The following is a 68,049-nucleotide window of genomic DNA, read 5'->3' on the forward strand; positions in this document are numbered from 1 at the left end:
TCTTCCGGGATTAACTGTAATCTTCGGGTCACTTCTGTACACGTCAGCCAAGTTCTGCATACTACCCGATCAGAAACACATAACAAGAATATTTCAAAACTATATCTCCCGTTGTTACTTGTTATAATTTTCTGTTATTTTAACTACTAACGAGACCAAATTTATAACACAATATGTTACGAAAATTGCATTCTGTTATAATCTTGTTATTTCATTCTGATCGGGTACAGGAACCTTCTACGGAGTTTTGGAGGGGCCCTACAAAGTTTACGAATATCGTAAGACGTTAAGGGCAATCTAGTTTAATTCAGAGATTTTTTATGAACAAAGGGAAATTCTCAAAACTTCTAATAATTAGTGATAGTTTTTGAGCGTTGGTAGCGTTCATTGGACAGAATTGAATCACACAATGTTCACCAAATTTGTGTTCGGTTTTTAAATATGGATAACGCAAATCTGACTTTCAGAAGGTCTATCGATAGCGAACATACCCATTGTACTGTACACCAGATGCTTGAATGTAATTTATCATCACTGCTACTTTATACTCGCACCCCAAGCAGATTTTATCGAAACTCTTTTTTCTGGCGTTCGATATACATGAAAGCATTTCAGGTTTTGTTCAGTTTACCTTTCCAGAAATTATCGAATTTCTGATGCAAATAAAATTTATTGGTTTAGCTCTTGATTCAGTTCAAGATTTTGATCGTTTACGTCGTTGACATAGAGATGAAATGTTGATGGGACAAGGTGACTTCCTTGTGTAGTTGGCGGCCAATGAGATAAGACTGGAACTACAGGCGAAACTGATATTTTATCCTTTATCGTTTCGGGCGATTAGGTTAGTGTATTTTGCATCTGTAAACACTGATTGGCATCGAGCGCGCATCGATGTATAAATCTATTTCAATTTTCTGAAATACACTGTTTTCAGTGAAAGAAGACTAACTTCACTACGATTAACTTGAAAAGTGTGTGCACGCCACAAGAAGTTGAAATCCCTTGGTATGGCTATTTTTCTTACCTTATTGCATGAGTGGCGAGGGCTAGACAGCTGAACGTTAATTTCCGCAGCTAAGGACAAAAAATTGTTCATTAATTGTCAAAATATTCCGATTCTAATACGTTGATTTTTCAACAGAAGCCCTAACGATTTTAACGACACTAACGTCAACTGATGCAATAATCATTCAAATGAAGCAATGTATAACGGAAACAGTGCCCATTTTTTAGAATTGATGATAATGTTTGTTGTAATTAGGTGACAGCGGAAAAGACTTCTTCAGCCTGCGTCGCTATGATCCCAGAAAGCTATCTCATTTCCTTCATTCTGAGCGTTTGATTCACACTGCCGTCGATTGCCCCGGAAAACTTTTATCGATTTAAGTACACCGCAACAGAATGTAAAGTTTGGTTCGTCCCGTTGAAATGCCTGTTTTTTTGCGGTGAAAATGGCAATTAAATTCAATTTACCAGAGCAGTTTGCTATCGACATATGTTGCTAGGTAATCAGTAGGCCATGTGCGTTGGTGTCCATCTGCAGCGTTCAAATTGACAGTGCCCGAGGCGATTTGTTTCCTAAGCTCTCTTTGTTTTCTTATTAGTAATTTTCCTTTTTTATTGTTTTTGTAATGTTCGGGATTAATATTTTGGCTATATTTACTATCTTTACTCCTTCATTAACTGATGCAATAAACCCTCATCATTTCAAACTACAGACCGACGATGGTTGATTATTGCGAAACAAAAAAAAACGATACATTTATTGAGTCTCAAAGTTACAGAGCGCCAAGATAATCCCTCGCTTCGGAAAACAAATTGAGCGTGATCCATTTTATCGATATGGACGCTTCTTTTTTTTCCTAGATGCAAAATCATCACAAGTATCTACCGTGACATGGGGGAGGGATAAAACATTTAATCCCCCGAATATCACCACGCGATAAACAATAATCTGTGGCTGCGGTTGTCCGGGAACGGAGAAAAACGGCTATGGGTGTGTGTGCGAGTGAGTATCAGTGTATTGGTTGGGGTGGGGTGTACAAAAACGATCGCAAATCGCGTTCAATTTCAGTCTCAAACTGCTGGCTCATGAATATTAATGAGTAATTTTGGTATATTGAGATGGTGTACGGAGGAGGAAAAAATTAAAAACACCAGACAAAAAAAACGTAGCCGGTACTGGTTGGCTGGGCGGGCTGATAGATCCAGGGTGAGGATGATTTCGGTTTACTGGCGGTATATTAATAAGATTTACGGCGGACGGAGTTCGTGTAATTGCGATGGGATCAGCTTTTTGCCTGTTGATATATTCGAAATAGACAGTAAATTATTCCCCTGCTGATGGAGGTACTCGAATGGAACAAACTTCCCTCGTTAGGCGAGCTTTCTGAATTAAAGTTATGCTGATTTGACGCATAAATCACAGATTGAAAATATTGCCTGAATATTATCTTGTTGATGAATTTCGATGAGTGTAGACAAGATAATGTATTCGAACGTGAATTTCCATTTTGTTGCGTTCATTGAGCAATAAGCAAGCCATGAAATGAAAATTCCCTGGTTCAGCGTTTTAACGAAGTCGCTCTGTTTCCATGAGTCAAAGCAATCCGTGGCTTTGAAGTAGTTTCATTGAGGTACCACGCGTCTCCACCTGCTCCCCGAATCAATTTCTTTTATCGCCGTCTGAGTAAAAAAAACGACACAAATCTGAATCACTGACTGGTTCAAATTACCTCAAAATTGAAAAGCAATCGAGTTCAACTTGGAATGCTACCACCGGTAGTCATGGTGATTCTCGAGTCACTAACTGCTGAGACCGGCTAGTGCTAGGTCTAGGTTCACGGTAAACCAAATTGAATTTAGAAAGATATTCCCGGAAACAACTACAAACGAGCAGTTAGAAACGTGCTCGTTTGGCTTCGCCGATTGCAGCCGATTATGTGGAGTCGTTTCGTTTGCACGAACGTGATAGGATTAATGCTGGAAATACCTTGGCCTGGTGTGGAGGGGCTTGCCCGTCCGTAGTGCCGTCAGATCGAATTCTGTAGGGATTGCTTGACCGGATCGGATCGGTCCGGACCGGACACCACACCACCTCATCCCAGCAGGCTATCAATTTCGGATATTTTCTCGCTCGATGAGAGCACGAGTAGGTAAATAGCATTATCCAGCCAACTATGATGTGACCGATTGCGGTGGCCGGTGGTGGTGAATTTTAACGGATTCATTTTCTTTGACTAGAAATTTAGAGAGAACCGACAGCTTACTGGTCTCTACGACTAAACGGAGTGAATGTGAGATATTGAACGGACGCACTGAGCTTGAAAGCTAGCTCAATTTTCAATCTTTAATTTTCAATTTTCAACTCAGTTTTCAATACTTAATTTTCAATAATTATAAACAATAATTCTCAATTAAAAATCAAAAGAAAAAATTCTTTTTATTTTTATATTGTTTATCATCTTTTTTCTCATTTTTTTTATTTTCATAACATTATGATGTATTATTTTTTAATTTCCGGTTTTTTATTCTTTATTTTTTTCTTTTCTTTATTTTTTATTTGCTATTTTTTATGCTTTATTTATTTTTCATTTTATATTTTTTATTCATGATTTTTTTAGTGTTTACGATGAAAACCAGTTTTTATCAGCCCCTTGGTGCATTGTAGGCTGATAAAACTGCATTGACAAAATCGGGACATATATTTTCCTTTCTTTTTAATAAACCGAAGCTCTTAAAATATTCTTCTTTAGTCCCTAGAAATAACCCGATAACCATTTCTGATTATTTAGTTAAAATTTCCCTTAATGGGCACAAAAATCAAAAAAAAAATAAAAAATTTATTTTTGAATATCTCGGATTCTAAGATGAGAAATATATGCTCAAGAAAGGATTTACTCGGATTCAACTTGGTTCGTCTGCTAGAGCCCATCAAACTTCCAACTATCAATTTTCATATGAGGCTGATAAAATCAGGTCAAGAACAAAATCGGGTCTCGACCTCGACTGTATTATTTATTATATATTATTTATTATTTATTATATATTATTTATTATTTATTATATATTATTTATTGTTTATTATTTATTATTTATTATTTATTATTTATTATTTATTATTTATTATTTATTATTTATTTATTATTTATTATTTATTATTTATCTTTTTTATTTCGTCTAATATGTAGTCACATTTTCTGTTTTAATTTTTAACGACATTCAGTTTAGTTTAGTTAGTTAGTTTTTAACGACATTCAGCTAGAGATTACTGGGTAGGAAAAGTTTTGAAAATTTAGAGCCATAGTACTCAAGTGAGAGCAAGGATGTGAAATATACCTATAGATCAGAAAACTGGAACTGGCAGGGTCATTAGAAAAAGGATTAATATCCTAGAGGCTGGTCTTTTGTCTTCTGTTAGCAGAGGTCGAGCTTCGGCAGCATAACTACGAATCACTCAAGTCTACCGACATGCCTCCTGGTAAAGACAGACTTGTCCCTCTTTACCGTGAGAACCGACAAAAGAACAGCCACGCACTAATGTGACAGGTTTTCAGTGGTTATTTTACGGTACTTTTCTTTTTCGGTTCTCACGGTAAAGAAGGACAAGTCTGTCTTTACCAGGAGGTTGGTAGACTTGAGTGATTCGTAATTATGCTGCCTAAGATCGACCCCTGCTAACAGAAGACAAAAGACTAGCCTCTAGGATATTAAGCCTGTTTCAAAGGACCCTGCCACTTACAGTTTTCTGATCTATATACTTCACATCCTTGCTCTCAGTTGAGTAAATTTTAATAATTTTTCCTACCTAGTTTATTATTTATTATTTATTATTTATTATTTATTATTTATTATTTATTATTTATTATTTATTATTTATTATTTATTATTTATTATTTATTATTTATTATTTATTATTTATTATTTATTATTTATTATTTATTATTTATTATTTATTATTTATTATTTATTATTTATTATTTATTATTTATTATTTATTATTTATTATTTATTATTTATTATTTATTATTTATTATTTATTATTTATTATTTATTATTTATTATTTATTATTTATTATGTATTATTTATTATTTATTATTTAATATTTTTCTATTATTTTTTATTTATCACATTTTTGTTATCGTTATGTATTATTTTCTGTTTTTAATATTCCATTTTCTTTAGTTTAATTTGTTTTGCTTTTTTTTTCTCAGTCATTTTTTCTATTTTTAATATTTTATTTTGTATTCTTCATTACTGATTTTTCATTTTTTATATTTTAGTCCTAATTTTTTTATATTTCATCTCATTTTTTGTTTTTACATGTTTTTTAACCCTTAAATGCATACTGTTGCCGTTTGGCAACATACCGGATTCCGCGATATAAAGCCTTAACAAGAGGTATATATCGTATCCATCTAGAAAAATAAGTACCAAAGAAAAATGAGTTTCATGCATTTGAGGGTTAATTTTCTACTGTTAATTTTTGATTCTTCATTAATTTTTATCTTTTATTTTTCACTTCTCTTTCTCCTATTTTTGCTTAATATTATTATTTATGATTTTTTTCGTAATTTATTATTATTTAATATTTATTATTTATTATTATTCATTATTGACTATAATTTTTTATTTTATATTTTCAATATTTGATTCTCAATTTTTTATTTTCAATGCTCTATTTTTAATTTTTTACTAAATTTTGTCTTTTTTTATTTATTTTTATCTCTTATTTTTTATTTTCTACGTCTTTTTATTTTAAATATTTTATTTTAAATTTTTAATTTTTTCTTATAGTTTATTTTTACTTCTTTTTAATTTGCATTCTTTATTTTTTATTATTAAATGTTCATTTTTTATCATTTTTGCTATATTATTTATTATTTACTATATGCTATTTATTATTTGTTACTTTTCTTATTTTAATGATATATTATTTTTAAAATTTTTGTTTATTCTATTTCTATTTTCTGCTCTTATTTTTATTCATTTTATTTTGTAAGGTTGCTGAATATATCGTCGACGGAGCAGATGTTTTTCGTCATTTTTTCTCAATGTTTGTCATGGAGAATTCGCATAAAAATTGTTATAGTAGATTAGCTGTCGGTGCCATTGAGTTAAAAAGTTCTGACTTTTTCAGTACCTCTGTAACTTTTCGGGTAATAAATTTAACACTAGTTGAAAAAAATTGACTCAAATCCAATGTTGAGTGCGTTGTTTTGGCAAAGTATAATGTGCACCACTTGTTTGTACCGTTCACATTAAACTGGAACAGTTTTGTCGGTTTAGATAGGTGTAGAATTTCAAATCCCCGGCTAACTGGAACGAATCCAAAAGCACCAGCCACTCTTGCGGCGGAGAATAAACCGATAGAGCATTGCTTTACACCAGAAATAACAGGAAAAGGAAAGCGGCATAATATGTGAAGCACACTTGGGTTTCTTTCGAAATTCTTTCTGGGTTACAAAAAATGCAGTATTTGGCACAGTTGCTAGGGAAGTTCCAACAAAGCAGGACAGCTCTCCGGCGCAGGAGGAACCAGTGTGAATACCGAAAGAACTCGTTTCTGTACTATAGAAGTAAAAATTATTCGTCGTCTGACCAGGCCCAAAAGAAATTGATGTAAAATCCGGAGATCGTTTTGGGCAAGGTGGTTGGATGGAGCATTTTTTTCGTTTCTTTGTAGTTTCATTATATAATTTTTTTTCCGCAGTAGACTGGTAAGTGTTTAAATAGCACCTAAAGTGCAAAAAAATATCCGTATTTGCCCAATTCTATTTGTCGGAGAAGAAAATTTCAAAAATTCAGATCGTGGGGCCGGATATAGCGTAGTTGGTAAATCCATTGTCTTGTACGCAGTTCATCTGGGTTCGACACCCAGCCCGAACATTGGGTTAGAGAATTTTCTAATCCGAAAAAGAGGTGAATGAATTTAAGGTTAAAACCTCTATAATCAAAATAAAATAATAAAAATCATGGAAGTCTAACTCAAACCGTAGAACCATTTTACGTTACTCTTACTACTTAAGTCAAAGTTAAGCATAGTTTTCTCAAATAATTTCCAAATCCAACTCGATTTCGGTGGTTTTCAATTCTCTAAATAGGCAAAGGTCACGATTGATTGCTTTTTCATGCACTTCATACAACTCATAGCAGGCTATGACGACGATGAAAAATTCTCCTAGGGGAAAAGTGAAATGAATGCTTCTACACTGTAGAACACCGTCTCAAGTGATGGCTATGCAAGCGAGCATGGCTTGCTGCGTTGCGTTTCATCCACGGGTGGAACAATGCAAATCTCAGTCTCGCAGAAGGCATCCATTATTCGGGGCGCGGTTGATTCACTGTAAAACATACACCATCCAACATGGGCAATGCAACAGAAAAGTCAAGCATTTTCTTTCAGTCAGCGAAGCCGTACCGGGTATTATGAATTTTGAATCACCTACCTTCCCTCCGATGATGGGTTAGTTGGGTAGGTACAATAGCTTTTGTGGGAAGTGGTCTGACGTCAAATTTGCCATTGAAAATAGGTATGTTTCAGTTTCATTATTTCGGTGGGGGAGGGACCTCCGAACAATGCAGGTCATAAAATGATGTCAATTTGACGCAATCTCAAAGGAAACAATGGAATGCTTTCGGCTCCATTCATATTGAATAGTTCAACACAGAGACTTTTGCCTGTTTTGGAAAATGGGTTAAAGTTTTCTCATTTGTGTCGGCACGTAGGAACTTTGATCGGGAGAGGAGGGGTTTCGAAGAAACTACTTGCAACTGTGTTGCTGACATTTCATAGAGAATCTTTTGTTGATGGTTTGCTTTGTTCTCCATCGATACGAGCAACACAAGTTGAAATTTCTTTGCCAAGAGGGGAAAACTAGCCAAAGATTGTCGTTTCTGTGGTGGTGTGGGTCTAATGTCTTCGTCTGCCGGACCGAGTAGCTTGTGGGAAATAATTCGTTTTGTTAGAGTGACGGTCCCAAGTCTATGTCCGGTGCCAAAGGGAAAAGGTCAAGGGCAGCTTACTGATTTGCGAAAATTTCGAAATAGAAACTTAGTTTGACCGCCGTGGGGTATATTTTTTTTACTTTAGAAAGTTATTTATGTTCCAGTTAAATAGGAGCTTTGATAAAATAAATAAAGCCTGTGTATCGTCTGTTTTTACTGGTAGCAGCGAAGCGATTTTTAGATTTGAATTCGAATTACCGGAGGATCAAAATGGGGCAGGTTCATTTTGCACATTTTCCACATTTCTTACTTACATATAAATAATAAAATATCCTCCAATGATAGATCTTATAAGAATTAAACAAAAATTTAAAAAAAAATAAATAAATGTGGTGAACAAAATAAATAGTTAATGGATAACGGTTAAACAAGCTAAAAACACTGATCGAATAAATGGCCATAACAATCAGCAATCGACTGCAAACTGAAACCGACCATCATTCCCAACACTGATCACAGTAGCCGTTGACTAAAGCACAACAATATCGCTCACCGTTGCTGCCCATTTGTACTCGCCTTCGGCGGGATCCGGCAGCGATCACAGCAAACACTCCTCGTCGAATTCGAACCCGATTGGTACCGAATACACAATAGCCTACTGCGATAGCAGCACATTTTCCATGAGGCGACGAACGATTCATTCTGTACCTATTCGAGTAGGGTAACCCATGCTCATACTGTTGCAAGTGAAAAAGCCAACACCGGGTATTCAGCCTGCTCGTCACTTGTGCATCGGTATATTCTGGACCCTGTGGTTATGTCAAACGGGTTCCAACCAAATGGTACCAAAGTGTCGTTTCGTTACGGATACGGGGGTTGGTGTAGTTATTCGAACATACAATTTACAGTTTCGCCCAGTTTTCTGGACCAACCGTCGCATGGCGCCGGCGGGCAGGGCAGAGCAGCAGAAATCGGTTTCGAAAAACTGTTTTGAAATAATATTTACAGTTTGCACCAACACGACGCCGGACGTGGGGAATTGACCACGGCTCCACTTTTCATGTTCTGGGCTTGTTTGGTCAATGAAAACAGCTTCCATTCGCTGTGTGTGAGTAAATAAATCTTTTGCAACGTGATCGTTTTGCGTCGGATTTGCACATACATATTGGAATATTGGGTGACAGGAAATGAAACAATGATTTAATTTGTGTTATGATTGTTGTAAAAAAATGGCATTGTTAGTGTTAATCAATTATTTAAATTCTTGAAAAAATGTGGTTTATTAAAATGATTACTTCCAGCTTTGCATTATTTCAATTTCACTAAAACTCTGTGAGAATCAACACATTTATCGCAAAGCCATTAAATTAATTCCAGTAATTACCTAGTGATAATTAAAACTTTTCCATCATTCCACGGACATCTGACAGCCGAACGAAAACGCTGAATGAACTCTGATTGTGGAGTGAGCCGAAATCAACGGACACATTATTTAATCATTCCAATCGGATCAGGTTTAAATAATTATATGCGAAAATAATTATCCGTCATCCATTCCGATTCGTTGGGATATCATACTGACTAGTGACACTTGACGGTGTAGCGGGCATGGTTTGCTGTGTTCGAAGTGGCGCTCAAGCGATTCATGAGTGGAAGCTACAATAATCAATTTATAAATTTAGTAATTTGTATATTGATGGTGAAAATCCAAACTGGATTGATGTAACAGTTTTGTCGATTTTTTTGGCCTCGTAATATTGATCATGTATAAAAAGAATAACATCAGGAGGGTCCTAAGGGAATATTAATCACTCAGCCTTGGTATCAATTGAAACCTCCAATATTCAACTGCATAATTCTTTTTTTTGCAGTTGTCCCTACTCAATCTAAAACTTGCTGAGCTGTTTTTTTTAAAGAGCAGAAAAAAATTTCGAAAGCACCCTGACTTGGAAAAAAAACTTTACAAAAACAACTCAGAGACCGGGTTTGGGCAGTCTAGTCCCCGACCATGGACCTTGCCTACTTGGGCGGATACTTCCACGGAGAGAGAAGAACTTCCGAAACCGAACTAATCAGCTAGGTGCCGAGCGACGATTTCGGATGGAGCGTGGCGTCCCGACGACACATACTCAGTGGTCTATCGCAGCCTACTCAACTAATCCTCGGCGGTGAATCAATCCTAATCCTGCGGAGTTTCCCGCCGGATATTGCTCTTCCGAAACCGTTGCTCGCTGTTCATCACGCCACACAGTGTCGCCTAGCCGGACAAAACCTCAAAATTTTATTTTTGATTTTTCATGATTTAACATTTTTCTCTGTTTCTTAACAGGTTGAATAGAGTCTTCTCGAAATATTAAGTCCCGAGGATGATAGTTCGATTTTTTACATGACTTCAAAGGTGAAATAGATGATAAATTCTGAGGAAAACTATTTTCAAACCTAAGTTATTCGAATGCATATATCTTTTTAGTGAAGATTCCGATTGGCGTCAAACTGATTTCATGTGAAAGGTTATTCGCTGGACTTATAGCTGCCATTCGATTTAGTCGATACAAGCCTTTCTTCTCGCTCAGACATGAAAAACAAATAATAAATCGAGCAATAGTTTAAAGTTATAATGTTCAAAGTGGCTGTACTTTTTTTTGAAACAGTTCGAAAAGATCACTTGTTGTTCACGATACTTGAAAATTAGTGTACTTTCCGAAAATGAATTTCTTGTTTTGCCCCTTTCTGCCCCGAGGTATGAAAAAAGGTGATTTTTCATGATACGTCTGAAGGAGACGCATAGTAGCCTTTGACTACCCAGGGCTCGCAATATAATTTATATATGTATCTTATCATTATCAACAATTGAAAAAATGTGTGTTCTGCTAAAAAATTCACCGCACCTAATTTTTGAAAATGAATTTTTGGAAATAGTGCACTTTATATTTGTAAATGTTGAATTTTCGAACCACCCTAAGTGCCAAAATTTTGAGGAAATAAAAAAACAAAAAATAAACATCAAATATGAATTCAGCGTCACAAAATTTCCCTAATGTGAAGTTTTCATCAAATTCGGGCCACTTTTGAGGTTTTGTCCGACTTTTGTATGGAAGGTGATCACTGTGCGCCATTTCCGTTATAAGCCGATCATGATCAGCATCACCATCTATGTGTTTACGTCGCTTGTCAATCTGTAGGCGACATTATCCGGGTTGATGTCCGGTCCTACCGTTTCGAGCAGTTCCCTGCAAGTCGCTACGAACCTCGGACATTCGAAGATCACATGCTCCGGTGTCTCCTAGACGTTCTCACACTCCAGGCACAATGATGACGTTGCGTGCTCGAACCGATGAAGATACCTCCAGAAGCAGCAGTGGTCCGACAGGAGAGGTGTCAGGTGGGAGTTCAGCCTTTCGTGCTTTTTATTAACCCACGTCAACAGGTTTGGAATTAGCCGGTAGGTCTCCCTTGCTTTCTCCGTGTAGTTCCATTCCTGCTGCCACGTCGTCATCGAATCGATTCTCACCATTGTATGCTAGAAATTACTGGGTACTTTTGCCATAGTACTCAAGTGAGGGCAAGAATGTGAAGTGTACAGAACTAGAAATGGCAGGATCATTAGCACAGGCTTGCTATCTTACGGGCTTAACTTTTGTCTTCTGCTGATTAGGGTCGAGCTTAGGCAGCATAACTACGAATCACTCGAGTTCACCAGCATGTCTGCTTTTCGCGGTTCCACTCTGTTTTCAACACTGCATCCCAGGCTGGAACCCCATCGCAGTATAGATCACAAAACACTAGATAGCACACATCTCGTTGACGTCTGGCATGATCCTCGCTATTGTGTTCGATGCCATCGCCAACTTTTCGCAGGCGCTGTCGACGTGGTTGATGAAGCTCAACCGGTCGTCGATTATTACTCTAAATTGCTTCAGTGCACGCTTCGATGCAATCACTTGCCCTCCGACGTCGATCTGCATCCTCTGGACCGCTTTGCAGTTGCTGACCAACAACACCTCCGTTTTGTGGTGAGCAATCTGCAGCTTGACCCCGTTCATCCAGTTCTCGATCGCGTCTATTGTCTCCGTCGCCGATACCTTCACTTCCCCAAGTCGCCGTGTCAAGATCCCATCGTACATCCCGTTCCAAAAAGTTGGACCGACAATGAATTCCCAGCTGGCGCTATTGAACGGATTTTTCACGTCTATCGTAACTACAGCGCAGTATCGATCTCCTCTTAGCTTCTGTTTAGATGCCACCTCAGTACTCACGAGCATTGTCCGAAATACCTCCAATGTCGATACTTCTTTGCGGAATCCTAACTGCATCTTGGACAGTCCGCGCTCACCCTCTTTGCATTTCGTCAACCTGTCAAGGATAATTGTTTCCAGGAGTTTTCCAAGTGTGTCCCTGGCTTTGGTAGCAACACCAGCTTCTGTGCCGTCTACATTTCTGGGAAACTGCCTTCAGCTAGACACTTCTGCAGCACCACCCTGAACATGTCCGGATATGCCATCCATACGGACCGGGTCTTTGAAGTCGTCGTTAGTCACTTGCCACTCGACTGTGTTTGCTCCTTCTTCTTTTCCGTATATATTTCAGCTGGCGTCGACGGGCCCTCATCTTCGCCTTCACGACTCGGTACGCGTCCCCCAGAGATCGGCGTCTACTTCTCAGCGCAGCTGCTTATGGCAAACTGGCTTGCTGGTTTGATCTCCCGTTTTGAAGCGGCCCTAGCTTCTCGAAACATCGCCTTGCGCTGCCCTCACACTCTCCGATCTTGCTCTCTGAGCCCGCCTTCTGGCTCTGAGACAAGCAGCGTGTAGCGTACCGAGCGACTCATTTATCCAATAAGCTGGACACTGACAACTTCGTGACTACAGTTTTCGTGGCATTGTAACGTCACAAGCCGTCATAATCATTCTTGTTAGATCAGCCGCATCAACGTTCTTGATCGCACTGTCCGGGCGAAATGCCTCAAGAAAGAGGTTTATGTTGAAGGCCTTCGTCTTCCACTCTAGCTTGCCGGTCGTCGTTCTCTGTGCAGTAGCAGGGTTCCGTTGAACCAATGTGGAATCGCCTGAAATGGTCGCTATGGGGATGCTTCTCGCACACTCTCCAGTCCATGTTTGCCGACAGTGAAGGACTACAGAATGTGGCGGAATTTCTCTCGGTACCGATGTCCGTTTCGTGAACCAATTAGCTCCCAGTTTTGCCACGATATCAGGAATCATTTTGCTCCCCGCATTGCCGTGATCTACTGGATGTAGTCCTTGGTGGTAGACCTAGCCTCCACAACGAGCTGACCGGTAGGTACCGAGGGCTGTCGCCAATTTTCACTGCAAATAAATATTCTCAGAAGATATTATTCGCAAATGAAACTTAAAAAATATTTAGTATTTAAAATATAAGGCACATTTGTGTTGATTTCGGGAGGGTAGAAGTCAGAGTTGTTTCCAACAGTCTGCCCTTCTTTGCAACGTGGTCTATTTTACAAGTTCTACCTAAATCAAAATGGTAAAAAATGAAAACTGAAAACATCGCCAACAAGCCCCGGTCTCCCCTACCTTTTCGTCAAATACACTCAACAGTTGGCAAACCTCGTGGAGCAATGGTGAACTTGGACGATGGCTACATTCGATTATCCCAAAGGTATCAACGAAGCCTTGGTTCTAGGGGATGGATGCGGGTCGGGATTTTATTCGTGTAATGTCCCGACTTATGTCCAACCACTACACCTTAGATGCGCATTTGCGGCGTGTTAGGCTTACAGAGAGTAGTCTGTGCGCTTGTGGCGAGGACTATCACGACATCGAGCACGTTGTCTGGGTACGCACCGGGTATTTGGACGCCAGGTCTCAGTTAAAGGATTCCCTTCGGGCCCGAGATAGACCACCCCATGTCCCAGTCCGAGATATGCTGGCAAATCGTGATTTTCCCTATATTTCTTTTATTTATACTTTCATAAAAACGATAAATATCCCAATTTAGCTCTTCTCTTTTTATTTCCGCTTTTTAGAAGTTTCCTCCTGCCTTGTGGAACCGATCAGCTCCAGACTGCCACTATGTAACCGCCGTCGCCCTTACCACTACGGAAACTGAAGCGAGAGCGACTCGAGGTCCGCTGACTTTTGAAAGTCCGGGTCCGAAGAATACCATCCGCCAATCCGACCTACTAGACTGAGGCGCTAATTTGTTTCGCTGATCTCCCGTTTGCCCGAAAGTTGCAAGTTTTGCTCTTCTCTCTCTCTCTCTCTCTGTCGCCATCTAAGCCTTCTCTCCTCTGTCATTGATACAACTACTTCTACGCCGATTTTGGAAATGACCAAGTATAAGTCTCCGATAAAAAATCAAATTTGTATTCCGTATTCCTAGTTTTAAGATAGTTGTAATTTTTACTCTTTGTTAAAACTATTGTCCCCCATCTTGTAAATAGAATTGTATCCCTAGTTTTAAAACACCTGTGAAATTTTTCATAAATATTTGTTCCCCCTTTTGTGTACCAAAGTCATTGTAACCTCCTAGTTTTAAGATATCCAAAATGTAAAAACAAAAGAATTTGGCACCGCCAAGCTAACGCATTTGTGCCTATCAAATAAACGAAATGAAAAAAAAAATGAAACCACTCTACCACCGTAAATCGTCAGCGTTATTCCACTGAAAAATTTCTTCAGAAGACTCACTGGTTGCGGATTCAGGAGGCAAATAAGTTTGTTATTCCACCGCCTACTAGATTTTCAAGTGCTACACAGTGTACGAAGAAGTTGTTCGTTCGCACCTATTGGATGAAGAGCAGCTATATAATGCATCAAACTATCATTTTGATTTAAAATTTAGTTTAAGATGATGATATGTGGAAGCCACGTTGCTAGGCACCGGCTCGCTTGTTTACATTGAGAAAAACTGAAATCTGAAATGAAAATTCAAACGCACAAATGAGAGTTTCCAAACATTTTCCTTTGGTCATCTGCACATTGGCAGTAAATTTGAAGTTTTGTTAGTAAACGATTAAAGTTTCGCGAGTGTTTTTGCAGTGGTGTGTGAATAAAGTGCATTTGAAAAAGTGCAATGAAAACGAGAAGAAGAAACTAAGAGTGTTACGAAAAGAAACCTCAAGTGAAGAGGGGTGATATTTTCGCACAAAATAGGAGCTACAGATGGCATTCCGTCATAAACTCGGATTGATTGTATAGGAAAATGTTCTAGCTTCCTTAAGTAGCAGTTTCGTGGCACACCAGCAAGGTTAGTGTGTTGAAAAACGCATTTTTATATTTGCTCATGGCAGATACATGGTTAGGCAGGGGAGAGTGGTGTGTGCGGCGTAGCAGCTATGTTGTGGCTCGCATGTATAATGTCCTTAAATAAATTGTTAATTTGTTTAAGCGATCTGAGGGTGACCTGTGGATTCTGACCCGGACCCTGTTTGGGGTCATAAAATCGATGATTGTCTCAACAGTCGCGGAAAGTGGCTTATAAAAAGGTTATAAATCAAACCTTTTCGCTAGTGTCGATATTTCTCTTCAGAACCCAGACAAATGATTACCCATTAACATTTCAAAATCCCGAGAGGTAACCAAGCAACCAACTAGATATCAATATAAAAAAAATCAACATACCCCGTACAGCGGCAAACCAATTTCACATTTCAAACTCGGTCGCTAAATTAAATTTAAAACCCCACATTTGGTAGACCTCTTCGCCGAACTACTCTACAGCCGAAACCAAGAACCACAATCTACATCAACATCAACAGCATCGTCGTCGTCGTTGGCATCACCGGGAGGCTTTTCGGTGGTGGTTCCCCGCCGAAAATACCGCTTATTACGTTAGTGAAAATTAGTTCAGTTTTGAAAAGCGAAAATCTTCCCCATTCCACGAGCGCCGGGAAGCGCGGCTGCCGCCCGGCGGATGATGATAGCAGACCAAACCGGTTATGATTTAGCCCGGAGCTGACTAACTGGGGAGAAGGCTCGTTATGTCAAGCCAGCCAGCCTTCACCCTTCCCCCCCACACCAATTCCTGCTCAAACAAGTGAACTGAATTTGCGAAAATGAAATTAGCACCGGACCGCCGCCTGTCGACTCAGCTTGTCTGGTCATTTGCCGTGCATAGGCTCTCTCTGCCTGCGACCAGGACAACTTAGTAGGCCGTGTCATGATATAATTGAATTTATTACAGTTTTACTGGCTGTTGATGCTAATATGTGTGTGACAGCTCTGATGAGAGGAGTCACTATCAGACCGGGCGCTTGTTTTGATAAACATGATTAACGATGATGAGCCTGTGGCTGTCTCGTCCCGGTCCCGGTCGCATTCAACAAATAGTTTACCTCCACTCTAAAAACCACTGGGAGGGAGGGAGGTAGAGAGGAACTTTCGAGTTGCCGCAGGATTAGGTTCGGAACAGAGCGATTGTGATTTAGGAAGCACATTTATTTGCACTGCTTCTAGCCGCCGACTCGGTTCGTTTGGCACTCACTCCGGATGAGCGTGAATTGTCGCCTTTGTTTTGGGAAGCTTCACAAGTGACAGACCTAATTACGCAGGAGGAAAGCACATGTATGCTCAGCGGTTGTCGCACATTTCGATCAACAGACGTGTGTGCCAAACCCGCCTACCTTGATGACTGGTAGATGTATTTTCGCAGATTGTGATTTTAGTTGCAAATACAGACTACTTTGACAGAATGTTGTAAGTTTGGAGTTCGATTTGAGACGGTGGAATGGGGTACGGATTTTTTCCGTCAGAGTTGGTCAGCCTCGCACACTATCAGTCGGGGATTTATGAAAAGACCTATTAATAATTCAAATACATCGAAAGTTTTTTTTCTGGGATTATTCACGATGTTTTACAAATTTAGGAAAAATGGCTCCCTCAGAAAGGTTCTTCCGAGTGATCGAAACGTCAAATGACAAAATTTAAATATCATGTGTGAAAGATTAAACTGACCTTCAGCATTGCACAACACTAGCGTCAGACGTCGCCGGAAATTTCCATGTTTCCGAGAAGCAAACGAAAGAACACTTTCCAAATTCAAGCACGGACCACAAACACCCGGTAAAAGCTGAGCTCGGACACACAAAAAATTCTATCCCGTACAAGTTATGCACGGACAGGAAGACAGCAAGCAAAAAGCACCGACCGGGAAATAAATCTAGCTAAATTAAATGCGCATTTCCGTTCGCTTCCGTCGTCGATTGCCGAATCGAAACGAAGAAAACGGGGAAAAAAACCTGTTCGAAGTGGATCTGCTTCATGCTATATCAAAGTGTCTCTGCCCTGCCGTTCATTGGACGCGATTCCCAGAAATGGGAGCAATCACAGTGTGCCGTGGACGCGATTCGTTCGTCGAAACGTTGTCGAACGATAAGGGGAATATCGGCGCGGAGCACCGCTTGCTTGGATAAATCGGATTTTTTTTTCTAAACGATGAGTCGACAATCCTTCCCGTACGAGATTTGCGGCGATCGATTATCGAATGGCGATTCATTACATTCGTAGGGTTCTTCTGCGTTCTGACTTGATCTATGGATTGCATTAATATTATTTCATTTGACCGATTGTATTAACTCTTTCTTTAAATTTGAATTGAATTAATTTAATTCATGATTCCAATCGCGAAAGGTGCCAAATAGGATAATCTCAGACTACTTTAGACTCAAACAGTAGCGTCCGAACTCAGTTTGAACAGTTACCACAGTGACGAATAACTCTCAAATTGTTAATGAACCATTAGCTTTAAAACGTTTAAAGTGGCAAAAAATGACACCTTCAAGCAAACGCATCATGCCGTGTCAATTAAACGGCTTGAATAAAAGAAACGGTGTAAAACCGCTTGTGGTTAAACAAGAACTGCTTCGCTGAATGACGATTCCTACCACTCACCACCGGTATCGATGCAAGCGAAATCGTTGCTACCAGAATCTGTGCTCCGCCAAAAAAAAAAAACGAACCGGAAAGTGCACTCCACAGATTTTGACACCCATCAAAGCAACCGTCGATATTGGTCGTCACTGCCCACACGCGTACTGAACGGTCACCATAGCAATCTCGAAAAAGTGCGACAGCATTCGACGAACACTGTCAATTAAGTAATAGCCTTTCGCGGAAAAAATAGCTACCCCCCCCCCCCCACTTGAGTGCAGTGTGTCGCGTATCGTATAGCTTGCGGTGCCTAATGTGCGTAAATATGAGCAAGTGGCACGCCACACAAAGTCTTCTGTTGTTCCGTAATCAACCGTAGTGTCACGTACCGCGTTTGCTGCGTACTCCCCTCCGCTGTGGGGGGTGGTTTCAGTCAACATCAATCTCCAACCAGCACACACACACCAACAGGTATCACCTTTCTTTTTCGGGTTCACTCCGGGAATCCGTTTTATCTAGCTGACAGCACGATCTGACAATATGCCATTGTTGTCTCTCTATTGTGTGTATGTGCGTGTGTCTGTAGCGCGAATGTCAGATGGAGTCCCGGTAGGTAGAACTCGCTGGAGGCGATAGTGCATCGTTTGTCATTTTCTGTTCAACTCCTTATTTATGATGGGTTGATGGGTGCTGAATACGGTTTCATTTCAAATAACAACAATTTATTAGTCTGATTGTCGTCGGTAGTTGAATTGATACAACCTGTTACAACCGGGTTGCTTAGATCGTTTTGGTAGAAGCAGTTTTCTGTTTACCGTGACAAGCGCCGGGAGCTTATGAAGACATTTTTTTCATCAGGTCCTATCTTGAAATGGGAGATTTCCGCTTCCGATTAATTTAATCCTATTTTGAATAAAGTGTAGTAAGGTGCATGATTTTGGTAGGAAGCTCTTATTGTTAGCACGGTTGTCGTCGGCATATGTTGTGATCATATTGGTAAAATATATTGCAGCTATCTTTGTCTACTGATATCGTCGAAACATGGTCATTCGTGGATTCGAATTCATACGAAATCGACTATAAATTAAGAAGATGATACTGCAACGAATAGTCCGACGTCAAATCCACTATTATATCTCGGTTATTACACAGTCCTATTTTTTTTAATTTAAGCAAAGTTATGAACCCACGAAAGATGGAAAATGAAGCCTAAATTTGTACAACGTTGTAGTTATTTACACAAAACCCTAGCAAATATTCCATTCCAAAACAAAAAGGAAAGAGGCTCAACCATTCAATGGACGCCCCATCTACTAACTTCAATGTTCTTGGCGCACCGTCCAAATCTTCTTTTAATTTTAGATGACCCTATGACCCCAACAAACTTTTCCCTGGAACCCCCCCCCCCCCCCCCCTCGCTACTACCTCCTGTCCAATTGCAATCTCCACCGATATATTATAGCTACTTTACTACTCCCTGAAAGGAACCAACTTCCGCAAATAAAGTGCAAAAGTTTCATGAATTAAAGATGTTTGTGGCGACTAATGTCTAACTCATCGAAGCACTCTGGTAAATGAGACAACTAAGCAGCAGCCTGCCTACCGTGGGCTGTCGTTCGTTGTCGGTAGTCAGCCTAGAACAACAAAGTAGGCCCCGAAGCAATACGCCCGACTGGCTGACTGACTGACTGAGTAGGGTGTGGGGGTAAGCAGCGTAGGAACATAAAATCGTTTGAGCTAAAGACAGGCGAATCACTGTTTGTCACTTTCCGTATTCGAATTTGATAGCCGTGCTCTGGAAGTGAAAGTATTTTATTGTTGGACCGAACGAGTTTAACACGTTCATCACAATCCGATCGGTACCGGAGGAGGAGGAGGGAATGATGAATATTCAAATATCAGTTACTTTTACGATTCATCGAATGGGGATTGGACTTACTTCGATCCGGCGTCATAAAAAGACACTGGAAAAACACTTTATCGCCGTAGCGAAAGGGGCGTCAAAGCTGGTGAAGCTGGCGTTTGATTACGGCTTCCGCCGAAAACACAGCGTCGGTGGGAAGGTAGTAGGCAGTGTCATTTGCTGGAATGATACAAACTTCGCTACGATAGGATGATTTTAGCGTAGGATTGAAGCTCTTAAATGTGTTTGAAGGCATGTCGAGAATTTCGCTGATGGAACGTGAGACTTTTGAGAAACGATCTATTTATAGGTTCATTTCAGAGAACATTTCAATTGAAAAAAAATAAAATATGCCAGGGACATAACTAAAGTGAAGTCAAATACCTTTCAAGCCGTTAATTGGAATGTAGAAATGTTTACAATCTATTGAAGTTGTTCAAATTAAAAAAAGCTTTTCAGCGTTTTTGATAAGCTCGAAATTCAAAATCTCTTTGTTCAATTCAATATTGTATTCAAACAATACTGAAAACACAGACAAATACAGATTTATTCATTAGGATAAAACAAATTATCAGCAAGCCTGGCAGCCCCCTGAGTGGCTTCCAACACTACGTCAGTGAGTGACGCAGCTACTTGAACGAACCTTTACCCGCGCTTGCTTTGATGCAACGAATTAGAATAAGAACAATCAGAGACATTCATGACTCGCAAGACCACGAGCTTATATTTGCAGTGAAATGGCGCTGGAGACTGCTATTAACGTCGTTGTGTGGTTGAAATTCTGATTTGGAAAATAACCAATACATTAAATTCGCCGAATCTCTTTGTTTAGACTCGTCTTCTCAATATTTTTTTTATATATCCTTAGTTCATTATATTTGTTATCAAGTATTCTTTAGTGATATAATAAATAGAAAAATTAAAAAAAAAATGGCATCCAGTTAGTTTTCTGAATGTCCACCAATGAAACAAGTATTTTCCCTTAAACTCCCAAGAAGCAAATCGTGCCTACTTTCAAACTTGATATGGAGTAACAACACAAAAAAAAAAAAAAAAAAAAAAAAAAAAAAAAAAAAAAAAAAAAAAAAAAAAAAAAGAAAAACGTTTGCGATTTCTCCTTTTGCTCTTCGCACCGAACTGCATTGAAACTTTTCAGTCCGAGTAGGCCGCGTGCCGAAACGGTTTCGAAATAACTTAAAAGGGACATCTCGGTGAGACTATAATATTTTTAAAAGGTCGTGAAACGAAACAGCTTGTTGATTGCGTTTGGACTGTGGGAAGGGAGCAAGTGAATTGTTTTCGGATAAATTCAATTATTTCATCGTTATTTTTTGTCCGTCGCTAAAAAAATTAGAATATTATTTGTTGTGTCCCTATTGCTTTTCCAAGGAAATTCTTTCTTCAATTTAATTAAATTTGGTCGGTCACGTAGAAGGTGACTGTTGTTTCAAGCTTGGTTTCGCATCGTTCATTTGGGGGTGGCCACTGTGACAATATTTCCTTTTCGAACGACATAATTACCGAACCACTCACAAGCATCACAGTAGGCCATGAGTGGGACTGAGGGGCTTCAGAATTACGTTGGCGAAATTAATTGATTTATTATATTAGTAAATTCAATATTGAAATGGTAGAAACTAGTTGTTAAACAGTTATTGGAGTGTTTCTAATTGAGAGAACACATTTCCAGGTAGGAAACCTAGCTTCAAAAGATGATAAATTGAAAACAAATAAACACAACAACTTTTTATATTTGATGAAGTTAGCCTCAAATAGCGTTACGCTGGTCTTAGACTTATATAAAACGCAATTTGTCACCTATGGAATGTTAAAAATACAACCGAATTTGCCGAGAAAAGCTTCCTATGCATTGCAAATGCGTTTAGTCCAGTCGCCTTTGTCGCGTTCATTGTCCATGGAAAAGGCACTGAATACACTCAAAACACGTTAGTAACGTTCAAAAATCAGGTAGGTACAGACCAGTTGGGTAGCCCACGCCAACTGCTATAAAACGAAGTGGAAAAATTTAAATTTAGGTTATTGAGAATATCGAGGCGTTTTCAAAAATTGAGAAATTGATAAAATTGAAGAAAATGGAAACAATAAAATCGAAAAAACCGATATAATCAGCAAATTTGATCAAAATGAGAATATTAAGAAAATGAAGCAAGTTCGGAAAATTCAAGAATTGGAAGAAATGAAAACAGAGATAAATGAAAAAATAAAAAATAGAGAAAAATATGCAAACAAATTAAAAAAATTGAGAAAACTGAATTTTTTTAGAAAATTAATAAAATTGAACTTCTTGAGATTTCTTTAAAATGAACTATATTAACTAAACAGTAAAAAATAAGAAAATTGAAAAAATGAGAAAATTTAAAAAGATGATAAAATATATGAGAGAATTTAAAAAATGAAAATATTACACAAATCTATCTATCTATATAAAAGTCAATGTTTGTATGTGTATGATTTATAGACTCCCAAACGGCATAACCGATTGCCGTAAAAATTTGTACATAGTAGGCATTTGTTATGGAGCGTGTTTGTGTGCTATTGGTTGGGGATTGTCTGCCCGTCAGATGGCGCTTCGGAAAAAATTGTGATTTTCTCTTACTTCATTAAAAGTCGCAGCAACGTGCGATGGGTATTAGCTAGTAATAAATAAATAAAACTTCACAAGTGCATTTAGTGCCATTATAGAGCAAATAAAAATCCGATATAATGCTATTGTAATGCCGTGGGATTATGCAACTCTTCTTGAGGATTATATTCGGCATATTTCAATTTAGTCGAACATATGCAATATAATCCAGGGAGCAAACGCAGCGCACTTACCGTGAGGGACGAGGCAAGGTACCTCAGTTCGAGACTTACTAAAGGTAATTTTCGTAAAACATTCATATCATGTGAGAACGAAAACCCATTAAGGATATTCATTACAATGCATTAGAACAGAGTCAATTACGGTTTTAAATAGAACATTTTATTTTAAATTTTTTCCTTGTTGCTCATCATACCGAAAGGAAACATAACAAATGGTTTTAAAACCATGGCGGACAATGACAGCCAACCGAAGCTTTTTAATAGCATTAGTGGTGCCAATATTAGACTTTCAAATTTGACATTCGCATGCTGGTGCTATATAATAGCATTAGTACTGCCGAAACGAGCTGTCAATCTCTGCACAGTAATAGCACTATATTTCGCCTTTTCTGGCATAATACCAGCACTATACCAGTATTTAGGGCTTCACGGCTCTTTAAGACAGCTTTATTTGTGAATCTCAAGCAGATATTAGGCTACGTTATAATGCTTATTGGTTACTTGGGAACAAACGTGATCTTTTTTGCTTTGCTATACTTATGCTTATTCTATTTTTTTCTATTCTGTTTTTTATAATTAGGTTTTCCTCATATTTTTTTTTATTAAATTTCAATGTATCTCTTACAATTTTGTATTGTTCGATGTTTCATTTAATTTCCTTTTCAAAAGTGGATTTGTTTTCTTTTCGTTTCGAATTTCCCCACTTTTGTCAGGCTTTCAATTATTTTACATTTTCCACATATTTTCCATATTGCCATTGCTTTCATTAGATTTTTTTCTAGTATTCAATCGGCTTCATTTTATTGTTCATTAATAAATTAAACAAGATAACAATTTGTCTATTTCATCACTTTAACGCTACTTAACCAAATAGGTCATCACTAGGCTGAAAATTAGTAGATTGAATGATGCTTTCAATCTATTGATTATTAAGCAAATGAAATACTTTCTCCACTTTTTAGCCATCGGCAATCGGAACAAATTACACCAATTGGAGGTTTACACCTTGCCATGATTTCTCTCCATATTTTAGATTTTAGCTTAGCAGTATGCGAAACTTTCCCATGGCCATCAATCTTTTAATATTTGAAAAAAAAATGTATATTTGTCATTCTTTGAAACATGAGTTGTTCTTCGCGATTTTCGACAATCCTATGATTACCGCATTTGTCAGACTTTGCCGTAAGGGGTCCTTAGGTAGGTCAGGAACCGATCAGATAAAACTTTACGCTAGCTAATCGCTAGTCACACACTGTTCTAGTAGAGGCCGCAGAAAACACTGTGATGCGTAGTTTAAAAGTGGTTTAATGAATATTTTGTTTATGACTTTTGTTGAACGTTCAAAAAAGTACCAATAACTCTTGTTTGTTTGGGTTGCATGCCCTGAAAACCACTAGTTTACACATATAAAACAAAATACGCTTCTAAACATTTTCGATGAGGCACAGTCACACCTTTTTTCTCCTAACCAGAAAATTTTTGAAAATTCACGTTAACTTTTTTTGTAGAATTGTTCAATAATTACATTAATTTTTTTGATTAATCTAAATGAAAAATTTCTGATATATTCGCTAAAAACCCGACTAAACTACAACCCACTGTATAATGAATGTCAATTAACAATGGCTCTGCAAAAAAAAAAATACTCTCAATAGAACACATTCGGATAAAAGCTATTCAATCCGGACGTGATAAATTATAAACGCTGTAAAATATGGGTTGGGTTTGTTTTTTTTCTCTCCCACATAATAAATTACACATTAAACAAATGAGGAAAGCCAACACAGCTCGGCCACAGAACACACAATAAATATCGGTTTCCACGTGTTGAAGCAAAATATTGGCAAAACAGGATAATTGGGCGGCGAGGTTGCTATTGTTGTCGTTCGTTAAAATTGATAAAGTGCTTCGAACAAACAATTTAAAATCGGTATGATTTATTGAATTATTAAATTTGATTAATTTTGTTTGATCCGATCCCAGTAGGCTCTCTGATGATTTTAGTTTCGCTCTGGATTGCTACGATTTGCGATTATTCTGAACAAAACCGATTTCCCACAATGGGAATGTTTTTTTTTGCCACCAAAAAGTTACAATCGTTCGAATAACTTGTTCAAACCAAAAGTCACTTATCACCTAAAGTAAAGCCCCTTACCGTGGAACAAAGTACCAACTTCCACCGATTCTGTAAACAACTCATTATCGGGCGAAACTTTTCCGCCCAATCCTTCCCCCCGCGGCTTCACTATTAGCCATAGCTCACAAACAGAGGCGCCTCCACCGAACACTCCGTGTCGCACATAAAGTTTGAATTGGTAATTAAAATTTCATCGAGTACTTCCGTTCCCTTGCTACTTCCCATAGTCAACCTCGGTACGGTTGATTGTTGTTGTTATTGTTTACGTTGTTGTTGTTATTGTTTGGTGGTCTGTTTAGCGAGGCACACTTAAGCCAGCTGTCGTTCGCGGATTCACTGGTACGGAAAAAGTATCCTACGATGCTGCGGGGGACTCAGATGTGGTGCAAACTCGCATGGCTGAGAATAAAATCGGAAGTGACAGTTGGCATGCTGCGCGATGATTGTGTGGTTGCACTGTCGCGAAGAGAATAATCGTCTACCACTCATCATGGCATCGCAGCAACCTTTGAAATTTATTAGCGATTTTAATTATTGTTTTGACGTTTACTGATTGGGGTGAATTTTCGTCTGCAATAATGAGGCTTATCGAGAAATGGGTGAGTCAAACCTGTTTGTTTATAGAATAACTTAATAATTCAGTCATAAACAGAAAATGCCGGGTCGCGTCAATAAAAAAACATTTTTGTTCTGCGGAGCGACTCAAACTGAAACAAATGTATCCATTTTGTGTTTCTCGTTTACATCGTTGCGAACCGGTTCCATGTAAAACAATGTTACAAGTTAATTCGAAATTTAATGAATACTAACAACGGAACAAATCGGCTCAATTCGCATTTAATTAGCATTTTTTTCCGTGTCCCTTTCCCCCTTCAATAGTACCGGAATCTAATTAAAACTTTTTTCTCTTCAATTGCAGTCGCGGGAATGTTTGCATTGTTCCAGAGCAATGCCGAACATGACGTTTTGCATGCCGAACGCGAGCACCGTTCCAATCAGCAGGCGGCGAAGTTTTCCTTCGTTGCGTCAGATGCAGTGTGGACTGACAGCGAAAATTGGATACTGCTTGTTGTCAAACTCGGTAAGTTAGTCGAATTATTACAGTTTGCTTGGAAACATCAGTCCTTTTGTCAAGCTTCTGCTCGTTTCTCCTTGAATGTCGCTAACAGACGTAAAACATGCTATGTGACTAATTCCGCACGATTAATTGTCAGCACGGAAGGACTGCAAGGTGCGTCGTTGGATCCGGATCAAGACATAACCACAAATCAGTCCTACTGGGACGTGATAACTATCCATTATGCTAATTAATGTGTGACACGCGTGCGTGGTGATTTTACTGATATAAGCTGACAATGAGACACTTCCTGATTCCACTAATGGATTTATGGACGAGTTGATTACATCTCGGATGGTATCTCTTTCGTATCCAAGTTACTGTGTGATGTAGTAAGAATCAAGGATTGCTTCGATTGGTCGAAGTGGAAACTGTACCTGGTAGAGCAGGATCGCAAAAGCGACCGAAAACGTACGATGAATACTTTTTTTTCATGAAAAATAATGCTCAATCCGAAGAGCTCTCCTATCAATTCTACCAAAGCGTAGCAGCTATAAGTATCCACTTATATTTTTTTCATGGTAATATCCGTTTGTAGCACTCATTGTCAGAATTCATATCGTTGCTCTTCCAACGAACGATGTCTGTGTAGTTTGTCCCGACCGGACGGGGATCCCTCTCCGTTATGAACGTATTATTAACGAAACAATCTCGAGCTCTAGATGGTCCCGAACCGTAGTTTCCCTCATTCGCAAAATTTATAGTGCCACTTATAATTATTTTCCCGGAGTAGGTACTCGGGCTTGAGATAAATCCACTTTACGCTACCGTCGTCCTGTTCGGGTGTGCGCTGCGTCCCGAGAGTTGACCGGATTTTTCGGTCAAGTGGTTGGTTCCGTGTGCCATACATGCCTTAGCGAGGCAGAATAATTGTAATAATTATCACATCCCCCCCCCCTCCACCGTAACCATAAATGTGGGAATCATTAAGTCCGTCCGTCGCTGTTCCTCGTTTTGATGCCGAAGCGCGGGAACAGTAGGCGGGGACTTAATACCTTCCGTGCCATCTCGGATCGGCATTAATTTTAATGTGCGGCGAGACAGTAGGCGTTGAAATGATTCGGCAGTGGAATTTGAACTTAAAATTCAAAGCCACGTGGTTTTCTTATTACTAATTACATGAAAATTTTAATCGTGAAATGAGCTTGCGTTTCGAACTGCCTCTTCACATGAAAGCACACTAATCATATTTTGGTTTTTGCTGATTATGTCGTAAAAAGGGAGGCCTCACCTTTCTAAATTTCGTACGGCACGGCAGCCATAAAAATTATTACGCTAATTACTTTTCGCTTTTTATGACAATACCGTTCCAAAAAATGCTCTTATACTTCTCCACGCCGATTGAAGGGTAAAAATTTTAGTACGAAAATGTTTCACCAGGAAATGAGAACATTTACATTTGCGATATTTAATATATGTGATACAAACAATTTTTCAAACCCACCGAAAAGCAGCAGAAAACCTCAATTGACAGCTGACTTCCTTCTGCACCGCCTGCTAGGATCACCATTGGAAACATCCCGGTGGAAGCATTCAACAACCGGAACAGAAATGATAAACAATGTTGGGATTCGCGGGCATGGCTTCATCATGGCACACTTTTCCTTTTCTTTCATGAGTGGTGACGAAGAAAAATGTCACGCGCTTTAATTTCTGTCATCATTTATCTGACTTCAAGAGAAGCTCGATGATGAATTGGGTATGGAAAAAATACTGGTGTCAAATTCAACAACCTGTTTGGTTCCTCCGGTTATAAAAGAATCTGACGGCCTTAGATTGAGCAGTTAGAAGTCATTTGGGAGGCTGTTATTGAATACCTAATTCAAAATCGGCCTGAAGCTTGATGAGGTAAGATGTAAATAATGTTAATACGATTGGACTAAAGCTCCCTCTTAATTAATTTATTATCAGAAGATTACCTGTGTATACAATTAACGCCGCAAAATAAAATCGTAAACACCCATTAACGTCAAAAGTCCATCACATCATGTTCCGCACGGAACGATAGAAGAAAAAGATCGCTCTTCGCTAATTAAAACCACAATGTCATTAAGCGTAATGAACCGGAAAAACCTGGGGTGGGAACCGTAAAGTAATTACCTGCGGCGATAATCACCATCAACATTGCGAAAGCACTCGACATGAGTGCAAAAAAATATGATAAAACATATGAAGCAAAGGACATCAAAGTACGTCATGCAATGGCATGTCGTGAGTTCTGTCCATATTTTTCGTCGGTTCGGTTTTTAATTATATTAAACTAAAGGGAAAAGTGACAGCTCACGTTAATTTTTTTCATCATCTGCTATCGTTGCAGCTTGTAAATTTTGTGATTATTCAAATCCATTCCATCGTCAGCACCTGTTAATGAACCGTTAGTTGACTCTTCCACCAATAAAGATTGACAAGAAAATCCTAAATCACCCTGGCCTCAAAACTGCAATCAAAGCAAGCTGCTTCTAACAAGAAGCTCAAACTAATAGATACTGAAATGAAAGCATTCAAATTGCGCGTACGCTGCTATTCTACACGCAAAAATTAAAACCGGCGGGAAAACTTTTTCACCCCTTAGCCAAATGTTTTCGTTGAAGCCGCACCACGATGTAATTAATTCAAATCAGTACACTTCCGCGGGCTCATGATGTTGGATCCGACACTGCTGATTGAGCAGAGGCATACCTCGCTCTCGACAGTCGACAGTGCGGGGAAACCTAATATTACATGCAAATTACTTCCATCCTTTCGCGCTTGAACAACCGGATCCGAGTTGCCAGTTGATTAGAAAACTCCTTCCCCACCCTTTGTTGAAACGATGAGGAATTTCCGCCGCGCGGCTGAATTTTGTGATTTAGGACGAACTTTCGATCAATTGCGCGAAAGGTTCATTATGAACGAACGAGAATTTCTGACGCGAGCTTGGTTTGGTATCGTTTGAGAATGTTTGCAAAAGTACGTGCCACATTTCTACTGATGATGTTGGTAAAATTAGATTCCATTAGCTCTGGTGTTTGGCTTTTTGACATTGGCAAGGAATTCGACACTTCGCTATGCCACTGATTTATTTCCTCGATGACCGGAGCGCATAAATCATAGCCTGCTAGGCATTTGGCCCGTCCAACGATGACGATGATAATGAATTTGCGAATTTCAGCTTGAGGCCTACTGTGATCAGCGACCAGGTCAAACAATTGTTACCACCACACTGAACTGCGTACGGAACCGGGGGTTTCACACACACACACATACACATAATTTATTCTAATCAGTCGCGTTCTAAAGTGCGAAGCGGTAATGGTGGTCCGCGAAGCTAAATAATTGCGGTATTTAATTGACCGGAATTTATATGATCCAGTCGCTAAAGCACTTTGTCTGTTGCTGGTATCTATCACTTTTTAATTGATTGCAACACCATTTAATTTAAAAAAAATTGAAAAAAATGGTAAAAATTAAGCTGTTTTCCTGTCAAGTTTTCTCAATTTTTCTCGTTCTCCGGTCATGAAAAAATGAACTAGTGCATAATCAAGGCAACCTCTTTCAAGTTCTCGGCACGTTAGCTGATCACTTTTAATATATTTTCTGGGCTCTAGCAACGAACTTAACACTTTAACTGTGCTCTTTCGTTTATATCGATTGCATCGAATAAACTTAGCAACACCTAAATCACTAATGACAGCATATTGTTGTTCTAAAAATTGACTAGCGATCAACATTTCGGTAATCAAATTGTTTCGATTTTATTCAACACAGTTCATATCTTCTTGAACACCATTTATATATTTTCATTCGTCATTAGGAAACCACAACTCCCTATATTCCAAGGCACACTACGACTTTCAAAATTAAATCAATTCAAGGTCATGCTTGCCTCACACATCGACCGCGAGCGCAACTGGATGGACGCTTCACACGATAGAAAGAAACAAGTAACGATTCGCTTGCACCACCACAACTGAACACGCACGATCAGCTCAGTTGAGATCGGTCGCTTGCTGGTGAAAGTTCACCTATTCGTTGCGCGCGTCGCGCGGTAGAAAAAAAGATGGTGAAAAGACGCGTATTTATTTCGATTTATTAGGCGCGTTCGAAACGTTTGTTTGGTGTTAGTTTTGCAATAAAATTGCAGGTGAAAATCATCGTATACGCGTGTTTCGCTTCCTTTGAAAATCGCGACGGCATTTTCACGTTGTTCCGTTCGATTTCCGCGACCATCGTGCCCTGGTCAGAAGCAAATATGAAATGTGTGAAATGTATCGAAGAATATCAATGTTTTTAGTTGGCGAAAAAGGAAGAAAATTAATTGTAAATAGCTAGTGGAAAAGCAGCAAAATTGTATTGAGTTTATTTGTGGAAAAAAGAAGCTAAAATGGCGTTCATTTAGCGTCGCTTGCTGCGCAGCTTTGCAGCGAAAAAAAGCTCGTTCGGCTACTGCGCTGATCGTCTGTGTGCGTGCTAGTGGCCGGCTGAAAAGAACCGCGGAAGATTACGCGTGCAACTGTGGAAAGCAATTTGGCTGGCTTCCACATTGGATGAAGAATTTTTATTAGGTTTAAGCGTTCATGGCGAGTTTTGTGATAAAATAAATTCAGTTTTGAAGAAGTGTTGCGTGATGAAAATGGGGCTGTTTGTAGTGTTGAGCTCACAAAGGCGCAAAATCCATTTGAGCTATTTTATTCTAGTTCCAGTTTTGAAGAAGCCTTATTGGAAAAAACGCTTTTAATCCACCTAACAGTGTGATGAGACATTTCTTATAACTCTTATCACTCTCTTCGAATATTATATCGTTTGAGAACATTTAGAACTTGATGCTTCGCGATGTTTTTGATAACACATACTACATGGGATAGTGGCAGGACTCAGAGAATCGCTCAAATCAGCATAGGACAACATCAGTGCTAGAAATCTCAAACCACATCAATAGGAAAGCGAAAAAATGGCCCATAAAATAGACATACCATCGAATTATTGTTAATGCTCTGTTAATAAAATATCTAAATTGTGGTGGGAAAACTGAATTTTCCTAAAGGGGTTATATATTGTACTGAGCCAAAAAAAAATCGATTTGAATCGATTTGAAGTTTATACTTTACTCAAATTTCCAACGCGACTGAGAACTAAGAAATCAACGCTTTTTCTTGAAAACTACTAGCAGTGACACCATTCGAAGAAAATCAACAGTGAATATTTCCAGACTAGGTTTTATTTCCTATTTAAGAACTATTGTGTTTTATATTCTAGATTGCATGATTCAGTGATCGAAACCCAAAACTTCATAAAGTATTTGAAATTATTAAATTAAAATTTGTTTTTGCTATTGAAATTGACAAAATTATAGTATCGCCCCTTTGGCGATTGTTTACTTTTTCGGTCCCACCTATCAGCATTGAAGTATCGCCCTTACGTTTTTTACAATAACTACAGTTTTACACCACCGATTTCGTCCGGGTTTTTTCAATGGCAATCATTGTTACTATTTACAGCTGGTATCAGCTTGATAATCCTAAAAAATACGAAAAAACAGTTTCGCCTCTAAACTGCTAGCAAAAAAAGTATCGCCCTGATTGTTTGCATGGAGCGTGGAGGGCGAAACTTTAAATAAACAAACAAAAATACAGTTTCGCCCGTTGTATTTTTTGCTGTAGTTTAAGAAAGCAAAATCGTAGAATCCAAATTTTTAGGTTAATTTATTGCGTTTCAAAGCCCTCATTCGCATGTATGAAAAAAAGCCTTATGTTTATATTTGTAAGTATCGCCCTTTTCACAAAAAAGCGTTGAAATGAAATCGCAGCTCCTGATATCACGCTATCTCTGAAGTGCATGCGTGCATAGTTCCAAATTTTACTTCGACTTCGACTTTTTCTAAAGGTGACTTCCCAGTAGTATCCTTGATTTGAATTATTATCGCTAATCCTAATGCCAAAGAACAAATAAAAACCTCTCGAAAACGAACCGTTTGGGAAAATCATCATCATTACTGGAATTTTCATTTTCACGAAACTTTTCGATAACCTTCCGTCACTTGCGTTAATGCTCTGGGTGCACAGTGCTCTGAAAACCTAGCGAAATCGTCTTAGGGCACCAGCTGGTCTAAATAAGAGCTATCTGTGCGGCGAGTTAAATCTGTAAAGAATGTTAAAAATTAATTTCTCTTCCATAATTTTCAGTTCAGCAATTCGAGAGATCGTGCTCACCGCAAGCCATGAAAAATAGACTACGTTGTGAAGCGATGGTCATTATTTATTAAAAAATTACGGTTAAATAAAAAATTAAGCTATTAAAAAATTTCAAATAGTTTTTAATTTTCACAAACTTATTAGGAAAAATTGTTTAATAAGCTTACGTAATATTGTGTAGGAAAAAAGCTGAAAGTTTCAGTATTTTCTCTATCTGCAACATATAAACCCTTAAGTATACCAATTAAATGGTATACGAATTGGAATAAGTTCGCCAAATTTTGGAAGAAGTCTATAAAATAACCCCTTGAAAGCTACCTAAAAATTGTTGTAGTTCGATGCAATAAAAAATCCCCAAAAATGAAATGTACCTATTAATGTGAAATAATACGTACAATAAAGAATAATACATACAATAAAGACCCATTTTTATCTATCTCATGGTGCATTTTAGGCGGACAAAATGGGGACATTGACTAAATCGGGCAATTTTTTTCTTTTTAATAAACTGAAGCTGTTAAAATATTCTTCCCGTCCCTTGATGTAGTCTGATAACTATTTCTGATTATGATGAACTTTTTATTTTTACATATTTCCATCTTCATGATAAGGAAAACATGCGCAAGAAAGGATTTACTCGAATTCAGTCTTGTTCGTCTGCTAGAGCCCATCAAACATATGTTCATATTTGGCTGATAAAATCGGGGTTTCAATGTATTATAATAGATATTCAGCATTCGAAGAAGTTTCTTGTGAACGAGTGTAGAACGACTTTGTTTCTACTTGCTTGCCAGAAATTAGGTTTGGTGAAAATCGATCATACTGTCCAAACGGCATAATTCCGAAACCGTAATTTTTGAAGTTTTAAAATTATGCAGAAATAATTTTTCAGAAAATAGTAACAGAGTTCGTGTTGTCTTTAGCGAATTTGTTGAGACTTTATTATAATCATGAATATTAACTTGAGAAAATTCACCATAAATACTTCTTGGACGATATACCGTCAAAATTATTTTATCAAATGATGCGCTGTTTAACGTTTGTAAAACTCATTGAAGATACTAAACCTCCGAAATTGGTGGTTTCAAAATGATGCTATCTTGACCTTTAATTACTGTTTTTAAACATTTGACTTATACATATAATTGGTCATACAACAAAAATCAAATGCTCATCAAAAAAGATCAGAACCTTTTTCGTAAATTTCTCTCTACATTTGGAAAGTGTTATCCTCGTTATTAATCATATTACGTTTTCGTCTCAACTCGACGCATTCCCAAAATAAAAACCTGTTTTAATCCACCTAGTGGTGCAATTGTGCTTGTCTCATTTGTTCAGACTACGATTCCATGGCTGGTTATGTTCAATACAATGGTGGAAATGAATATTACATGTTTAGTACGATTTGCACATACATACAATGGATCGACAGCCACGATCTTGAGATACTATGTGATACTGAAACATTGCTTGAAACCAGCGGCGGATCATGGAGAAAGATCCGGGAGGTCCAGGCCCTGCCGAACATTTTCAACTTGTTAAGAAATTTTAAACTAGTTTTAATTTTAAAGTAGCAACCCCTCACTGCATACTCCCTCCGGGCCGGTATGATTGACGATTTTTAGAGTGATTGCATAACCTTTCTATATTAGAAAGGCAAAAATGTACCAAAGTCCAAAAAAGTCAATTTTTGTCAAACATCTCAATGTTTCATGCATTTTAAAGTCATTTGGCATCAAAAATACAAATTTGATTTTGAAATTTTTCATGTCATTTGTGCAAATCGATCCAGCCATCTCTGATTAACAAAGGTTACATTTTTTTCCACATATACACATACACACACATACATACACACACAGACATTTTCCGATCTCGACGAACTCAGTCGATTGGCGTATGACACTCGGCCCTCCGGTCGGGATTAGACTGACGAATTTTAGAGTGAATGAGAAAAGCAAAAACATTTTTAGCAAATGTTAAAAGTTATGCATTTTTTTGGTGAGCAGTTCTATGTTTCATAGACATTAAATCAATTTTAACTTCGCTTCCTATTAAATAAAGACCCTTATTACAGTACATTTCTACAAAAACGAGCTCAATTTGAAAATAAATCTGAGGATAATGATTGATTACAGAACTCTGGAATTTTCTATTGGAATGTTTTCAGGCAGGAATTTGATATTGATGCTATTAGACAACTGTGAAATCAAGACCAATAGATCAGTTACATATCAGGACCCCATTCCGACAATTTATCAAAAGTCCTCATGATGTTTACAACAGCAGGTTATCAATGTACGGATCAAATAATTGTTATTGTAATATTGAATTAAATCAGTCTGCATCAATAAATTTTCAACTTCAATCCAATATTTTTTTTGGGTCTGGTGGGGGGTGGTGGTTGTATGGTGTTAAACCCCAAAACCTTCTCTTGGCTACGCCGTTGCTTGGAGTTATTTATTTCGCTTTTCATTTTCCGATATGTTTCAGATCGATCCGATGGTTATAAGTTAGAAAAAATGCAGTCAGAAGGTTCGCATAAATGAACATTTTTGTACTGATAAGTTATCAAGTTCCTTCCAGACAACTTGGAAGTGTTCGGTGATTATTTCTAGCGGTTGTAGATAGAAAAATGAAATACAAAATTCGATTTATCGAAATAATGTTTGGCTTATTTCAATGGATTATTACTATATTGGACAATAAATAGGCGACAAAGAGTAATCCACAAACAACAAGCCATAACTTTCAAAGTATTCAAAATAGATATTTGAAGTCTTCAGTAAAGTTATTCGCAAAAGTAAGAGCTACAAATTTGCTGAAGGCATCATTTCGATATAATCACTTCCAAGAAAATTTGTGAAAATATCTCACTCATAGGGGGATTAATCAGCAAAAGCATAATACCAAAAGAAAGGCCATATTGCCTCCATTAAATTCTCCGAAGATACTATTGACCTAAAATAAGCCGTTTTGGCGTTAATAATAGATTACATGTTTTTGGTCATATTTCTGGCAATGGGAAATGATAAAAATCTTTCGTCCGCATTTAATGTTAAATATCTCTTTTGATAATAGTCCGATTTCAACAATCTATAGCTTGTTCGAAAGGTATTCGTTAAAGCTGTCTAAAAACATATGAATTGTTAATCTATATTGTCAATTTCGGGAGATAATTCAAAAAAACTGCAAAAAACGCCATTTTTACGCATTCAAACATTCATATCTTGGAAACTAAACATCAGAATCAAAAACAAATTAATAGCGTTCATACTGTTTTTTAGTTCTTTCATTTAAAATTGGTTTGGTTAAGATCGGTTCAGCCATTGCTGAGAAACACGAATGAGAATTTGTCCGTTACATACACACACACACACACACACAGACATTGTCCCAAATCGTCGAGCTGAGTCGATTGGTATATAAGACTCGGCCCTCCGGGCCTCGGAAAAAATCTTGAAAGTTTGAGCGAATTCTATACATTTCTTTTATAAGAAATGTAAAATGTAAATGTTCGCAGTGTTGCAGCTCATAATACTTCGTTAGGATGTGGGTGAGTATTTTTAACATATAAAACTATTACCCAAATGGGCTACTGTAGCAATTTGGTTAATTCAAATTTAAAAGACGACAAACTTATAAGTGGAAAAGTTGAATTTTTAAACATTGAAATGTAAATTGAAAAGAAATGGTTTTATGACCTGCCGATAAACATTGGCAAGAGCTAGCTAAGAAACCTGAGCTGTTTAAGGTTGGACAGAGAATGCGCAAAATTCGCAAACGAAAAAAGCAGTTTTTTTTTCTACACCGTATGTCAGATCTTCATAAAACTCGATCAGCATATGTAGAATGTTGTTACAGTACTGCTGATTAATTTTAATGAAGATCTGGCATATGGTGTGGAAAAAAACTGCTTTTTTCGTTTGCGAATTTTACCCTTTCTCTGTCCAACCTTAAATCCTTCAACAGCTACACTCACTTTTTTATGGTTATAATATTTTCTCTCGGTTTGCAATCGATACTCAATGCATGACAAATCAGATCAGCGGTATATCATTGAGTGGACCGAAACAAATTTAATCGCGGTAACTTGCTTATATTTGATCAACATTTTACTTCTATTTACAACAGTTTCGTTCAATTGACACGTCCAGGATTAGATCCCGGAAAACAAAATTTGCTTTCTGGTTTTCCAAAAACCTAATCTTCCGAGTGTTCGGGCGAACAAGAAACAGACAGCCCGTTTATCTGTGCGTGTTTGGTCTACGTCTGTCAGTGACAGTTGAGATTTTAGTTAAATGATTTGTGTGCTCTCTTTGGTAGCTTGGAAATTCACCTTCTAACTAACGTTATTCGCATATTCAGCCTAGCACAGATAGGCTTAGAGATTCAGTTTGATGTTCTTGTTCAGTCCAGGAATCTCAGTACGAACGATGGTACGATGTAAAAAGTATAACACCCGGTAACCAGTGACAGTAGGCTGGTCGATCCGGATGAAGTTGACATAAGATGGGTAGTTTGCAAACACAATGGCTAATAGCTTGTTTTGTGTACTATGAAGATTAACAAGATATTTTTTCTGAAATGTCTTTATCTTATTGTTACACAAGCGGAGTACAATTAGTTTGGAAGTACCATAGAAAAGTAAGGAAAATAAATCAAGAACCTCCGTTATCTATTTAAACATTTTTCTTGCAACAGAAAAAATCGTATGGTGCGTATCCCTTGAAACATTCGCCATTGCTCGACAAATCGTTATTCCTGTTTACTCCATTATTGGTATCAAATTCCATCCTGACTCGTTTTCCATTCCATCAGTCTATCATCGCAGTAGCCGGGTAACTCACTGCAAAAAAAAACACACAATCCACAGCAACAAAAGGTGACAGCTTGCTGGAGTATCCCATTTCAGTCAATCTCTTGTACCGAAAGAAAACATACCCGCCTACTGCCACGGCTGCCTCGCAAAAAGCCAACCTGGATGAAAGGAAGCGTCGAACAAAACATCGAGCAAGCGATGGCATATGTGTTTAAACATAGACACACACATGATTCAAGGGAAACAATAGAAGACATTTTCCACCATGCCATGCCATCAGTTCGTTGTTAGGGTGGGTCGGGGGAAGAGGGAAAGTTTTCTCTCATCAGAATTCAGCACCCTTTCGTCGTCCGGTGTGCATGGTTGGACACAATAGGCGAATGCTCGGCTGTACAGTAAAGGCAAAGAACGTGGGGGGAACTTTTACACTTATGCTGTTGTTTCTTTGCCATGTGACGATAATCTCCCCCCTTCCCCCGTGCCACTGCTACACAATGTACATCCATTATTCACGAGCTTTTAACTTACGGTGGGAGTGAAGGGTCTTTTAAAAATCACTAACTTAGGCTCTTGATGAAGCGAAACTAAGTTTAAAGTAGGTTTTATGAGCTAAACTGAACCAATCAACAAACGGCTGGGATGTTTATCAAATTTTCCACAGCACACTTCGATGGAGTCGGTTTTAGATTTATGTAACACAGCTAAAAACTATTTATTTAACACTTGACAACAGTAGAAAAAAAAATCGTCCCAGCAAACAAGTGCCAGCGAGTGCAGCCTTCCACTATCATTGATTTATGAGTAAATAATAGTTGTTTATAAAATGTGCATGAACGGAAATAAGATTTATAGACACCGGGTACAGCCAGGCGCTTGTCGTGTGTTTTGCTCCGGAACTCTATCAAATGTGGGTTTTGTAGTGTAGGTACGGCTCTACGCCCGAAAAAGAGGCAAGAGTCGATTCGATCTGCAGCAGAAAATGGAAACATTTCGAATAGTAAACTAAAAACCTAGTCTAACCTACCTATCAGTGTAGCTGTGTCTTTCTCATAAATTTTAATTTGCTATGCTTGATATCGTGTCAGCCAAGCTGGTCGGAATAAATCAAATGAGAATTGAAACTTATGTTTTCTGGAGTAACTGGATAGCTTTTCGTGCCAAGAGAAACGTTAAACAGTCACTGCTTTTTCCTTCGCATATGTTTGGCGGTTTTTGCCAGCACTGCAGTCTTTCGTTGCATGATGGCGATATAAATTGGCAAATATTAGGAAATGTTCTGTCTGCTGTATTGATGATGCAGTTGCTAGGGGAAAATGAAGATTTAATCTAGTGACCATAGAGATTCGTATTCAGTTTCAGCTGACTTCCCGGGATATACTCGTGTACGCATGGCCTGCTGATTAGGAAATAGGCATAAGCTAAAGGGAGAATCACGCGGATGCAGTCCTACGGAATCATTGAAAGAGCGGTCTGTAGAAATGACAATTGTTTTTAACATTTTTTATCTTGTTCTGGAGAATTCATACTGGAAGAGTAAAGGAAAACAAAGTATTGGTACTACATTCCGTTATGCAACTTGTAGTTCTATTTCGACCGACACCGAAGTCCGTTAGTGGTGTACAGAACAGTTATGGAATTAATTCTACGATCCTACCGAGCACTAAGAATCTTTACTGGCTGTGGCTCGAACGTAATATCTGATGACACTCAACATTTCAATCGATCTCCATTCGATCCATCTAAAATTCTTTGATTTATTCTGCATATTTGTTTACGTTGAGCATCATGGCTGTTTGAGAGTGGTCATTACAATGACAGACGAGATGTGAAACCCAGTAAACCACTACTAAATGCCAATTGTAGCAGGCCATGATTCTGACTGTGATATTGAGTGTACGGTTCAGATGCGGATTTGTGGAGACTTCATGATCGGGTGGGAACGTTTATGCGTTCGTGCTGGACACCGAATTCATAAGTTCGAAAGGACTGACACGTCGAGTTAATCAGCAATCCGTTTCTATGCTTGCGACATCGTGGGTTGGTTGATCGCGAAGGGCTCGAGCATTTGTATGTTAACATCGTTAATCGCGTGGGCGATTGTGTGTCGCGTTCCAGTGTGTATGTAACTTCGCTTGTATAAATGCATAACCGTGTGATCATTTGCCTATTCACGTGAACTTCGGAATGTTAATGCAGGTCGCTTTTCTAAAGTTTTTTTTAGAGTATGAGGCTCAGATGCTAGAAGAGAACGAGTTCCCCATATCATTAGAGTAACAGGAGTAACCTTTTTTTGAGATTGGTCCACCTGAAAATATGTTCCTCGACTGCTAGGGCCGGGCGTAGGGGCTTCCCTACCCTAAAATTTGTGGATAAGCTGTATTTGGTTTGACCATGTGTCTAAAAATTATCGCGCCATCGAGCTTCCTGAAGAACTGCGATTTCCATTTTCCCTTTTAGAAGCTTCCGAGCATGAAGGGTGTAGATTCAACTTGTTCCCGCATCTTGCTTATGAAACATCGCATTTTTTCTTCAGCTTACCGTTCCAGGGCAGACGTTGCTGAGAGCCGCTCATAGCATAGACTATAATTGCTCTTCCAGTTTCTCCTTCGCTCTCAGCATACGCTCAAAGTTCCCACCGGGGTTGGTTACCCAAACTGCTCTAAGGTTGCTCGTACCCTAGCTAGCGCCATGTGGAAGTAGGGTTAGGAGTAGCTTCCTTGACGATTGTAAAACTAAAATTAGTACATCAGCAGCTCGAGAAACCGAAGGTTTCAAAATTATCCCCAAAATCGCAGATCATTCCTCAAGATTGCTGAACTTCTCCCACATCCTTGAGATTTGTAGTATTTATCTGCAGCTGTTTGCAGAGCAGTGTACAGTACTTCTATGGGGTTCACATAACTTCATTTATATTTTGCGAGATGAAAAACAAGGTTTGTATGTACAGTTTGTAAATGAGAAGCCACTGCAATAGTGAAGCTATACCTTGTTTCAGAAGATTCTTAAGCGAGTTTCGCAAATTGCCGTTTTCAGCGCCGTCTTCAATCATGGGTAAACTGGGCTAGGATAAAAGAGGATCCCGCATTAAGGATAGGAATAAAATCATAGTAGCTTCACCGGTGGCACCATCAATACTACCAAAGAAGAGGATTAATTTTGTGAGCCTTGCTAGATTATGACGATTTTACTGTCAAAGCATGCCGATCACAAGCAAAAGATTTATTTTACTATCCCTACAGCAAGTATCACGTGGAACGAAAAAAAAAGAATTTTAAGAGGATCCCTACATCCATCCATTGATTTCAATAGCTGCAACATTCGGGCATCTGCTGGCGAGGTGAGAAAATGTGTATGAATTCGACTCCAGAGTCATTACATTCATCGCATGCAAAGTCCCTTAGTCTAAAAACGAACAAACTTTGTGAAATGTAACGAACAATTACTTCGAGACATGGAGTAATTACTGAGGATGAAGTCGCCTTTATCCAATTCCATCATATGAAGACAGCAGTATTGGCAATCTGCAACAAATTAGACCAGGTAGAAAGATATTTGCTTCCAAACTACCTGAAATAAGTACATCTTTAGAATCCTGATACCCGTGTCTATGGACGATGATAAATAAGAGGTATGATTACGCGATCTTGCACTACGTGCTTACGCCTAAGACGTCAATGTTTTTGTCGCAATACGGAGAAGTGGAATCCGCTCCGGAAGATACTTGGGGAAATTATTTAATAGGCATTTGTAATTTTGCCTAATGCGTTTGGGTGATCTATTCCTTTCTACTTGAGCCTATAATGCAGTACTTTTACATTGAGTTTGTTCTGCACAAATCCCGGATAAAAAACTATGTCGTAGTTTTTTCTCCACTTAACTGGGAACCAAGACAGAAATCGTTAAGAAAAACTTATCTACAATACCTAATCAAATATGCCTCCACCTAAATCAAAAATGGTTGCCACTAATTGTGGATGCGGTTCAGACCTCTGCGAAGCTGCATCTAGCACTTCCAAATCAACAGCCACACAATCAGCGAAGAAGTAAGGAAAATCATCTGATCACAGAAGGAAGTGGCAAGAATTTCTAGCCGACCCGGACAACGAAATTCGAATGGTGAATATGTATTCAGCCCGTCCTGCTCCATCATTTCTCATTCTGTACCAAGACTGCATCCTCAAGCAACGGCATGTTTATCAAGTGTTAGCTCTGTTAATGTACGGTCAACTTCGGATTACATTATTCAGATACTATTAAACGAAGTGCAAAATAATAATCTTTCCGTCGTGCGAATGTTCTATTATCTTTCCACTTGCCATTACAATATGTCTCATTCATTACAATCTGTCTCATTATAGAAATAACATTACAATATGTCTAATTATAGAAATATTACAATGAAATACGATATGCTGAAATTACCCAAAAACTATATTCATTGTTCCTCGAATCCCGCAAATTAAACATAAATAGTCGGGATTTGTGAGTTCCTAGAAACGTAAAAATCCCGGGATTCGCGAGAAATTAATTTCCGGGTTGAAAGCTCTAGTGGTGTTCCCAATATATCTCTGAACTTAACATAATTTCCTTGAATTTTGAATAGTCCCCTTTAAGTTCGCGGTACTTTCCCGCAATTCGATAAACTTTGAATAATTTCGTAGAAGTCAGTACAACTTTCAAAAAGTTCTTAGAGCATTCGTCAAGTTTTAGGAATCTTCAAAGCATGTATGCTTTCCATATGCATTTAGTGCTATTTTAGAGCAAATATAATGCTGGTATCATGGCTTATGCGCCTCCTCTTGAGGCGCAAAAGAAGCGCACCTGCCGTGAATGACGATGTAAGGTAGCGCTGTTCGAAACTAACTAAATGTAATTGTTGTAAAACATTATTGAGCACATTCCGTAAAGTTTAAAATATTTATTTAATATCATAAATAATATTTTTATTCGTGAAATTGGAAAAGAAAGCGGCGCAAAAAATGTGAAAGATAAGGGTGCAATAGTCAAAAACAGCAAACCGAGAAATTCGCTGTTCCATATTTTCATTTTACTAGATGCATTATAATTGAGCCTAATGAACGGGACAACCATGTTTTGGTATCCTTCTAGATATTTTCTAATCAAAACTGGTAGTCTTATTTATGAATTGTAATGTAAAGGTGATTCAGAGTCATTTGTAACAAAAGTCCATATGGGACTCATGATGTAATGCACAACGAAGTTGTCCTTTTGTTTATTTGACACGGCTTTCTGCTGCGTGTTGAGATCTTCTTTCTTGGTGGTGCGTTGTTCGGTGCACTGCAGTGTGGATCAATCAGTCTGCCTTCTCTCATGTTATCGTTCGCATCCATATCGTCATTGGTACTGTTTTCTTGATGTACACGATCGATTGTTCTTGTTTGTTCCCTGTTCTTATTGATCGCTATTGTGAATCTGTCCTCTTCGGCGTTCATGTCTTTGTTGGTGGTACTGGTTATTGGTTTGGAGATGTTAGGTTTGCAGCCGTTTGTGGTTTAGCATAAGATGATTGCGTGCTGTTTTTGATTGTAGTAGTGGACTTTCTTTAGCTGCGCTTCTGCGTTAGGTTTGCTGTGGTGTAGTGTTTGATTACAGAATTGACACGTAGGAATCTGTTCTGGGTGCGTGACTAGCGTTCTCTGATTAATGGTCCCATTTTCGGTTGATCCTCATATCATGGTCACGTATGAAGGGATTGGTTTGATTGGACGCGTTTTCACCACACGAAAACTATTTGAAACACCCGGGAAGTTCCTTCAAGTTGCTTCAGCTGTAGAGGAATCCACTTCTCCGTATCTTGCCATGTATTTTTTACTCACGATGTTAGGGGTGCGCGGTGGTAAGTCATGTAAGCGAACTTCTATAGAGTCATTGTCAATATACACGAGGATGCTGAATGTAATGTTGCCGAATTCAGCGGTGTTCCGCATATTGTATCGCACAACGAATTACTTCGCTTGGGTACTGTCCTTGAACATAATTAGCACTTGATGTGAAATATGATGAAGTTGAAGCGTGTTAAATTCTGCCAGATTGAGCTCCATCTGCACTTACGGGACATTTTTAAAAGTCGCTAGCAACACAGGAAACAGTGGGGCTTGTTTTTGCTGTGTATCGATACTCATCACTGTTTCACACGGTAGGTAGAGGCAACATGTTTGTGTAGTGAATAAAGAACAAGGATAGGCGCTTCACATTGCTCTGTGCGAGTTGAGAAGGGCGACTGTGAGTGAAGTTGTCTGACAGCATGAGTAGTGCCGAAAACAGGCTTTCAATTTCAGACGCTTTATAAAAGCGTTAGTAATGTAGGAAAAGGAATTTCTGCACTATATCGGTATTTAATCATATGGCTCCTAAAGATTGCCTATATGCAGATATAAGTCTAGGTTTTATAGATGTTTGGATAATTTGGATTTGCGTGTCGATTCTCATGAAAGAACAATATAGAATATATATTCTGCAAACATATTTATTAGAGTAAGATAAATTCGTATGTTAAAATTGAAATTAGTTTCTGTCGAGTATACTGTGCTTGAGTCATATGCTTATTAGCACTTGCTAAGCCCAGTACATCAGAAGAATGTCTCTTTATTTCCTTATCAGAAGATAGTAAAACCGTAATAAAACCAAGATAGTTGTAAATCAGTTCATAAAATGCTTCCAATGTGTTTATCCTACCTGCAGTAAAAACAAGGCATCTGTCTATCTAAGGTAGCCCGGTTTTGGTTAATTAAACGACGCACACACATACACAGAAAGCAACCAATTCATTTTCGTCTGCAGCCAAGACAAGCATCCCAAGATTGACTAGAGCAGAAGAGACAACTTGTATAAAAAGAAACAGAAACATGTGTCGAATGTTGATAGAGAACAAGGAAATTTCCCTGCCAGTTTGATAAAACTGAATCAGTTGCCTTCGAATCGTAGCAAGCCTGGAATTTGTTTATTTTCTATTCTCACAAAGCAGCTGCGTAGACGGTTCGGTTTGTGTCTCGACTAAAAGCCTAATACATTCGTCTATCTCTTCGAATCCAATTCACATCTTTGTCCTGGCAGGACCCGAACCTTCCTTCTACCTAGCCCACACCGAAGCGATAAATTAGATTTGCAGGGAAAGGAAGGATGGTGATAATACGATTTACATATATACGATTGTGGTTCGGCTCAGCACTAAAGTCTGGAGCTTGGTTTAGAAGGGACATTTTAACCTATTGCTATCAGCCTCCTACGCAAGGCCGTCTGAGAAAGAGTGAACTTTATAACCCTATCCGGATTCGATTATCACTTCCTACTCGATAGCTGCTAATCTATAATGATGGGATATGAACAGTTGAACGTACCTAATTAATTTTATGTGGTCTTTGATGGACGAGCAGAAATTTTACGAACTCGCTTCTAATTAATGACCTACGACGATTGTATCAGAATTTGAGTTAAGTTGGATCAGTTTTCCAGTTCGCTGATTATCAAATAATATCGAGCTGTTAGTTACACATTTGAATTGATTCCATTACCGTTTTTAACGTGGCTTCCTTTTATTTATTTGTGACTGATTCTGCGCAACTTCCTCCTTTGTTGACGTTATTTCATTCAGTGCTTAGCGCAAACAAACCCCGGAATAAATAATTCCAGCCGATGTTAAAGTGAAAGTAGGCCATGGTTTCGTTCTGATTCCGATCGAAGCGTCGTTCTATTTATTCCCACTGCAGCAGGGGCTACTGCGATGCATTGACGTGGCGTGTCGAAGATGCACACGTCGTTTGAATAATTCAGCATCAAAGTATGCTGGAACAATTCCCAGTCCGACGGGAAGGAAACGAACAGGAAATTTAACTTTAATTTGTTGTACCCACCGGATTCCCTTTGGTTTCGCTGCGATTCAATGGCTGTGAAGTGAATTACGGGATTGGGAAGCTTTAAAATACAAACTTATTCTGTTCAATGAAGTGACTGACAGTGAAATTCATTTGAATATGATTTATTATTCAAGCAAATAAAAAGGCTTGCATAATTAATGTACATTAACTTTGATTACAAAAAAGGGTCAATGAAAAATAATATTTTAATTCCATTGTATTGATACATCTCTTTCCGATTGAATGCTTTTGAAGTTTCCGCTGGATCATACCGATTTTCATTATCTTGTTGATGAATTTTATTTTATCAGAGTTGATAATAAAATCCCCTGCTTTAACTGTTCTATCGAAACGGTTTCAAATCAAAATGTAGTATCAAGCCTGAATTTGCTTAATCATAATAAAACCGAAAGTGTCAAATCAGGAAAGACTGCAACCAAATTTACTTTCAAATCGAGCAAAGCCTACTCAAAAAGACACCGCCTACAAAGACCACTCAAACCAATCTATCTACATTGCTGCGAATAAATTGACTTCCAATTACAGCTCACCGCATACTAGACCATTTGTCATTAATCCTCTTTCCGGTGGTTCTCTCGAACCACAAAATTCAATCGACACCCAATCAGGCTCAATCGGACCGATTGGCTATCACATTCATGCTCCGATCAATATTTGTCGATTCTCTTTCTGTAATGAAGATGACATTGTTCAGCATTCTCTGTCTCGGCCGTTCCTTTCTTCTTACTCGGGTTCGACCGCATTTATAACAAGTCCACATTTCGTCAGTCAATCGTACCGATGCAAACCATTGCTTCTGAACCTTGCCTGGGAGGGCCTCATTGCACTGTCCAGTAGACTGATTACCAAACGGGGAATCAGTTGAATCAAATTGCCATCAGACGATTGTTGACAGCTGTCGGGGCTGTCGACCAATCACCGGATGAACGGGTTGTTTGTCTAAAAATCTCATTCCGTTATTTCAGAGTGGGGTTGTAAAGCATGGTCGGAACAAGTAGGCCATGTCATGTTTTGAACGGCAGCACGGTTTCTATTTACTGTGAACAGATCTGATGATTTATTAAAACTGTCATGTTCAAGATGACTTTAACAGAACAAAAAGTAAATTGTTATGCTTCCTTAAGTACTACAAAAATCCTGACGCTTACCAAAATCCAACAGCCTATAGTTTTATACCTAATCAAATATGGGCCTAAAATTTTCCAGTTCTACGAAGCGGCAACACCAATTTCCATTCGCCATAATTCAGCACAGCGCGAATAAAATCGAGTTAAGCCCCCGGGTTATCCCATTGAATTCGATTTGCGCCTAACTCTCTGTCTCATCTCCATCGTCCATGAACTTGTTTGATGGGAAAAGTTAACATAGTCCTGCTGGCAGTGAAATGTGTTCGGTATATTTATTTCCCCTCGTACGTACGTGCCACGTGAAAGCTTGAACTCGCATCCCAAAAAACGGAGGGATACCCTTCCGGAGTTTTCAGGTGTTGCCAACTTTCTGCGATGAAAAGTAAACTTCTGCGCTTGTCTCGAGGCAAACGGGAATAGATAAATCAAATTTACACAACTGCTTCCGGTGGAAAGAGCAATTTTTGCTTGTTTCAAGTTAGGGCAGTATAAACGAATGGCGGATGTTTGTGCTTGATTTTCGGGAATCATAAAAATCAAGTTTTGCCCTGTCCAATTGGTATTCTTCCACGGATGACACACCACAGGAAACGCTTTCTTCAAAAAACGATTAAAATTCCCTCAGCGACCAACAGTATAATTTTTCCCCGGCATCAATTCTTTTATGATTATGGTTTATGTAAATCTCTTTATCTCTTTACGATCCGGTGATATGTGACTCGAACCGTGTCCCACTCCCTACCCCCATTTCACGGCATGCCTTGTTTGATTGTTTTCGGCGTCACCATAAATTCAACCACTTGTCAGCATAAAGTGCCATTCTCGCGGGGTTGGGCAGCAAACGATTCCGGTGGCGTCGTTTTCTTCTTACAAGTGGGCGTAAATCTCGCTTTTCGGAATCGTGATCTAGAATTTAATATTTTACAGCAATTTGTATCACTGATGGGTTTGTAGCAGTACGGCAAGAAGCGAGTATAGTTTGGCTTGTTTGCAATTTAAAACCACCGTTTTGCGTTTCTTGCCATAGCTGCTAGACGATGTGTCGGTAGACGGTTCGCGGGTGACGCTACCTTGCACAGTAGGCAAAAGGTGGTCAAAATATATATGTAATATATGAATACTTTTTAAAGGGGTTTTGATACGAAATTTTCTAGAAATTGTACAATTTTTACTTGACCTTGTCATAAAGCTATCCGATCTAATGTATTACTACATTAATAGAAGAACTTTTTCTAAAATAGTTTTCACAGATTAAAACATTCTCACGAATGAATTTTGTAGTATTTTTTTAAGTTAAATTACTTTAAATGGGCTTGACGAATTAGAAAAAAATTATCCACCCAATTAATTGTTTGTTGAATTTTACGAAGCTTTTCTAAATCATGAAACATTGGAAAAAATCCCAATTCCTATTTGACGGAACTCTAGCCTGCTACGGTGCACGGTGATTCCGAATGTGAAATTACCAGGAATTTTAACTTTTTAATGCAACTAAATAACCTTAGCCTCTGTGAAGAAAGTAGTACTTTGCAATGCTTTTCTTTTAGTGTTGATAGCAGCTAGTGTGGTTCTAATTGTGGCAACTGTAACACCAACTATACTTGAGTGGGAGAACAACATATTTTAGTCAATTTTTCTGAATACATGCAAGCTCTATCTTTGTTGCTTTCCATTTCACAAGAAGTCTAAAGGTAGAGTAGAATGGGGTCAAATAGGTATGGGGGTACAATAGGTATAGGGCATTATCTTTAGAGGTTGAGAACATCGTTGACGACTGTCATTTCGGGTGTTACCGTGCTGTGCGAAAACGCATCGTCTTTCGTCATTAATATAGTAAATTTAATCATTGTAAAAAAATGTCAAGCGAGTTTTTTCTAACGTAAAAATTAATGCTGAACACAGTCTGTTCTCAACCACCAAAGGCATCAGTCACAATACCAGTGTGCTCTCTGCAGCTACCCAAGCCAGCGCAAATAGTTGTTTTTTCTTGTGTGCATTGTCTGAAGAACAAAGGGAACCGTTACTATTCTTCTTGTGCGTTGTTCTATCAAGATGACTGAGTCTCATCAACAAAATGTGATTCTTCGGGCTAACACGGTGGCCATTGACTTCCGGTCTTTCCGCGTAAGACCGAGTATTGGTGATGTGGAACATTTGCTGAAGGTGAAGATGCAGCTTCGGATGTCAGCTTCATCCAGAACGTTAGGCACGCGGTGCTGATAACGTTCAACAATTTCGACCAGGCGAAAAGATTCATTTCGCAAAACAACTTGAAACACGTGCTGGATTGTGACACCGCAAAAATTAAGATCCCCGTGTATATAGATAACGGTAACGTGGAAGTCAAATTACATGATTTGGCACCACGTACTTGCAAAGTGGCCATTAAAAGATTCATGTCGTATTTCAGAGAAGTAAAATCCACTACGGAGGATACGTGGAGGAACTACTTTCCAGGTATTTCAAATGGTGTTTTTGTGGTGAGAATGCGGGTAGACTAACCCATTCCCTCCTACCTTACCCTGCAGTACACAACAGAAGGGGGTGATACCTTTATACAGCGAACTCTATGTACATATCAAGGACAAACTAACACGTGCCAGTTCTGTGAACAAACGGCACATTACGGACAACCCTGCTCAGAAACCGCTAAGAAAAGCTCATCTACAGAAAGAAAAAGCAACACTCAGTTTCCAATATCATTCCCTAAGCCACAAACGGTTGCCAAATTTGTGGCTGCTGTTCAAGCAATAATGACAACTGCGAAAGCCGCGTCAAGTACCACAAACTCAACAGCTAATTCCAGCAATGAGGGAGCTACTTGCAATGGCGGTGGGTTCACGCTCGTGACCCGAAATGGAAAGAAGTTGGGAACAACACCCGATCGCGAACATCAAGGCAGTAACCCCGATGATGACCCGGACATGTGCGACGACAACAGAGTTATGAATGACCCCGTGGATGCAAATATTTCCCCGACACGAAAACGGATCTCCGCGCGCAATGGCAAGTCGCGCGTACGGGATCGATCTTAGTATTAATTGTTTATTATTTTTATTGTTTACATCATGTAAATATATAAAGACCCACGGCTCCGTGAAGCTAACTCCTTGAGCCGTGCCAAATAAACGAATTAAAAAAAATGCTGAACACGCTTGGAGGCACGATAGGTCGCTACTGATCGTATCACAGCTAAGTAATCACGTGAGCCGGAATGACCAACTTCAATTCCACACTCTGGCGACGACGAGGATAACGAAGAAGTCATTCGCAAGTACAGAGCCAGACGCAACTGCCGAAGCAATAATTTTTTTAACATTTCTTTTCGCGGGTTCATGATTTTCCACATCATTTGCCTCTCAGATTTTATTGAAACTTTCTGTACATGAAGACTTTGTCACAAAAAGCCATTTTGCATACTTTTTTTTGCAAAAATAATGTATGCTGTCTTTTGAATTACCATTTTTTTTTCAAATGACTATAGTCTAAAAATGACAAATCCTACAAAAAAATGTTGTAGTAGTGATTTTCACTAAATTTGTCAATTTTTTTAATAACAATATTGGAAAAATTCTTTATCGACTCCTACCCTGAAAAAACCGTTTTTTTCAATTTAAAGTCGATTTACAAAAAACCCCATCTTTGATTTGGATGGATTATTTTCCAAGATTGGTAATTATGTTCCCTACCTACCGTCGAAAATTCAAGTTGAGAACTTTCAAGGAAAAAAGTTATTTGAAAACAACTTTTCCTTGTCCAAACTGATTTTTTTCAGTGTCTTTTTATCGAAAACTAAACCAATGAAAGCCATAATCATCTCAAAATCCAATTAAACTCAGTTTGTGAGAAGATATTGTCTATATTAGCAACTAAATATATTTTTATTAATCAAGAATCCCATTGGAAAGAGTTTATGTCATTAGACAAATATTCCATTATTACTTCTTTATTTTCTTGTTTAGTTGTGAGGAAGGATCAGGGGAAAAAATAACCACCACAACATTATGTATTGAATTTTAAATAATTATTTATTTTTATATACAACATTTGTCTTAAAACTATCTTCATGCATGCTATTTTGTATTATTTCTATGCAAGGAAAATGTGTTTGGTTCATCATCTGAATTATAATACCTTTTCGCCTCTACTTTGCTACCAGGAATAACTCACGTGGAGCTGTTATAATATTTCCCAATCTTCCCAAATAAACATCGTACTCAGTGTTCGCTCTGGTTCAGTGCTCATATTAAACCCACATTTTGTGTACAAACTCGAACACGCCATTTCATACTAAAACACGTGCACATGTTCGCCTGCACAACCGAACTCCATATACGTACACGGTGTGCGTACACCTCTCGTACACAAATGTTCGTGGCATCAGTTTTCTCTTTCTAAATTTCCTCATCATTAGCATTGACCCTTTTTGCCTTGTGTGAACCGTTATCGTATGCGCACACAGATGTTTGAACTAGAGTTTGAACATTGTTCGTTTGGGTTTGACGTTCGAGGCGAACATGTTCATCGAGATGAAGCATGTTTGAGGTTGAACGCGTGCACTAAATTTTGTACACAGGCTCAAACTTGTCGATGTTCATGGGAAGTCTGGTACATATTTCCATACTCACGAGCAAGCAGGATCTTTTTGCCATTCGCTTGAGAGTGCCACCAATAGCATCACAGGGTCCTTTTCCGTGGGATGTTGCAAAAAATGCCATTCTGCGCCTAATTCATACTTTGACTGGAATCTACACAAGTTTGAGAAGTTTTTCTTATTTTTGTATTGTGCTGCTGCTCCATCAGACATAAAATAAATTTTAGAAAAGTTTGTCAATTGTTTCATAAAATTTATCATTTTTTGAGATGAACAACTGAACTGCAGTCTTTCTTCCAGTCTTTCTTTCAGTCTTCCAGTCTTCATTCAAGTTTGGATTCTGAAATGATTATGATTTTCATTGGTTTATTTTTGTTAAAAATGCACTGAAAAAAAACTCAGTTTGGACAAGGAAAAGTTTACCTCAATTTACTTTTTTTCCTTGAAAGTGCCCAACTAGAATTTTTAACGGTAGGTAGGAAACATAATTACCTATCTTGGAACAAAAATTTCATTCTAATCAAAGATGGGATTTTTTTTTTGTAAATCGGCATTAAATTTTTAAAATCGATTTTTTTCAGTGTAGGAGTCGACGAAGACTTTTTTCAATATTTTTATTCGAAAATTCGACTATTTAGTGAAAACATTTTTTTGCAGGATTTGTAATTTTTAGACTAGAGCCATTTGAAAAAAATAGCAAAAAGAAGTTTGACCCTTTTCAAAAGACAGTCTAGACCATTTTTGAAAAAAAAAAAACAAAGTATGCAAGGTGTCTTTTTGTGATAAAGTTCTCTTGTACAGAAAGTTTCATTAAAATCTGAGAGAGTGCTGCCAACATTTGTTCGAGTTGGCGCGAAATTTGTCATAATTTGATCCGATCCCAAAATACAATGCTTTATATGAAAAAAAAAGCATTTTCTCATTAGAATTTTCAAAATTAAAATACGTGTGCTCGAAAAATAATTGACCCTTGGATTTTGGACTGAAAAAATCGTATTTTTTTCTAGATTCTTCAAACAATTTCCTTTAGAAAACATCTTGCGGATTGATTGTAAAATAAACAGTACTGGAGATATAATCAAAAGAATATCAAGGTTTTTGACTATTAGTCAAAACAAAATCAAAAAATTTGATTTTGCTATATTGTCCCTAGGTGAACAATTGCTCCAAAATTGGTTCAAATTCGCGAAAGTCGATTGCAGGTGCCTTGATCGCTTCACGCGGAAGGACCCATTTGTTTCTTCCCTGGTTATACTGTCTGTTTATTTGGAGGTGCTAGGTGCAGCCATTGCTAAATTGGCACTACTTGGGCAACCATTGGTTGTTTAACCGATACATTTGGAAACTGAAATAGTGTGTAGGTTGGATTTGACCTTACACAATTATTACTGTATGGAAGAATCCTGAGTCTTCTACTGGTAAACTCCAGGATTTCCACCCTCAGTCAACTTCCATCCATAAGCTGACGCCGCAGAGTATATGATTCTACGTGGAGGTCATTGATCATCGACAAGTTAAACACACGGAATATTGGAGTACAAATTCTGCTCTATAGCCACTGAATTTTGAAATAGTTGCTTCAAAGTCGCATCTAACAGACTAGACTCACTGAAACAGAAGAGCTAAACTGGTTTATGTCAAGGGTCAGTTTAAAGTGTCTTGTTTTCTTTATCACTAACAATACGATTATGCCTAATTTATAGCTGATTCGGGTCGAAGGATCAGGCCTCGCACGCTCGTTGCCTTCTCTGAACACACCCGAAGCCTTTTCTGAATGGGAAATGCAAATCAAAACAGACTTTTAAAACTTTCACAGCTAAAAGAGCCCACATTGGCAGATTGAAATTGAACGTATTGGTGATCTCTGTGAACGATATACAGAATAATTTCTACCACAACCTATAGTTTTGGAAGCATGTGGTGGAAATAAGAGCAAAAATACCTTAGTTCAAAATTACTGTGAAAACGTCTATTATATTTTTAGTACACTTTGCAACGAAATACAATGGCTCGCCAGCCACGAAATTGATGAACTACTTGTCGACGCTGAATGACTTGAAACAAAGAAAAATTTAATATGCTTAATCAGCATTAGTTCAATGTTGTATTCTCGCTAACTTATTTTGGATTGCGGGGGTGGGTGTGTGGGGAGGGTGAGTAATCGAACCGCCTCCAGCTTATTTTGGTGGAAAAAGGCGATGATAATGAGGGTCTGAGGGAGGTGGAATGATGTGGTGTGATGGTGGCGAGGGAGTTGATGAAGAGAATCCCTCGCAACACACCCCTAGGTACGTCCCAGTCCAATGGCGGAAAACTACCAAAATCAAAAAATGCCGGGATTAGGATACCGATTTTCAGAGTAATTGCTTACCCTTTCTATATTAGAAAGCAAAAATGTGCCAAATCAACTAAGTCCGAAAAAGTTTATTTTCAAGATTGCATCAAATTTCGACGTTGTTTGCATTTTAAATAGATTTGATATCAAAGATACCAATTCGATTTTTAAAATTTCCTTTATTTCCACTATTGAACATTTTTCGGTTCCTGCTTATATGGGGTCAAGTACCGTCGTAGGTGGTCAAACCGACTTTGGTTAGTCATTAGTCATCTAGATTTGTAAGTTTAAGTATTTTCGTACCCATTTCAATAGGTTTTGCTTTTTGATATCATGGTGAATATGAAAATTTACTGCTTGATCGCGCTTTTCAACCCGTAACTCCGGAACCAGAAATCCGATTCAAACGAAATTCAATCTAGGCTATGGCGATGTTAGCACTTTTATTTGAGCCTTCAATTGTCATTCAATTGTCCAGGCGTTATATTTGTGATCGCTTGAAACGAACCAAGGTTACTTTCCTTTATAGTTATCGTCCTCTCAATTTAAATCTACAGTTGTTGTTGGGAACCATTTTTTTGTAGTTTTAGAACACGTTGCTTTGAGTTGTAAATATGAGCTACACTTTTTTTTTTCCCGTCGTATGATGACTGCCGTGATAAGACACTCCACTGATCAACCATTAAGTTGGCCATTTTTAGTATTAAATTGAATTTTTCAAAATAGAATAAAAAAATAAATTCAGTACATTACAAAGTTTGATTGTTTCTTTTCAGTCTTTTTTTACCTCCTAAGCCACTAAAATTCCGATCTGTTCATGTTTCGACCAAACCACCAACAATCAAATTTACTTTCTGTCCCTCTAGCCTGCCGCAGTATCCCACTGTGCTGCGATGCCGAACGGTGAACGACGCTAACGCTGACTCTGGTCCGCATCCGCACAGATTTCCAATAAATTTTATTGAAAATGCTTTCACGGCAGCACACTTGGATCGCGCCCGCCGCTTGCTTCTCTCTCTCTCTCTCTACTGGACGGCCGCGCAGCGAATAAGTAGTTCGTTGCTCAATTTTTGCTCTAGATGTAGAAAAGTGCACCGCGGTCGTCGTCGTCGCCCTTCGCCGTTTGTCGGAAAACCATATTTATATGCAAATTTTGCCTTAGTTCTTTAATACCATGGCGGGTGCGGTACGTGCCTCTGAAGCTTGCTTGCGTCTGCTTTCGCGAAGAAGGTGAACGAACATCCACTTGCTGGGTCTGGGTCTGGCTGTACTACTAAAGCGAACGGTGTCATACGAAGCGAAGCGAAAGGGAGACAATTTATTGGATATTCGCCTGTTGTCTTTTGACGCAGTAGGGCGATTTTGGATAACACTAGACTGCGCGAAAGGTAGAGTTTCCAATGCCTGCTTCGATACGGGGGGTGATAAAGTCAATCTGTTCTTTAATTTCGCTATCGTCATATCTATCCGTTGGGGCAAAATCGAGTGCAGATAAATTTATAGAAGGGCAATTATTCTTAAACAGTCGTACTCCACAGCGAGGAGTTTTCTGAAAAATTTCAAATAATTATGAAAATTTATTAGCGATTTTTAGCAGAATCTTTGCGGAACGATTCGGATTTCGTGTCCGTCGAAAAGGTTTGAGCTTCAATTTCCCGAAGAATTTGCGGAAACAGAGAAGCAGTGAAAAACATATTTTCTCTCGGGCAGCACGAAAAACCTTCGCTTGTAAAGCGGTAATAGGGTGAATCGAATCAAACTAAGAAAAAGCGAATCCGGCGTAATTTCAAAGCGGAAATGAGATTCGCGCAATTCAATCAGACATAATTTTATTTTCGTGTTTGTTTTTGTGCGGACTGAATTTTCCACCCGAACGAGTGTCACGATGTAGTTGAATAGAAACATCAAAGCAACCGTCGGAGCCTGATTTGAACTATTTCCGATTATCTCTATGTTCCCGACCGCCATTCAGTCAGTCGGTGGGGGGTGACTAGCTGAAGTGATCGGTTTTCGCGATGGGTGCTTGGATGGGCGTTGTTTGTCTCTGGCTGTCATTTTCAGCCGCGGGAAAGGAGTGTACTAAATCGGGTAAAGCTGTTCGTTCGAATTCATTTGTTGTTGGTTTAGAGATCCGCCCAGAATTAGTGAATTGATTACTTTAAAATGAAACTCCAATCCGACTAATTTTTTCACTAGGATATTTTTTTGATATCTGTTGATGGTTATTAATGGAGGGTTTTTTGGCAATAGAGACAGATTTACGATTAAAGTTTTCAAATTTGGGCTAGTTGCAATTCGGAGAGATCTAAAATTCGAACATAGCAAAATTCTGAAGACGCAACGGTTTAGTCCAGGTAAACAGATAGAATATGTATTTGACTCAAAACGGAATGTTTAAATATCAGTTCTATCAAGCAAAACCCTGTGTCTTCCATTAATTCATTTAAATACGAAAAACCAACATATGTTTACCCTCTACCCCTTCGGTAAAGTACTTCCAATCAGTTCGCGCAACTCAGCAACGGAAATCCACCTAACATTCAATTCACACGTAACGAACACCATTCGTTTGACATTGCTGCCATCGATAATGATACACTGTCAACGTCGCGCATTTCCCACTGGTACAAACCACAACCTACTACGATCTGCTGATGTATGTATGTCCAAGGCGTTAGTTAGGAAGAGGTGGCAGAAGAAGAAAGTTTACATCACGATTTGATATCATCACACCATCCACCCTGGCCCAGCCGGCTTCGGCAGAAGTCAGTTAGCAGTTGCTCCGGCGGGTGGCACTGCAATATTATTACATACGCGAAAGCTTCGCTAACCGGGGAAAAGACATTCCATCGGCATCATCCCCATCATCATCATCATCATCGTCGTCGTCGTCATATCGTCGAGTGGTTCCGATCCTGCAGAGTGGAAATAAATCCTTCCGGTAAGAAATACGTTCGTGGGAATGAATCTTGTCACCGTCGACGACAACGAAGCGAATGTCGAATTGAGTGTCGTGACGAGGAAATATGTTCAGCTGCAGATAAGCCGCTGAAGCAGTCGATTTCATATTACAGGTGTTCCGTTGTCTGCGTCCCCCCCCCCAAAAAAAAACGAGGTTGTGGGTTTTCAATTGACACTCGTCGAACAAGTTCCCTTTATCCCTATATCACACAGCCGACTAATCCATGGATCAAAGTAGGTCTTGTCTACTTCCTGAACAAAACCTCATTCTTCGTGTGTATGTTGAATCCACCACCAGCCTACTGCCATCCTGCAAAGTTCGAATGTGACTCAACTGGATAAAACGCAAATTCACTTCCACATCATCAACGTTTGACCGTGTCTGACAAAAGGGCGAATCTCGCAAACTGTGCAACAACTGAACTATTTCTACCGCGTGTTTTTCCCGATGCTGTTTTCCCACTTGAGACTCATGTCAAAATTTGCACACAAAGAGCTCAACTTGGTGGAACTTTTATCATCAGCTATCGCGTGCTCATTCACCATTTTTCTCATCGCCTGGCGGCTAATGCAGGGTTACCACGTTTTCCCATTTATGTCGAAATATCAGCCAAATTTGCTTTGTATTCGTTCATGTTTCGACTATTTTTTGTCTGCTTTTTATGATACCTCTGCAGCTCTGCGTATGATGATGATGATGGTGGATTGGTCGGTGTATAGCATTTGGGTTTCAGTCACTGCAAAAACCGGGTTCTAGAGGCAGAGGGAGGATGCATAAAATTAACCGGACTTGGTACTCGGTTTAGGGACCAGTGAACCGGAATTGATACCGTTTTCCATATATTCGAATATGAACGGGGGTTACGAAACGATTGCGAGAGAGAAAAATCAACACACACGATGCGGGAAATTCGCCCCGCTGAACAATTTGGTCGCGATTTAGGTCTAATGTGCGCGCAACTTTTGACCATTCGACTGCGGTGGTGTTGCTGGTTGTGGCGCACTCTGGCGGAAGTGATCAGTTCTATTTTATCTCTTGCGCTGAATTGCTCTGACTTGGTGTGATGGTAGAACAATATTTACCACATCCATGCGGGCCCGATTGTTCCGGTGAAGTGGCCAGGAAATTAATCGAGAGCGATGAAGTTTTAAATCGCGCTGAAAATCGTCCATTTTGGACGCCACAACTGGGAATTGTTTGCTTGAGGAACGGGCGGAATAGTTTGCTTTTTTGAATTTTAGATCGCAGTAAGCTGAGCTGAGATAATGCCACCTGTCATCAGAAAATTTCTATACTAGAACTTGTAAAAAATATGGTAGGTAGAAGAAATTTAATAACGTGGGTCTGTTTTCCACTTCTCGTCACTTACATATAATTTTTTTTATCGGATACGGACAACTTTTTAACCTACCTTATTGTATATAAGTCCGAATAATTTCGACTGACGGTTACGTTTAGTACAAGTTTCGGTAGTGCAACCTTTCGACCAGCGGTTAGGGTCCTCTCCGGGAGCTATTTTTTTTATTAAAAAGAAAATTGATTGGCTAGCATATAACCATAGAAAATATAAAAATACAAAATTCTACTCACTCGGTGAAAAACCGTAAGATCTTCAATTTTGTTATACGAGTTTAATTTTTTTGGCTTTACGGGTCATCAAATTTAAAATTCTCGCTTTCGATTCGGATCTGGTTTTTGAGGATCAACGAATTGCCGGGATCCGCTAGAGTTATAGTATTCAACCAGTAGGAAGCCTATAAATTTAAAATTACAGATTCGGTAAGGGTCAATGTTTTAAGAAGCAACTAATTTTCAGGATAGAATCGGGCTCTGATATATCCGGGCCAGGTTGAGGTTCTCGAAATTTCGAATTCCCGGACATGGGTCGGGTTAAAGGATTTCAAGCTTGAAATTCTTGTGCTCGTGCAATGTTTTCGATGAGCTACTAATAATCAGATTTCCCAAATCCACAAACCGAATCTGGCGGGATCGGATATTTTCATTTGAAATTCTTTTTATGTCAGATTCGAGTTCTTCTGGTTTCAAGTTCTCTGTTTCGAATCAGATAGGGTTACGATGCAAACTTAGGTCGCTATCGGATTTTCCTCATTTCTTGAAACCCTTGGAAATTCAAATGAGAGAAATCCGAAATCGGTACCTGAGCCCAAACTTCTAGACTCGGTCTAAGTTATAGTTCCTGGACGCGATCTTGGACTAGCACTTGGACTTGATCATTAACTCGAATTTGAAATTGGGCTTGAGCTCGGATTTGGACTCGGACTTGGACATGAATTTGAACTTGGACTTGGTCTCACTTTTGGCCGGGGACTTGGTCTTGAACTGGGACTTGCCTGGGACTAGGACTTTGACTGGGGTTTGGACTCGGGCATCAACATGGACCTGGAGTTGGACCTGAATTCGGACTTGGACAGAGACTTGGACTCAGATTCGACTTAGATTCGAATTTGGACTTGCATTCGGACTTGAACTTGGCTAAGCATTGGATTTCAACACGAGCTTGGTTTCGGACTTGGAATTAGACTCGGATTTATACTCGGGCACGGACTTGAAGTCGGAATTGGACATGAATCTGGACTCGGGCTAGGATTCCGATTTGGATTCAAACTTGGAATCTAACTTTGACTCGGACTTGGACTCGGACTTAAACACAAGTTTGAATTTGCATTTAGATTCGGAAGTGGACTTGGATTTGGACTCAGACTGGGATTCGGGATTAAACTTGGATCTGGACTTGGGTTTGGACCCGGACTTGGATTCGGATTTGAATTTCGACTTGGAATTGGACTCGGACGTGGATTCGGACATGGACTTGGACTCGGACTTGGATCTGTACTCGAATTTGGACTCGGATTTGGATACGGGCTTGGACTTGGACTCGGACCTGAACTCGGGTTTGGATTCGCATTTAGATTCGGAAGTGGACTTGGAATTGGACTCGGACTTGGATTTGAAATTAAACTTGGATCTGGACACGGACTTGGCGTATGGCTCGAACATGGACTTGGACTCGGATTCGGATTTGGACTTGGACCCGGACTTGAACATAGACATGGATTCGGACTTGGATTGGTGTTTGGAATTGAATTCGGACTTGTTATTTTTTCTTTTTTTTTATTACAGAGGTTTTAGGATCATTCGCCTCTTTTCGGGTTAGAGAAATCTCTTTTGGAAAAATCTCTAACCCTATGTGCAGGGTTGGGAATTGTACCCGGGTGAGCTGCGTACAAGGCAATCGATTTACCAACTACGCTATGCCCGTCCCCGACTCGACTCGGACTTGGATTCGGTCCTGGAATTGGGCATTAACTTGTGCTTGGGCTTGGTTTTTTATTTGGACTTGGACTTGGACCCAGATTCAGACTTAAACTTGCACTCGGACTTGTACTTAGACCAGGGCTTGATCTTGGACTTGGACTCGGACTTGAACATGGACTTGGATTCGGACATAAACTTGGACTTGCAGTTTGGACTCGGACTTGGATTCGTACATGGATTCGGACCTGGACTTGGACTTGCACTCGTACTTGAACTAGGACTTGCACTCGTACTTGAACTCGGACTTGGACTCAGATGCGACTTGGACTTGCACTCGAACTTGGACTGAGACTTGGAGTTAGACTCGGACTGGGACGTGGACTCGGATCCGGACTTCGACTGGTACTCAGACTTGGACTAGTACTTGTACTTGGACTTAGACAACGACTTGAACTTGGACTTGGACTTTAATTCGGATATAGACTCGGACTTGGTGTTGAACTCGGACTTGGATTCGTTTTGGGATTCGGACCTGGGCTCAGACTTGTACTCGGATTTGGACTCAGACTCGACTTGAACTTGCACTCGAACTTGGACTAGCACTTGGTTTCGGAATTGGACTCGGACTTGGCCGTGAACTCGGATCCGGACTCGGACTGGCACTTAGACTTACACTCGGCCTTGGATTTGTACTCGGACTTGGACTCAGATTTGGAGTTGGACTGGGACTTGGGCATGGACTCGGATCCGGACTTGGACTCGGACTTGTACTCGTGCTCGGACTTGGACTCGTACTTGGACCTGGACCACGACTTGAACTTGGACTTGGACTCGGACTTGAACATGGACTTGGATTCGGATATAGAATCGGACATGGTATTGGATTCGGACTTGGATTCGTATTTGGATTCGAAACTGGATTCGGACTTGGACTGGGACTCGACTTGAACTTGCACTCAAACTTGGACTAGGACTTGGATTCGGAGTTGGGCTTGGAGTTGGACTCGGACTTAGTCGTGAGCTCGGATCCGGACTTGGATTGGCACTTAGACTTAGGCTCGGACTTGTAATCGGACTTGGACTAAGACTTGGAACTCGAACTTGGACTCGGAGTTGGACTCGTGCTTGGACTGGAACTTGGACTTGGAGGTGGACACGGACTCGACATGGATTTGGACTCGGAATCGAACTTGAATTTTGGTTTGGATTCGGACATTGACTCTGACGTGGACTTGGACTCGAACTAGGACTTGGACAGATTAGGACTCGGATTCAGACTTTGACGTAGATAGGGTTTTGGACTGGGATATAGACCGTTGGACCGTGTTCGGATTTCAACTGGAATTTGGACTCGATTTTGAACTTGAACTGGAGCGGAGAAATGGACTCGGATTTGGGCTATGTTCAGTGATGTTCTAAGATGTCGATTAGTATAAATTTTTGCTTATGAAAAGAATGATAGAGACTCTGGAAAGGTACCCGGTTTTAGTAACTCTAGTAAGCTCTGGAAATTGCTGGGCATTTTCAAGAGTTGTAGTGAAATGTTCTACGAACTTCAGACGGCAGACAGTTTCTACGAAATTGAGGCAAGTCCTACCATATTCAAGGGTGTTCTGCAATATGTCGTGGTCTGTCGAATTTCGGCTTTGGAGAACTTAAGCGAATTAAAGCCCATGCATTCAAAAATATGACGAGGACGAAACCCAGGAAAGCCTTCTGACAGGACTTTATACAGTTAGCATATTATAGTAAACTTAGGTTAGTTCTGAGAATTTTCGAGCTGCTCTTCTCCAAACTACAATCTGATACCAAACCTTAAAATACCCGGAAGTTCTAGGAGATTCGCGAATATTCTATGGAAGAGTAGCTTGAAATAATTTATTACAAATTTCAGAGAAATCTTATAAAATTCAGCGAGGTTCTGTTTTCTTCAGAGATGTTCTATGAACTATAGCTAAGTTCACGTTTGCATTTTTAAGAAGACAGTGTAACGGCATATCCTATAAAACTTCACCGAAGCATGCGAACTTCAGAGAAGTTCTCCAAAGCTCTAAATAGCCTTTCAACTTCCAGGAAAGTTGGAATGATTTCGTGGGAATCCAGTATGCTTTCAGAAAGTGTAAAAGCTTACTCGATACTCGATACTCTCCAAACTTTAGAGAATTCTTAGGATCCTCAAAATTTTTACGAACTTCAGAAAAATTTTACTAATTGTAGAAAGATCCTACGAAGTTCAACAAGTCATGAAAAAATCGGTCTTGTACTGTTTCTTTGCGTTGGACTTGTACTTGGATTTAATCTTGTACTGGTACACGAATTTTGAGCTGGACTTGAAATGGAATTTGTTTGGCCTTGGATTTCGTGAACTCCATTTTATGAGTAACGCCATAATCTTAAGCATCGAATAGTAAAACCTCTAGCGACTAATCTTTTCTTCGAAATAATTTCATGTCATGCACCGGAAATAAACCACTACAAAACGCTGGAATTCACACAAAACGCTTCGCTTCCGAACAGGTTTTTTTTCTCTCTCTCTGGGCTCCATTCATCCATTGAATTAATTTGGTACACTTGTAAGTAAGCGAAAGCTTACTATGAAAGAAAATTATTTTCTTCCATATTGCTGATTCGAACCAATGTTCTCTCTCTCTCGCTCTGATAACAGATGGGGAACGTTTTTACTTAACTCAGCGACAGGCAAAAGGATTTATTTTTCTGGCGCGATACCGAAGAGAAGCACTACACAATGCTTTGCTCGGCGAGGAAAAAATAAGATGCGAATTATATTGACAAACACATATCATTAGTGTGATCTTCCCTCACGGATACGGGTAATATTTTGCTCCTGCTCTCAAGAGTACGTACGTACTTTGTTAGATTTATTAACGAAACGAAGAGGATGCTGCAGCTTCCTATCAATAATCAGAAATAAACGCAAACAGATATGTTTATGGGTCTGTCTGCACCGGATGTTTACGCCCTTTGTCTGGCAGACTGCATCGCAGCAACCCGAGCAGTGCTTGTTTATCAATGCACAACGTACCCAAACTCGATTCGGAGAGAAAAAAAAGTCATAGCCTACTACTCGATGCGGATAGGTTGCGAGGCCAGTGGGAATATTGTCATTGTTGGCGAGCTTTGCATTTCCGGGCGGAAACATGTCGAGTTGAGTGTTGTGAAAGAAAGTTTACTTTTTCCAAGGCGGAAGCTGAAGACATTTCAACAAATTATAAGAGAGCGATCGAAAGTAGCAGACTATGATAGTAAATTCAATTGAACTAGCAAAAGTATTTTTGTTATTGTATTCGAGATCGTTTCTCGGGTAAGGGTTGGAAAGTAAATTGACATATTCCATGGTTTGAGATGAACAAAAAATCTTAGCTTCGAGAATGACAAAAATTAGTGAGTAATGGATGATACCTGTCAAATGCAAATTCGTTCGCAATCGAAGCATGAGCCATGATTTCATATTTCGTGATTGTCATCAGATGGCGAGGTGATATTAGAATTTTGAAGCATCCGTTGAAAGCTGAATGACACTTCAGTCCAGTAATTTCCCATAAATATGCAGCTGAAGAGCCCATAATGAATAGTTTCACGCTAATCAAACGTAATAAAAAACAATTATCGCACCATCAACCGTAAGAGCCATGGTACCGCTCAACCGACCGACGGCATCTCTTAATGAAAAATCAGCTCTTCGTAACAGGTCCGATAAAAGGCGAAACTAAAGCAACCCGACCCAGCAGTGTGCAATCACAATCCACCACCGCCGGCAATCTGTTGGAGGACCGAAGAAAAGTTTTGATTTATGGCTCAATTCTGATAATAATAATATGTCCGCGGCGACCGACCGCGAAAGCGTACCTCCCTCCATAAAATAGTAGGCTGTGATTCACAACTTTCCACCGCACCAGCCACACAATTCCACGCGCGAGTTTGTTTCACGCCCCATTCCCTAGAATCAACTTTCCGTGCAAACGATCCAAGTTGGCCGTGTTCCGGTTGTTCCCTTCGAAGCAAACCAGCGGACAGAATGAAACATAAATATAATCACGTAATCATGGCAGCCCCGGTAATCTTCTTAAGAGCATCTTTTTCTTTTCATTCGCTCGTCGTCATCTCATTACGAGTTTTCCATGGACACCCACAACCACACGAGCAGGCAAAGAGGCCTACTTGGACCGGGAATAGAATGTCGACAAATTTTGATTGATTTAGACGATTTGATTAATATCGGCTTGTCAAAGAGAGGGCCAGCAGTAGGGTACAGCTTTCAGCCTTCGTACCTTCATCAATCAGTACCACCGGGCCGGCGGATCCGGGTTACCGATCGGAAGCGTCTCACATTTCGTCCTGTCCGGACGCTAAGGGACTCTTCCGAATCGAACCAATCTTATCATTATCGGTTAGATTAGATGGTTATGCTAATTTAATTTTCGTGCCCGATTGGATTTGCAGGTAATTAATGTGTTCCGGAGAGTCGAACCATTCTGGCTGGAGTTTTGTGGGGGTGCCACTCGAACCTGATCGGTTCGGATAATTATTCAGGCGATTTTTGATTGGCAGTTTCGGGTGTCCAAGCATTTTCTGTTCGAACTAATTCTGATTTTACTTAAGATAATATTTAACCGTTCAATATAAGGATCCTATTTCAAAATATCGATAGCAGTAGCGTGAGATTTTAAACGTTTACAACTTCCGTTTTACTGTCCGGATCGACTTATTTCTTGAAATATTTGATAGAAAAACGATAAAACATTTCCCAGTCTTCATGATCACTGGTGACGGTCGAAAAGTGTTTCAGTAAAAGTGTTTTTTATCCGCGCTAATATGAACGTTTTCACAATTTCTTGGTCAAATTGCTAATCTTTTATCAGTGTTCTGAAATACACTGGCACCGTAATACACTACATCACCAAATATTATCCCTCGTCATCATGAAGATTTTCTGTAATGAGAACTGAGATTTCACTGGCACGCACGAGAAATGGAAGCGTGATCAATCAATGAGTACCACGTAACGCTTTTTTTGGATGTGCTGGCTATTGGTTTGGAGGTGTCTAGTGCAATATTGAGCTGAATAGAGGTATTAAGGTATTTTAGTTACAAAATCTTCGAGTTTGTGATAAATAACTCCTTATCGATTGCGCACCGATTCGTCTTTCTAAACTTTTCAACTTCGAGTTTTAATTCAGCCTTCAATTTTTTTTAAATCCTAATTTGTTTAAAAAAAGAGGCTTCAAAGTTTGCTCAAAGGCGAAGAATTTAAAAATATAGTAAGGTTAGCGATAAGGACTAAGTAGAGTAAAATTCAACACTGTTTCTTGACTTCCCTAGATATTTTTCTGCATGAATAACTATTTCGAGTTATATTTTAACTGCTTTCCAAAACCCCCGTAAGCGCTATTGTGCATAAAATGAGCCAGATTTTGAATCACTTATGTTGGTTCAATTGGGAAATGAAATTATTGGATTTTAGTACATTTTTCTATTGTTTTGTGCGTTGTTTGTTTCACAGACGGCTGGAATTGTTTGTTAGTTTCGATTGCTGTTAATCAACTAACCTTAGAAGCAACTGAGCCAGGTTGTTCTAGGAGTGTTGTATGTTTATAGTATTGGCCCGTTGTGATCTGGCATTGATACAAACATAGCGTGGTCTGAGTAATGATAGTAGCTGGTACTTGAGTTGAGTTGAGTGTAAGGCAGGTGGGAACAGGTCTGTCGCATTCTCAGCCAAGAACACCGTTAACTGCACTTCATCGTGGCACTAAATGTTCAAAAGATCCCGCTCAAGTACTGGTGTTAGATCGGGTATTCATACTCCTATTTTATCTTATTCTTCAATCTTCATGTTAGCATCATCATACTCAGCGACGTGACTAGAGTACGTATAGTAAAGCCTTTTTGGTCATACTTTAAGACAATTTCTTTCATGATTGATCCAAATAAAAATGACCAAAAGACGAATTTATATTTTTACCTTCAGAAAATATTTCACCTTACGAACAGATTAGTAGACACGAATACAATTAGAGTTAACCACCACGATGTTGTTCCGAAGTAGGATCACGAATATTTTCTTAATTTTATACATACGAGTTCTAAAGCAGAAATATGGGCTACGGTTCTTTACCTACGCACATTATACAAGCAATCGAAACGGCGAAGCAAACTGGTCAAACAATTCCATGTAACCAGAGTTATTTAAAAAACTTCACTAGCCTCCAGTTGTAAGGTAACGCAATGCGATATTTTTTCTGTATCTTGGCAGAGACCAGACAGATTTTCTTGGACGAGTAGAGCCCTAAAGAGTGTTTATCGATGTTTCTCTCGATAACCCGTCGACGAGTCGGTGTCAATAACTGAGTTTTTTGGCTTCCATTAAACTCTTCATTTGCGTTTCTTTTCTTTTTTTTATTATTATAATTATAGAGGTTTTAACCTTAAGGTCATTCGCCTCTTCGGGTTAGAAAAATCTCTTAGGAAAAATTTCTAACCCTATGTGCGGGGTCGGGACTCGAACCCAGGTGCGCTGCGTACAAGGCAATCGATTTACCAATACGCTACGCCCACTCCCACTTTCTAATGTCGCATACTATCGCTCGCTAGCTGAAGGCATTATACGCTGTGGACTTTTCCGCGTACAGGTCTGAGTATTCTTTGTCCTACCACGAGGCGGGGGACCGTCCAGTACTGGACTGAGTATCTGTTTCAAAAAAGGGAACACTTTTTGATGCGGGTACTCCTTGTTGGAACTGAAATTTCCAAGTCCAGGAGCAATTTATTTCGGCTTCAAGATAGTATTGGATTCCTTAGATGTAGTTGGCGCGCTCTCAAAAGAGGTCACCTTGGAATTGTTACGAGTCCGTTAAAGTGAGTACAGATTTCTCCTTTTCCTAGAATCAATCGGGCTAACAAGAGATGTTCCCTCTTGTGGATCATCAGATTCATACTCAACACGAGCCAAAAGAGCATAGCAATTATCGGAAAAGACATATGGCGAAGCATTGTTTAGCATTTCTGCATAGGAGTTGGGAGTTTTTAAAACAGCCAACTTCTCGCTTCAGCTGGTCCTCGGATGTCAAACTCTCTTCGGTGACGACCCCATCAAGTTCTACATCCCTACACCTATACGGTACGTATACCATATAGTGATACGTAAAGCGGTTACGGAAATCATTTTTTTTTTCAAAATTTTTTTTTGACGAAGATCGACTTTTTTCGACTTTTTTTGTTCAATGGGGGGTAAATTTCGAAATCGAGCAGGTATTATTGTTGCCAAATGACTTTAAAATGCATAAAGCATCAAAATTTGATGTTATCTCGAAAATTTTTTTTAACGAAAATTGACTTTTTTGACGATTTTTGTTCAAAGGGGGGAGTAAAGGAAAATTTTAAAATCGACTTTGTATTTTTGATGCCAAATGACTTTAAACTGCATGAAACGTCGAGATTTGATGTAAACTCGAAAATTTTTTTTTGACGAAAATCGAAAATTTTTGACGAAAACCATCTTTTTTCGACTTTTTTTGTTCATAGAGGGGGAAATTTCCAAATTGAACAGGTATTATTGATGCCAAATGACTTTAAAATGCATAAAGCATCAAAATTTGATGTTATCTCGAAAAATTTTTTTTTACGAAAATTGACTTTTTTTGTTCAAAGGGGGGAGTAAAGGAAAATTTCAAAATCGACTTTGTATTTTTGATGCCAAATGACTTTAAACTGCATGAAACGTCGAGATTTGATGTAAACTCGAAAAATTTTTTTTGACGAAAATCGAAAATTTTTGACGAAAACCATCTTTTTTCGACTTTTTTTGTTCAAAGGGGGGGAAATTTCCAAATTGAACAGGTATTATTGATGCCAAATGACTTTAAAATGCATAAATGATGCCAAATGACTTTAAACTGCATGAAACGTCGAGATTTGATGTAAACTCGAAAATTTTTTTTTGACGAAAATCGAAAATTTTTGACGAAAACCATCTTTTTTCGACTTTTTTTGTTCAAAGGGGGGGAAATTTCCAAATTGAACAGGTATTATTGATGCCAAATGACTTTAAAATGCATAAAGCATCAAAATTTGATGCTATCTCGAAAATTTTTTTTTAACGAAAATTGACTTTTTTTGACGATTTTTGTTCAAAGGGGGGAGTAAAGGAAAATTTCAAAATCGACTTTGTATTTTTGATGCCAAATGACTTTAAACTGCATGAAACGTCGAGATTAGATGTAAACTCGAAAAAAATTTTTTGACGAAAATCGAAAGTTTTTGACGAAAACCATCTTTTTTCGACTTTTTTTGTTCAAAGGGGGAGAAATTTCGAAATCGAACAGGTATTATTGATGCCAAATGACTTTAAAATGCATAAACCATCAAAATTTGATGTTATCTCGAAATTTTTTTTTAACGAAAATTGACTTTTTTTGACGATTTTTGTTCAAAGGGGGGAGTAAAGGAAAATTTCAAAATCGACTTTGTATTTTTGATGCCAAATGACTTTAAACTGCATGAAACGTCGAGATTTGATGTAAACTCGAAAAATTTTTTTTGACGAAAATCGAAAATTTTTGACGAAAACCATCTTTTTTCGACTTTTTTTGTTCAAAGGGGGGGAAATTTCCAAATTGAACAGGTATTATTGATGCCAAATGACTTTAAAATGCATAAATGATGCCAAATGACTTTAAACTGCATGAAACGTCGAGATTTGATGTAAACTCGAAAATTTTTTTTTGACGAAAATCGAAAATTTTTGACGAAAACCATCTTTTTTCGACTTTTTTTGTTCAAAGGGGGGGAAATTTCCAAATTGAACAGGTATTATTGATGCCAAATGACTTTAAAATGCATAAAGCATCAAAATTTGATGCTATCTCGAAAATTTTTTTTTAACGAAAATTGACTTTTTTTGACGATTTTTGTTCAAAGGGGGGAGTAAAGGAAAATTTCAAAATCGACTTTGTATTTTTGATGCCAAATGACTTTAAACTGCATGAAACGTCGAGATTAGATGTAAACTCGAAAAAAATTTTTTGACGAAAATCGAAAGTTTTTGACGAAAACCATCTTTTTTCGACTTT

The 68,049-nt window shown here is 38.8% G+C and overlaps 1 protein-coding gene across 1 annotated transcript; it reads left to right on the forward strand.

Annotated features, from left to right (window-relative positions):
* The first annotated feature begins 25,257 nt into the window (after nt 1-25,257).
* Nucleotides 25,258-59,908, forward strand: LOC131676238 (clumping factor B-like). The gene is made up of 5 exons (XM_058955359.1): nt 25,258-25,261; nt 25,582-25,743; nt 58,375-58,776; nt 59,095-59,249; nt 59,561-59,908. The coding sequence occupies exons 1-5, from the start codon at nt 25,258-25,260 to the stop codon at nt 59,906-59,908; spliced, it is 1,071 nt and encodes a 356-aa protein (XP_058811342.1).
* The last annotated feature ends 8,141 nt before the right edge of the window (nt 59,909-68,049 follow it).

The sequence above is a fragment of the Topomyia yanbarensis genome, chromosome 1 (genome assembly GCF_030247195.1).
Source record: "Topomyia yanbarensis strain Yona2022 chromosome 1, ASM3024719v1, whole genome shotgun sequence".
Taxonomy (NCBI): Eukaryota; Metazoa; Arthropoda; class Insecta; order Diptera; family Culicidae; genus Topomyia; species Topomyia yanbarensis.

Coding starts and splice junctions, on each gene's coding strand:
- LOC131676238 (XM_058955359.1), top strand. Junction 58,777..59,094: donor GGATTCGGACTTGGATTGGT/GTTTGGAATTGA, acceptor ACTTGTACTTAG/ACCAGGGCTTGATCTTGGAC. Junction 59,250..59,560: donor TTGAACTAGGACTTGCACTC/GTACTTGAACTC, acceptor AACTTGGACTAG/CACTTGGTTTCGGAATTGGA.